The sequence below is a fragment of the Helianthus annuus genome, chromosome 1, assembly GCF_002127325.2.
Source record: "Helianthus annuus cultivar XRQ/B chromosome 1, HanXRQr2.0-SUNRISE, whole genome shotgun sequence".
Lineage (NCBI taxonomy): Eukaryota > Viridiplantae > Streptophyta > Magnoliopsida > Asterales > Asteraceae > Helianthus > Helianthus annuus.
The window spans coordinates 81,460,515-81,532,603 of record NC_035433.2 but is presented as its reverse complement, the minus strand read 5'-3'; the positions used below and the strand labels follow the sequence as shown (position 1 = coordinate 81,532,603).

Sequence of the window (72,089 nt, the reverse complement as noted above, 5' to 3'; positions counted from 1 at the left end):
GTCCCGCTAGATTCTCTGAATTGCCTATCCATAGCCTTGGCAACAGCGTTTTCTACCAGTGCTTGCAGTTCCGCACCAGTGACGTGAATCCTTGTATTATCTGGGTGCTCCCCAGAATGACTGTTGGTTTCTTCCGATTTGGCCATGTAGCTTAAGCTACATAAAAGTAAGGACAAGGTCTATTTAGAAACCTAACAGTATTATCGTTCTAGACGATTTATTAACCATGGTATTAATAACCATAATAGTTAATTTAATTAATTTCATTCAGGGCTCTTATTAGCAACTATAATGGAATGAAATATATATAGTGGCACAATAAGCCTAGTCACTTCGGACAACTTCTAAATTTTTAAGTTTAGATTTTTTTATAGGATTAAAAATTGTATAGTTAAACAAATAATCCTTTACTTGGCAGGGAGTTATAAACCACAACTGCCTTTTTGCTTTATATGACATAGTCATAACCCTTAGGTATCAAGTCATAATCAGACTTGTATACAGATATAGTCTGTAGATAATTTATTAAAAGGGTGGCTTGTGTGATTTTGCAGATCACGCTTAGCCAGGAATGTTAACATGTTTACAGATGTTTAACAGAGATTTGAATCTTTTCAACCAGGTTTTACCATATTGGCCAGGCCTGTTAATAAGACATTCAAGCTAGGTTTTACCTTACTAAGATCCTTATTAAATGGCAAATCAAATAAAAATTGATATTTTCCATTTATTTGAATATTAAATTCATGCACATAGATAAAATGAAAAACTTAAATTAACCATTTTAAATAAAGTAAACTAATACAACTTTGCCCTAAACGGGACTTTTCTCAAATAGCATGCCCACGCAGGGGCTAAACCAAATAACAACAAACAAAACAAACAAACAGACAAAACCCACGCAGGGGTTAACAGAAACAACATACCCACGCAGGGGTAGAACAAGAGAAATATACCCACGCAGGGGTAGAATACAGGAATGAATATCCTCGCAGGGACATGAGTAAATGAGCTAACGACCAAAGGATTTAATAATCCTTCTTACTCTTACCCTTAATCAAGTCAACCATCTTCTTGAACATACCGCGGTTGTGTCGGCGGTCTTGTCGCATTTCCTGTCGCAATTCCCGTCGCACGTCGTGTATCCCTTGCAGGATTTCTTGGACTTGCGGTGGCGACATCATCGGCGCCGGCGGCGGTGGCTGATACTGCGGTGGCTGTGGAGGCTGCGGCTGCTGGTACCCTTGCGGTAAGTACCCAAAAGCTGATTGTCCCGTAGCCCAGGGACCTCCAAAAGCACTCTCCTGGTTGAGAGGGTTGTAGCCTGAAGCTAACCAGTAGGGATCCCCTGTATAGTCATACCCTGGGGGAAACGTCGGCTCGAAAGGGTTGAATTGTGCTGCGCTAGCATACGCAGGGATTGGCTCTCCAAAGTTCTGTGGTTGCGGTGGCGCAATAGGTGCAGAAGAAACCTCTGAGACGGGATGCGGAGACTCTCCCATCTCTGACTCCTCGTGGAGCGGCGAGTAGCGGCTGCTACCTGAATGTCGAGGGGTGCCAATGCGAATCCCTCCTCGCGTAGACATACGCGCGTTCCTCCTTGGCCTCTGAGGCGGAGGAGGCAAAACCGGTGGTGGTGGTGGCGACGGAGTGACCACGTTGCGCCAGAAGGCCTCAGATAGGTCCTGCTGCTGAGGCTGCTGCTGATGCTGCTGCTGCTGGGAATGATGCTGCGAGTGCACGGGAGAACCGTGGTAAGACTGGTGCATGGGGGAGTTATGGTAGCTGGGGGTATAGACCCAGTCGTGCTGCTTAAACCTCTCCTCGTAGCTGTCAACACCATTGAAAGGTGATCCCCTATATGGTGACCCATCCAATATCTCAATGGGATGGTTGGGAGTGCCGGACGGTGGCATGGAGGGATCGGTGTCCTCGTCGACCTCCATCTCGTTGCCACCAGAGAAGTGGTCTTCAGGTCCTAGTGGGTTATGACCCACTGGTTCATCCAAGTAGGCATCAGGGTTGTACAGGCCCTGATAAGCGGGTGCTGGGTAGTTGTGAGGTGACTGGTGAAGAGGTATGAAAGATCCATGGGAGTCGTGGGGCCCATTTTCAGAATGTGGCCCAAAGGAGTGAGGTAGGGATGGTGAGGTACTCATTGATACCGAGTGCCTGGCTGGTTCAGCAAATGATCTCCAAAGATCGTGGGCAGCAGTGTTGTGGGATGCTGATGGGGTCCGCTTATGCGAAGGCCCTGCCTCGTGGTCATGTGATGTGGCGAATCCTCCTCGTCCTCGTACACGTGGCGGCATGATGAACCTGTCAAAATCAAACAAGTTGCACAACAAAATATATAAGACAAAAGCTAATAATAAAAAAAATAAACGAAATTTTGAACATTTCCTAAGTTCTTTGTCTAGACTCGAAAATCGAGGAATGTGCAATTGTGTAACTGAGATTAAACACAAAAGACTAGTGTTTAATTCACTCAGCGTTGGCTCTGATACCAACCTGTCACACCCCGATCTCCACGTGTCACCGGTGGGCCCGGTGTGGGGTACAGTGACGTGGTTGGCATCGTCATAGACAAACAACACAATATAATAATGCACAGCGGAAGCAGAAATAGATTCATTTCAACTTTAATTAAAATGTAATAATAAATATCACAAGTAGTTGAAACGGATCCACAGGCGGATCAAATAAAATAAGATAAATTGTTCAACAGTTTATTGTCGTCCGAGCTTGCGAGACTATTGTGGACGCTCTTTAGGAAACAGCCAGCCTAGTACGTATAGTACCTGCACTTAACCTTTTGGGAAAAATACGTCAGTTTACACTGGTAAATACAAATTAACTGACTCATTTTGAAAATGATTGAAAATTGATTTAAATGCACAAGGCATAAATATTTTTTATTAACTTGGGATAATTATGCAATATAAACTTGTGAATGAATTACATGCAACTCGTACTTTTGGTGGCCCGGGATCTTCTGTCCGGGCTAAAGATTAAATGACACACCACATTAAAGAGTTATACACGACGGGTGTACGCCTACACCCCGTGCTCTGGTCGTGGCCATCTCGTAAGATAATGCCAAGGATATCCGGGACACGGTCAATAACCCCCCAAAGCCTAAAGTAAAACAAGACTGTTTAAACGAGTCGAACAAACTTTTCCAACTGGACACCCAAGGGTGCAGGATTTGTGCGCTCGATCAAGCGGTACTCTATATACCGTACCCCAAGCCCGTATAGGGAAAATAAGTCAAAATGTATTTACCTGAGTAAGTATGAATCACAATTGGTAAGTGTAGGTAGCTTTTACTGGGCCTCCTAATCTGGAACAAAGGTTCATAATAACCTATTAGATTCCTAACGGGTCTTTTATTTAAGCCTAAGCTTTGACCGGTTAGTTTTAAGGACGATACGATTCAAGCGCACGATTAAGCGAAAGACCGGATAGAGTGTGATTTAGATCCGACAAGTTTGAATACTTGTTTAATATAGGTATACTAAATACATTCTGGATTTTGAGACAAAAATGATAACGTTTGACCCGTTTCGGTCAATTTACGCAAACTAGTTACGTAAACCGAACCGAACGCAAAAAGGGCGTTACGGGTAACCAAAAGAGTCATATGCAAGTTCCCTAAGATAATATGCTTTAAATATGATATAATATCAGCAAGTTATGTCCTATTATGCCCCGAATGTATTTAAACTCAATTTACGCCTCATAAGGGCATTTTGGTCATTTAAAAGATTATGAAAGAGTTAAATTAGAAATCTGAGTTACAGGTCTGATTTATACAGTATATATACTTAGTTTGACATGTTATAACAGTAGGGTATGACCCATATTCAAAACTTATCATTTAAAATCAAACTATGCACCGTAGGGGTATTTTAGTAATTTCACAAGGGCTAAAAATGCTAAAACTGGAAATCTGAGTTCAAACATTTATACTTACTGTTATTATATGAAAATATGCTAAATACATCAGTAGGTATAATTCTTATATGTTTAAAATGAGTATAACGCCTACTATGCGCTAAAAACGCTAAAAATGCGATTTAGAGCCGTTTCCGGGTTTTTAAAAGAAAGCTGAGATTTTTATATTTCCAGAATGCTCAAAATAATTTATTTAACATATAAAATCAGTAGAAAAAGGTTTGGGGTCAAAAGAATGTATAAAACTCATTTTATGGCTTAAACGGTCAAAACCGGCATTAACCGAATCGACTTAGCGATCTATGATACGTTCAGCCAAAAATTAAATAAAAATCATCAAAAATCCCAAAATATTATATAACATCAGTGGGTAAAAAGTTTTATATCAAAACGTGGCCTGAAATAGGTTATACGCGAAGTGCGCCGTTTATTAAACATAAAGATATAGTTTTACACTATCGGCCATAACTCAAAATCTGGACCACCAACTGACCTCAAATTTTCGGTGCAAGTTTATAAATTAGTAATAAAGATTTCTACTCTTTCACTTTTCCAAAAATCACGTTTTATATCAAAAAGGGCAAAATAGTCAACTTTTAAGCATAATCGGAAACATGCATATGAATCGGTTAAGCATAGACTCAAGATGTAAAAATTCCAGAGAGTTAAACTAAAATAAAAATGGTTCAAAATATGCTCTAATACAGATCTCAAACATGCATGCATGGATCCGAATCGAGAGTCAACGAAAAAGTCGTTTTACAAGACCTTCGGTTCCGATCCGAGTTTATACCAAAGATTGTCGAGTTTATTATGATAAAACACATTCTTATATTCATTATAATCTAATTTTGATGATCAAACTGATTGCATGTCATCTACATTACCATTTAAGCTATTTTTCGCAAAAACGATTTCTGTTGACTTTTTAAGAACATCTTTGACTCGACAAATAGCATGCATAAAGTGGGAATCAGAAAATACCCTTTTGAGGGTTTGTTCCCCACATAAATACCAACTTATAAGTGGTTTCAATTTGAGAAATGACAGAGCCAAACTCGTTTAATCGAAAAGTCAAATTATATGAACAACGGTTTGACTTTTTGATAATAATCAAAGCTAGAACGAAATATAGAATGATATGAACGCTTACAAAGGTCCTAATGAAGCTTAGTTAACACTAGGAGGTGGTCTTGCCGATCAGAATTGCTCCAGAAATTGTCTTGAGTGTTCTTGCAAGTTTGCTTGTTCTTGTTACAATACAAGTGCTCAATAAAATGAAGGAATGATCTGATTTATGGGGGAATTCAGATGATATAGAGAGCTCACAGTAGTCCTAGGCATGCAAGGCCTTTAGTTGGTGCAAAAGGGAGGTGATCCCAGCTGTTTAACACTCAAAATTCGGGTCAAAACAGTCTAATTCGCGAGTTCTGCATCTGGGCACAGGGTCGCGGTCCGCTTAGGCCTGTCCAGGCGGGTCGCCTGGCCTGCTGATCAGCCAAACATCTTTCAAACTTGGCAGCTTTGGTCCCTGTCCTTGCACGCGATGTTTCGGCTACTTATTTTGACTCGTAAACCCCCAAACTTGGTTTTTAGGAACCTTGGGACATTTACCAACATGGTAATGTCCTCTGATAACTTTGCGCTCAACCGAAAAGCCATGAAATTCGACGTTGACGCTTTTAACCCCTCAAGTACGGTTTTGGCCATAACTTTCTCATACGATAACGAAACTTCACGAAATTTTTACCACATATTCTAGTGAGTATATTTTAGCATTACAAAGCTTCGGGTCTGTCAAAAGTTCACTCAGAGGTATAAATTCAACATGTTGACACTTTTGGCCCCTATAGTTTGTAATTCCTCACTTTTGTGCATTTCTCGCTTCGTATGATCCATGATCCATCCGTTTAAGGTTATAAACATTATGTAGGGTTATCATAGAGTCTATTTATCCATTGTTGACACTTTGGACCCTTACGTTCCATAGTTTTCACCTTTTGTCAACTTTAGTCCCTCTAAAGTTTGTTTTCACATACCGGAACCCTATGACACGTGTCAATACATTATTGGACGTAAATTTTCGAGGTGTTACATCCTCACCCCCTTAAAAGAAATCTCGACCTCGAGATTTACTGAAACAAATGAGGATATTTCTCTTTCATCGTGGATTCTACTTCCCACGTATATTCGGGATCTCTACGGGCATCCCATTTGACCTTAACAATAGGCACATGCTTCCTTCGAAGCTTCTTCACCTGTCGATCCTCAATCGACAAAGGTTTTTCCACGAACTTCAAACTCTCATCTATGTGTATATCTGTATGCGGTATAACCAGTGATTCGTCCGCGAAACACTTCTTCAAATTACAGATGTGGAACACATTATGAATAGCGCTAAGTTCTTCAGGCAAGTTTAACTTATAAGCGACTGACCCTACGCGTTCGATGATCTCGAAAGGTCCTATGTATCTCGGGCTTAGCTTGCCTTTCTTACCAAATCGCATCACCCCTTTCCAGGGCGATACCTTAAGCAACACTTTATCACCTACATCGAAGTGAAAATCTTTGCGCTTTGGATCCGCATAACTTTTCTGCCTATCCCTGGCAGCTTTCAAACGATCGCGAATCTGCACGATCTTATCCGTCGTCTCAAAAACGATATCTGGTCCTGACAGTTGGACATCTCCAACTTCTGCCCAACAGATGGGCGATCTACACTTCCTACCGTATAGGGCCTCAAAAGGCGCAGCTTTTATGCTGGAATGGTAGCTATTGTTGTAGGAGAATTCGATCAGTGGTAGGTTCTTATCCCAACTACCACCCAAGTCGATCGCACATGCACGCAGCATGTCTTCCAAAGTTTGAATAGTACGCTCACTCTGACCATCGGTCTGAGGATGATAAGCCGTACTAAAATTCAAACGAGTGCCCAATGATTGTTGGAAACTCTTCCAAAAATGCGACGTATATCTAGTATCTCTATCGGAGATAATAGATATGGGTATACCATGCAACGCTACGATCTTATCGACGTATAATTGAGCTAACATATCGGAGCTATACGTCTCCTTGATGGGTAGAAAATGAGCTGACTTCGTCAGTCTATCTACTATGACCCATATAGTATCATTTCCTTTTCTTGTCTTTGGCAACTTGGTGATGAAATCCATTGTCACCATTTCCCATTTCCATTTGGGAATTTTAGGTTGTTGAAGCAAACCTGACGGCTTCTGATGCTCAGCTTTGACTTGCGCACAAGTCAGACATTTGGCTACATGCTCAGCTACTGACTTTTTCAAACCAATCCACCAGTAGTTTGCTTTCAGATCCTGGTACATCTTATCAGCTCCAGGATGAACGGAATATCTAGAGCTGTGGGCTTCCTGGAGGATAACATCCCGAAGTCCTCCATAAACTGGAACCCATATTCGTCCGTTTAGTCGTAGCATTCCATCTTTGTCGTAGGATAACTGCTCCTCGGTTACTCCTAACTTTTCTTCAGGATAGTTAGCTTCCATCACAGCTTCCTTCTGTGCAGCTAACACCCTTTCGTTCAAATTATTCCTTATCTCAATGCGCTTGGCATTGATTCTGATCGGTTTCACCCTTTCTTTTCTGCTTAAGGCATCGGCAACTACATTGGCCTTGCCTGGATGGTATCTTATCTCACAGTCGTAATCATTTAAAGTTTCCATCCATCGCCTTTGTCGCATGTTCAATTCCTTCTGATTGAACAAGTGTTGAAGACTCTTGTGATCCGAATAAATTATACACTTGGTTCCATACAAGTAATGTCTCCATAGCTTCAATGCAAATACAACAGCACCCAATTCCCAATCGTGGGTGGTGTAGTTCTTCTCGTGCACCTTTAATTGTCGAGAAGCGTAGGCAATGACTTTGCCTTTCTGCATGAGTACACAGCCCATACCAGTATGTGACGCATCACAGTACACCACAAATTCTTCTATACCATCGGGCAATGTCAACACTGGCGCGTTGCTCAACTTCTTCTTCAAAATGTCGAAGGATTCCTGCTGCTTAGGGCCCCAATCAAACTTAATCTTCTTACGAGTCAACGATGTTAGGGGCGCAGCAATTCTTGAAAAGTTCTCAATAAATCGCCTATAGTATCCTGCCAATCCGAGGAAGCTGCGAATCTCAGTAGGCGTCTTCGGCTCCTGCCAATTCATGACTGCTTCTACTTTAGCGGGATCTACTTGGATACCACGCTCGCTTACTACATGTCCAAGGAACTGGAATTCTCGAAGCCAAAATTCACACTTCGAAAATTTGGCATAAAGTTTCTCCTGATGCAGAAGTTTGAGAATACAACGAAGGTGTTTCTCATGGTCAGCTTGGTTCTTCGAGTAGATAAGGATGTCGTCGATAAAGACGATGACGAATTTATCCAAATAAGGCTTGCAGACCCGATTCATGAGATCCATGAATGCGGCTGGTGCGTTAGTGAGTCCAAAAGGCATTACTAGGAACTCGTAATGTCCATATCGAGTCCTAAACGCTGTCTTGTGCACATCTTCATCCTTGACCTTTAACTGATGATAACCTGACCTCAGGTCAATCTTGGAGAAATAGCTTGCTCCTTGCAACTGATCGAACAGATCGTCGATCCTGGGTAACGGATACCTATTCTTGATAGTGACTTTGTTAAGCTCACGGTAATCGATGCACAGACGCATCGATCCATCCTTCTTTTTAAGGAACAAGATTGGCGCTCCCCAAGGAGACGAGCTAGGTCTAATAAAACCTTTAGCTAACAAATCATCCAATTGCGTCCTCAACTCTTTCATCTCCGTTGGTGCCAACCTATATGGTGCTCTTGCTACAGGCGCTGCACCTGGAATGATGTCGATCCGAAACTCCACTTGCCTATCCGGTGGCAACCCGGGTAGTTCTTCAGGGAATACTTCAGGGTATTCTGAGATAACAGGGATATCTTCAATCTTCGGCTTTGGCTCCTCAATGGTAACTTGTGCCATATAAATGACACATCCCTTCTGCATGCATCTGGATGCCTTGAGCATGGACACTTGCTCCGGCAATCCATGCTGAGTATCTCCTTGGATAGAACGAAATATAGAATGATATGAACGCTTACAAAGGTCCTAATGAAGCTTAGTTAACACTAGGAGGTGGTCTTGCCGATCAGAATTGCTCCAGAAATTGCCTTGAGTGTTCTTGCAAGTTTGCTTGTTCTTGTTACAATACAAGTGCTCAATAAAATGAAGGAATGATCTGATTTATGCGGGAATTCAGATGATATAGAGAGCTCACAGTAGTCCTACGCATGCAAGGCCTTTAATTGGTGCAAAAGGGAGGTGATCCCAGCTGTTTAACACTCAAAATTCGGGCCAAAACAGTCTAATTCGCGAGTTCTGCATCTGGGCACAGGGTCGCGGCCCGCTTAGGCCTGTCCAGGCGGGTCGCCTGGCCTGCTGATCAGCCAAACATCTTTCAAACTTGGCAGCTTTGGTCCCTGTCCTTGCACGCGATGTTTCGGCTACTTATTTTGACTCGTAAACCCCCAAACTTGGTTTTTAGGAACCTTGGGACATTTACCAACATGGTAATGTCCTCGGATAACTTTGCGCTCAACCGAAAAGCCATGAAATTCGACGTTGACGCTTTTAACCCCTCAAGTACGGTTTTGGCCATAACTTTCTCATACGATAACGAAACTTCACGAAATTTTACCACATATTCTAGTGAGTATATTTTAGCATTACAAAGCTTCGGGTCTGTCAAAAGTTCACTCAGAGGTATAAATTCAACATGTTGACACTTTTGGCCCCTATAGTTTGTAATTCCTCACTTTTGTGCATTTCTCGCTTCGTATGATCCATGATCCATCCGTTTAAGGTTATAAACATTATGTAGGGTTATCATAGAGTCTATTTATCCATTGTTGACACTTTGGACCCTTACGTTCCATAGTTTTCACCTTTTGTCAACTTTAGTCCCTCTAAAGTTTGTTTTCACATACCGGAACCCTATGACACGTGTCAATACATTATTGGACGTAAATTTTCGAGGTGTTACAATAAACCATTAAAGTAATGCATGTTATGTGATAGATACGTGTAGGAACTTTGTGCTCTATTTGAAAACCACTAAATGACTAACTGGTAATCTTATTAGGACGTGATTGACCGACCTTGACTGTTAGCTATATTTGAGAATCTAACCGAGCAAACCAAGGTGAGTTTACACACTTTCTAAGGCATGGGATTCCCGGTGGTTTGGGAATGGGTTAAAGAATTAAAACGGAATCTACATATCTTACTTAGGTAGGATATGTACGGCCATCCTCCTCGGGTAGGATGCCAGTATTAATCCTGCGTATTCTCTTTAGGAGAACTATGTACGTTCGTCCTCCTTGTGTAGGACAACAACCTTAAACTTACTAGACAAAACTCTATCATAAGTCCCTCATTTTATATCGACTTAATCGCCGAGGCCAATGGCGAGCGGGTCATTAGTTAATAGCGCTATTAGGTTTAACAAACCTCACACCATGCCAGTCAGACGGGCTTGTACTAATGGACTATGGCAAACCATCAGTGATGATAGACACTGATGTAGGGCACAACTTACTTGCGTAGTAGTCGATATCATACAGTCTAGTAGTTCACATGGGGAAGCCCTCACTAATCATGGACAGGGTGTGGGTAATAAAGAATGAACTGGTTAAATTTTCTTTCAACTACGGGGTAACCCCCACGACAGTTACGCCAACCAAAGACAAACCACGTTTTCGGAAACAACTTAAAACTAAACAACCAAACGTGAACTCGCTCAAATTTGTTGTTGACTCGTTGTTACATGCCTTACAGGTCGCTAAATGCTTGGAGCTTGCACGAGGAAGAAGTCGTTGTGGTGCACGGACTGTTATGTTCCGTGCTTAATATTTAAATCCTTATGAACTTATAAAACTTGCGTTTTGAACTTTAACTTATAAACTATGGACTTATGTTTTGGACTTTACGTTTATGCTTCCGCTGTTTAATTTAAAACTCGGTTATCTAGCTTTTGGTCACCAATCGTATTGTGGTTGGCTTTATTTACTTAAATACGATGTTCAGTATAATTGGTGGCTCGATCCTGGTCACGTCACGCCTCCAAGCGGTGGTACTCCGCATGGTGGATTTTAGGGGTGTGACAGATAGTGTTTTGTTTTAATTGGTAGAGAAATATTTGGCTGAGCGCCCTGCAACGCGGGCGGGACATAAACTAGTATACTACAAAGACCATGAGGGGGAACAGTGCCAAGCAGCTGCCCGTCACTCCCACATTGGCCAGGACAAGTTACTATTTTACCCACAGTTTAAAATTACCATTTTCCCCCTTTTCAAAATTATGATTTTGCCCCTAATTCTAATTTACATTCTTGCCACTCTTTTAGCTTTTGACAAATTATGATCTTACCCCAGTTAAAAATTATGATTTTGCCCTCAGTTTGAAATTACGGTCTTCCCATCGTTTTAGTTTTTTTTTTAGTAAAACTATGGTTATGGTTTATTTTAATTGGTTGACTCGATATAATTTATATTCGTGTCAGTCAGCTGCCTTGTACTCGCTCATTGTTTTGACAAATTTCAGTTTTGCCCCCAGCGAAAAGTTATAGCCTTGCCATTGTTTTAGTTTTTTTTTTATTCTAGCAAATCTATGATAGTGTTTTGTTTTAATTGGTAGAGAAATATTCGGTCTAGCGGCCCGCAAAACGGGCATGGTATAAAACTAGTTCATTTACATATATAATATCTATTTAGTTATATGCAATTAACACTTAATCATGTCTAATTAGAGGTGGCAATCTTAACCCAAAGGCTTTCAAGTTGGTTAGTTTGGGTTGCTTTTAAAATTATATGGTTAGTTTGGGTAAGATATATTAACTAAATGGGTCACAACGGGTCAATTGAAATTTCATCTTGTCATTTTCGGGTCAAAGCGGGTTGACAACTTTAAAGAAATTGGTCAATGTAGGTTAGCACCGTAAAGAAACGGGACAAGTTTCGGATCAGGATGGGTTTCGGGCCGGCACAAGTATCCGCACAAGACGGGTTATGGCACGAAACAGGTTTTGGATCGGAACGGTTTGAGTTCGAATTGAGTTTCGGACCGAGACGGGTTTTGGATTGGAACGGGTCGGTGCGGATCAGGTTCGGACCGACACGGGTTTCCGCACGGGAAGGGTTTTGGATCGCAACGGGTTTTAGGCCAACACGGGTTTCCGCACGGGACGAGTTTCGGGTCGGGACGGGTTTCGGTTTGGTTTCATTTTTTGTTTCGGTTTGACCCACAGACGCTCGTTGCAGCTTGTTTACTCGCAAGATTTAGAACGAAATGTAAAACGATAAATTTGTAAAAGATGAAAAGTATATGGAATCAAAGTTGAAAGTGGGAAAGTGTTAGGTTAAAAATGAAAACTAAATCGGTTGAAAACTAAAAGATGAAAAGTAAAGAGGTTGAAAGTAAAAAAGGAATAGTGATTTTGTGAGGAGAAGAGAAGTTGGTAAATTATATACAGTAAATAATAAAAAAGAGTAAAGTACAGTTTCAGTCCTTGAGGTTTACACCCAATCTCAGGTTCAGTCCTCATTTCAAAAAATTCAACACTCTAGTCCCTGAAGTATTCAGTTGCTCGCAATTAAAACCCTTGCACTAACTGACCGTTTGTAATCCTGTGAAAAGACTAAAATACTCCCAAAACTTTACTTACAATTTCAGTCCCTGCATGTTGATTTCTTAATTTCCCTCCACTTTCAAATGTTTTTCCTGATCTAGTAACAAACCACATGTAACCAGAAAATTAAACAGCAATATCAAGGTACTAGCACAACAACAACAACAACAAGAGATCAATACATGTAACCAGAATTGGAATGCAGCTTATAAGTTGAACTGGGTTTGACTTTTTGGAGTTGGGTTGGGTTTGACTTTCACTTGTGACCTTTTTATCTGGTTAAACAGATCATGTTATCCCTACCAAGATGTATGTTCCATGTTCAAGTGATTGGCAAATCCTGCTATGCATAAAATAGTCTATCATCCCTGTTCCAGAGTTTGCTAAATCGTAGTATGTATAACAAAGTATATCATCCTTGTTCTTGAGTTTGGTAAATTCAGTTGTGCAAAACATAATCTATCATGCATGTTCAACTTATAAGCAAGTCCAATTGTGCATACAATGAGAAAATAACCAGTGTGCATTTCATGTTTAAAGGCTTATGTGCATTCAAAACTTAATGTGTAGCAGTTGTTTAACTTATAAGTAAGTCCAATTATGCATTTCATGTTCAAAGGCTTATGTGCATTCAAAACTTAATGTGTGGCAGCTATTCAACTTATATGTAGTTCAATTGTGCATTTCATGTTCAAAGGCTTATGTGCATTCAAAACTTAACGTGCATTAGCTATTCAACTTAATGTAATCTAATGAAGATGCTATTGACATCATCCTAATGCACAAGACAACTGATTATGTGCATTGAAAACATAATATGTTATTGACATCATCCTAATGCACAACACAACTGGCATGATCCTGATGCACAACATAGAAAACACAATTGATTCTAACCCAACTTTAGAATCCTGTTTGATAACCAAACACAATTAATCTTATCAAAGTCATTATCATTGTCACACCCCTATTTTTCACGTGTCACCGGTGGGCCCGGTGGGGAGTATCGTGACGTAATTGGTATCATCATAGTCAAACAACACAACATATAAATGCACAGCGGAAGCAAAAGATATAGATTCATTTCAACTGAATAAATTGTAATGTTTAAGTATCACAAAACAGTCGAAACGGATCCACAGGCGGATCAAATAAAAAGGAAAACTGTTCAACAGACTTTGACATCTAAAGCTTGCGAGACTTGAGTAATGATGCCTGGAGTAGCCAGCCTATTTCGTCTAGTACCTACACTTAGCCTTTTTGGAAAATACGTTAGTTTGCACTGGTAAATACAACTTAACTGACTCATTTTGAAAAGAGTTTGAAAATTGATTTAAATGCACTTCGGCAAAAATATTTTATAACTTGGGACAATTATTAAAAATAATCTTGTATACAGTTTTACTCATTTGTCGTCCATTAGGGCCGGTTGCAAGGCCGGACTTAAGTTAACTGACACCCCACAGGTATAATACCCACAAGGTCGATTCCTTATAGTGGGATACCAGTTTTTACATAATGCATCTGCCAGGTGTACGCCTACACCTCGTGCTTAGGTCGTGGCCATTTCTTTGAATGATGCCAAGGATATCCGGGACATGGTCATTTAACCCCCAAGGGCCATACACCAAATAATACATATCAAACAGGTTATGTAAATACATCAATCACAATATGATTTAAATGACTACATACACCCGACCAAGCGGTACTTTTATAGTGTCGTATCCCAAGCCCGTATAGGGAAAATAAGTTAAGGGTATTTACCTGAGCAAAGTATAAATCAAATACAGCAAGTGCACCTATCTTTTACTGGGCTCCTAATCTGGAACGAAGGTTTTTAATAACCTATTAGAATCCTAACGGGTCTTTAATTAAGCTTAGACTTAGACCGGTTAGTTTTCAAAAGGAAGACACGGTTCAAACGCATGATAAAGCGAAGACCGGTTTAGAATGTGGTTTTGACCCGACAAGCTTGAATACTTGTCTAATATGGGTAACTTAATCACATTCTGAATTTGAGACAAAAACGATTTGGTTTGACCCGTTTTGGCTATTATATGCAAACTAGTTACATAGACCGATCCGAACGCGGAACATGTGTAACGGGTAACCATAAGAGTCATGAACATGTTCCATAAGTTAATATGCCTTTGATATGTTGTGATATCAGTAGGATATCTTCCATTATGCCCAAAATGAATTTAAAACCAACTTATGCCCCGAAGGGGTATTTTGGTCATTTTAAAGGTTATAAAAGAGGTTAAATAGTAATCTGAGCTATAGGTCTGATTAAATCAGTAAAAATACTTAATTTACTAAGGTACATCAGTAGGTGTCAAGTCTTATATATCTAAAATGGTTTTAATACATACTATGCGTTAAAAACACTTAAAAAGGCGATTGGAGCCATTTCCGGGTTTTTAAAAAAAAGCTGATATTTTTATAATTCCAGAAGGCTCAAAATAATTTATTTATCATATTAAACTAGTAGAAAAAGGTTTGGGGTCAAAAGAATTTGTAAAACCCATTTTATAGCCCAAAAGGGCAAAACCGGCAATTACCGAGTCAAGCTTAGAACTCTAAGTTATGCTCAGCCTAAAAATAAATAAAAATCTCCAAAAATCCCTAAATATTATATTACATCAGTGGGTAAAAGTTTGGTATCAAAAATTGGGTTTAGATAGGCTATATGCTAATCATACGGTTTATTTACTAAAAAGCTTCTTAATTACGCTAATGAGCATAACTCCTAATCTAGACCTCAAACTGATGTGAAATTTTATGGACACGTTTATAAATCAGTAATAAAGGTTTTAGTCCTTTCACATCTTCAAAAATCTTGTTTTAACATCAAAGGGCATTATGGTCACATTTAGGCATTATGGAAACATGCAATGATCTTTAATTCTAAAGAACCAAGTAGTATAACTTTGGGAGGTTATACTACCATATAACATGGTCACAAGGGACCCTAAGGCATAAATAAACTCAAGCTAATTCGGGTCAGATCTGAGAGTCAAAGTAAAGGTCAAACTTTGCGACTTTCGGTTGTGAACCGAGCCTATACTTAGAATTGTCGGGTTGAACATGCTTAGACATGTTCAACTAATATTTACCAAGTCATTAAAGTGACAAAACTAATTTTATAGCTTTTATATTACTAGTTATGAATTTTATTTAAAAACAAACCCGTTTGACTTTTATTTTAATTAGTTTGACCCGACAATTAACTATGCATACGTGGTAATTAGGAGGTGCCCTTTAGAGGGTTAAACACCTACCTAATTACGGTCACGTAGCCATGTTCGACGCGAACAATGGCTCAACCGATTAAAAGTCAAAGTGTTTATCGATAACGCTTGACTTTTCTGTTTAAAACGCTAAACAATTAAACTAAGCATGAAGGAATCACTTACAAAAGTCCAAAGGACTGAAAGAGGTTCTCAAGAAGCTCAAGACCCTCAAAGAATGCAGAGAAATCAGAAAGGAATGTATGGTGCAAGTGAAACCCAAAACAAGGGGGTATATATAGGTTTTTGAGAACCGTTAGGATCGTTCCTCGTAAACCATGATCAAATCTGAGCCATACACCGATTACCCATAGTTTACAAAACAATGGGCAGCCCCTAGATTCAAGGATTGAGAGACAAGAGCAAAACCAAAGCTGGTTTTCAAAAATCTGGTTGCTGGCACCCCTATACGGACCGTAAGGTCCTTCATACGGTCCATAAGGACCTGTACAGCACATGGTCATTTTCAGAACTTGTCACATTTGGCCCCTGCACTTGATAATTGCCATTCCCGACACATTTGAGGCCCGTTAAACCATTTTTAAGGCTCTACAACGATGCCTAAGCATGGGGAACATGAAACATGCTTAAAAATATGTCGGATGTCGGTTCGTTTGGTCGTACGGTCCCGTTGTTCGGCTAATTACGACGAAACACGGACAGACGCTAAAAACGATCCAAATTACGCGACGAATGGAATTTTATCAAGACAAACACTAAAATAAAATGTTTTAGTGCTTACATAAATTTTTGGGTGTCCGGGGATATTCAGAATGCAAGATATGCGCGAAAATGCAAACTTGTGCACTTTTTGACACTTTTAGTCCCTGCATGACATAAAAGTTTATTTTTGCGCACCAAACACCTCTAAGCCTACATCTAAGCTATATATAAGGTTAAATAGAGTATGCTAAACTCATGGTCATATTCCGGAAGGTCCGATACCTTACGAATTGACATACTTTTGCAGATTGATGCTTTTAACCCCTCGCATACGAATATTGTCATAACTTTCTCATACTTTATCGAAACCTTGTGAAAATTTTATCACACGTTCTTGTGAGTATAATTAACCATTACAAAGCTTTGGGTTTGCTAAAAGATCACTCAGAGGTATACTTTAAACGTGTTGACACATTTAGCCCTTGTAGTTTGTAATTCATCACCTTCTTTCACAATTAGCTTCGTATGATCAATGATTTATTCGTTTAAGGGTATAAACATCATGTAGGGTTATTGAAAGATATATTTATTCATTGTTGACATTTTGAATCCTTTTACGCACATAGATTTCTCGTTTGTCAACTTTAGTCCTTCTAAATCAATCCTTTGCACGTTTTAAGTCCATGACACGTGTCGACATATTATTGGACATAAATTTTCGAGGTGTTACATCCTCACCCCCTTAAAAGAAATCTCGACCTCGAGATTTACTGAAACAACTGAGGGTACTTTTCTTTCATCGTAGATTCTATCTCTCACGTGTATTCGGGACTTCTGCGGGCATCCCATTTAACCTTTACATTAGGTACATGCTTCCTCCGAAGCTTCTTAACCTGTCGATCCTCAATCGACAAGGGTTTTTCCACAAATTTTAAGCTCTCGTCTATGTGCACATCTGTATGTGGTATGACTAGCGATTTATCAGCTAGACATTTCTTCAGATTGCAGACGTGGAATACATTATGAATACCACTGAGCTCTTCTGGTAAGTTTAACTTATATGCCACTGATCCTACACATTCGATTATCTCGAATGGTCCTATATACCTTGGGCTTAACTTACCTTTCTTACCAAATCGCATCACCCCTTTCCAAGGTGATACCTTGAGCAAAACTTTATCGCCAATCTCAAACTTGAGAGGTTTTTGCCTTTTATCTGCATAGCTCTTCTGCCTATCCCGGGCAGCTTTTAGGCGGTCACGAATCTGGACAATCTTGTCCATTGTCTCAAAGACTATATCAGGACCTGATAGTTGAGTGTCTCCAACTTCTGCCCAACAGATGGGCGTTCTGCACTTCCTACCATATAGTGCCTCAAAAGGCGCAGCCTGAATGCTTGTATGGTAGCTATTGTTATAGGAGAACTCGGCCAAAGGTAGGTGCCTATCCCAGCTACCTCCTAAGTCAATCACACATGCACGAAGCATGTCTTCCAAAGTCTGGATGGTACGCTCACTCTGCCCATCCGTCTGAGGATGGTACGCCGTACCGAAGTTTAAGCGTGTGCCCAAAGACTGTTGAAAACTTTTCCAAAAGTGTGACGTGTATATGGTATCTCTGTCCGAGATAATAGCCACTGGTACCCCATGCAGAGATACAATCTTATCAACATATAATTGGGCTAACATGTCAGAGCTATAAGTCTCTTTAATGGGTAGGAAATGTGCTGACTTAGTCAGTCTATCTACTATCACCCATATAGTATCATTTCCTTTCTTAGTCTTTGGCAACTTGGTGATGAAATCCATCGTCACCATTTCCCACTTCCAGGTGGGGATTTCAGGCTGTTGTAGCAAACCTGACGGCTTTGGATGTTCAGCTTTAACTTGAGCACACGTCAAGCATTTAGCTACTTAGGCAGCTATAGACTTCTTGAAGCCTATCCACCAATAATTTGCCTTTAAATCCTGGTACATCTTATCAGCTCCAGGATGAACGGAATATTTGGAATTGTGGGCTTCCTGGAGGATGACATCCCGAAGTCCTCCATAAACTGGAACCCATATTCGTCCATTTAATCTTAGGATTCCGTCTTTGCTATAGGATAACTGCTCCTCAGTTACTCCTAGTTTTTCATCAGGGTAGTTAGCTTCTAGCACAGCTTCCTTCTATGCAGCTAACAATCTTTCATTCAGATTACTCTTTATCTCAATGCGCTTGGCATTGATCCTTAGAGGCTTCACTCTCTCCTTTCTACTTAAGGCATCGGCAACCACATTTGCCTTGCCTGGATGGTATCTTATCTCACAATCATAATCATTCAGAGTTTCCATCCAGCGTCGTTGCCTCATGTGTTAAATCCTTCTGTTGAACAGATGCTGAAGGCTTTTGTGATCTGAATAGATCACACACTTAGTCCCATACAAATAATGCCTCCACAGTTTTAGTGCGATTACAACGGCACCCAGCTCCAAGTCATGGGTAGTGTAATTTTTCTCGTGCACTTTTAACTGGCGTGAAGCATAGGCAATACCTTGCATTTCTGCATAAGCACACACCCCATCCCGGTGTGTGATGCATCACAATATACCACAAACTCATCTATTCCTTCAGGTAACGTCAGCACAGGAGCGTTGCTTAACTTCTGCTTCAAAATATCAAAAGACTCTTGCTGCTTAGGCCCCCAATTAAACTTGCTATTCTTGCGAGTGAGTAAAGTTAAGGGTGCTGCAATCCTTGAGAAGTTTTCGATAAATCGCCTGTAGTATCCTGCCAGTCCTAAGAAACTGTGAATCTCCGTAGGCGTCTTCGGTTCTTGCCAGTTCATGATAGCTTCAATCTTAGCGGGATCTACTTGGATACCATGCTTACTAACCACATGTGCAAGAAATTGGACTTCGCGAAGCCAAAATTCACACTTCGAGAACTTGGCATAAAGCTTTTCTTGATGAAGCAGTTTCAAAATGCAACGAAGATGCTTCTCATGGTCAGCTTGACTTTTCGAGTAAATGAGAATGTCATCGATGAAGACGATGACAAATTTATCTAGATAAGGCTTGCAAACGCGATTCATGAGATCCATGAATGCTGCTGGTGCATTAGTGAGCCCAAAAGGCATCACTAGGAACTCGTAATGACCATAGCGAGTCCTAAATGCAGTCTTGTGTACATCTTCATCCTTAACCTTCAACTGATGATAGCCTGACCTCAAATCGATCTTAGAAAAGTAGCTTGCTCCTTGCAGTTGATCGAACAGATCGTCGATCCTGGGCAAAGGATACCTATTCTTGATAGTAACCTTATTAAGCTCGCGGTAATCGATGCATAAACGCATTGATCCATCTTTCTTCTTGACAAACAAGATCGGTGCTCCCCATGGAGACGAGCTAGGTCTAATAAAACCTTTGGCTAGCAAATCATCTAACTGCGTCCTTAATTCCTTCATCTCTGTTGGTGCCAACCTATAAGGCGCTCTAGCAACAGGTGCTGCTCCAGGGATGATGTCGATTCTGAATTCTACTTGTCTATCTGGTGGCAAACCAGGTAGTTCTTCAGGGAAAACTTCAGGGTATTCAGAAATGACTGGAATATCTTCAATCTTGGGCTTCTGCTCGTCAATCGTCACTTGTGCCATATAAATGACACAACCCTTCTTCATGCACTTAGATGCCTTGAGCATAGACACTTGCTCAGGCAATCCGTGTTGGGTATCTCCTTGAATGGTAAGTGACTCACCAGACGGAGTCTTAATCACCACTTGCTTCTTATTGCAGATGATCTGGGCTTGGTTATGCGATAACCAATCCATGCCCAATACTATATCAAATCCGGCTAACTTCAAAGGAAGCAAAGACATAGGAAAAGAGTGGTTCCTAATGGATATAAAATATCCATCTAAAACGGTTGAGGCGGTTTCTAAGGTTCCATCAGCTAATTCCACCTCATATTTCACACTTAAGGTTTTAACAGGTAAATTCAACAATTTACAGAACTTACATCTACGAATGACTTATCAGCTCCTGAATCAAACAGTACTCTAGCATATACATCATTTATGAGGAAGGTACCTGTGATCACGTTGTCGTCCTGAATTGCCTCCTGTACGTTCATTTGGAAGACCCTAGCATTGGTCTTCTTGGTTTCCTCAAGCTTCTTGGCGTATTTAGGGCAGTTAGTCTTAATGTGCCCTTTCTCGTTACAGCCGTAGCAGGTAGCATCTTTAATTCTCTTGCAGTCAATAGTCTTGTGCTCTCTAGACTTGCACAACCCACATGCAGGTGGTCCTGATTGAGACTTGGTCTCAAGCCTGCACTTTCCAAAGTGGCATTTTTGGCAAGTTGTGCACTTTGGCTTTTCTTCAGTTCGCTGGTTACCCTTGCTGGACCCAGATTCTTTCTTGTGGTCCGAATTACCCTTGTGCTTCTTCTCAGACCTTCGTGAGGTATCATCCTCACGCTTCCTCTTACTCTCTTCCGAGTTCTTGAGCGATCTTAGCCTGACCGCATCTAAGGTGAGGGATAGAGATAGATCAGCTGCTGATCTAAAAGTAGCAGGTCTTGAAGCCTTAACACTGGCTTTGATTTCTAGGGCTAAACCCCCAATGAAGCGAGCAATTCTCTTGGGTTCTGGGGTTACAAGGTAAGGAACCAGTCTAGACATGGTGTTGAAGCTGGTGAGGTAAGCTTGACAATCTAAATTCTTCATCACCAATGATAAGAAATCCGATTCAATCCTTTCCACCTCATGTTGTGGACAATAGTTCTCCTTAATAAGAACAACAAACTGCTCCCATGACATATTGTAGAGTGGGATCTTCCCAGCAACTTGAATGAGAGACTTCCACCATGCCAGTGCCTCTCCCTTGAACGATTGGGATACATACTTCACTATATCCCTTTCAGCACAACCGCTGATATCTACTACAGTGTCTATTTCATCTAACCAAGTCATACAATCTATTGCCCCTTTCTCCCCAGTGAAATCCCGGGGTTTACAGGAAACAAAGTACTTATAAGTACAAGACTTTGTACGTGGCTCATCATCGAACACTATTCTCTTACGTGGAACACTATGTTGGTTTGAGGAATGTTCGACATCCTCTTTCTTAGGTCCATCTTTCTTAGAGGGTGGCTTGCTATGAGCTTCCGAATGAGTCTTAGAAACAGACTTAGAGTGAGGTACAGAAGAAGCTCTACTATGAGTTCCACTAAACTCCTTGAATTGCTCCTCTACAGCTTTAGATACAGTTGTATTAATCAGGGTACGGAGCTCTCCTTTGGCTATATTAATCCTTTCATCATCATCGTGGTTCTCCAGGGAATGACTGTTTACTTCCTCCGACCTATCCATGTAGCTTTAATTGCTACATAAAGAAAGCAAGGGCAAGGTTTATATAGAAGTTTATACAGTTTTATCGTTTTAAACGATTTATTAACCATGGTTTTTAATACACCTTTTAGTTAATTTGATAAGTACATAATTGTTCAGGATCTTTATTATAACCCTAAATTATAAGTAATAGCACAAAAGGCCTAGTCACGAAGACAGATTTAATTTATAAACCAAGATTTTACAGAATCGAGGTATTAAGGTTGAATCAAAGTTCATTACCTTTTCCTGACAGGGAGTTGTAGGCTACCACTGTCTTTAGTCCCAGAGGACGTTAATTATAGTCCGTGGGCACTTCATCCTTAAGGGATGATTATATAAATAAGGGAATTTAGAATAACCCTTTTTAATAATGAATTATGTGATTTTATCGAATCACACTTTGTCAAGCATATTAACATGCTTTCTGATGTTAACAAGGTTTTGAATCTTTTGAACAGGTTGTACCATCTTGGCCATGTCTGCAATGATATTTAGGCTAGGTTTTACCTTTAAGATTCTTTTTAATATTAAACGCAGAGCAATCCTAATTTGAGATGTTAACAAGGATCTGAATCTAATTGAGGAACTACCATCTTGGCCCTGTCTTAGAACGACACTTAGCTAGGTCTTGTCCTTTTTAGATTTTGCCATTTTATCACAATGGTAGATCTTATAAAAAAGGAATTATATTATTATAGAAATGGTTGCCCTAAATGGGTCTTCTAAAAATGACTTGCCCATGCAAGAGCTAATCATAAAATAACAAAGAAACAAAATATAACGAATATAGGATTTGTCCTATGTTCTTGTCTAGACTCAAGAGTGTGCAATTGTGTAACTGAGATTAAACACGAAAGGCTAGTGTTTAATTCACTCAGTTTTGGCTCTGATACCAACCTGTCACACCCCTATTTTCCACGTGTCACCGGTGGGCCCGGTGGAGAGTATCGTGACGTAATTGATATCATCATAGTCAAACAACACAACATATAAATGCACAGCAGAAGCAAAAGATATAGATTCATTTCAACTGAATAAATTGTAATGTTTAAGTATCACAAAACAGTCGAAACGGATCCACAGGCGGATCAAATAAAAAGGAAAACTGTTCAACAGACTTTGACATCTAAAGCTTACGAGACTTGAGTAATGATGCCTGGAGTAGCCAGCCTATTTCGTCTAGTACCTGCACTTAGCCTTTTTGGAAAATACGTCAGTTTGCACTGGTAAATAAAACTTAACTGACTCATTTTGAAAAGAGTTTGAAAATTGATTTAAATGCACTTCGGCAAAAATATTTTATAACTTGGGACAATTATTAAAAATAATCTTGTATACAGTTTTACTCATTTGTCGTCCATTAGGGCCGGTTGCAAGGCCGGACTTAAGTTAACTGACACGCCACAGGTATAATGCCCACAAGGTCGATTCCTTATAGTGGGATACCAGTTTTTACATAATGCATCTGCCAGGTGTACGCCTACACCCCGTGCTTAGGTCGTGGCCATTTCTTTGAATGATGCCAAGGATATCCGGGACATGGTCATTTAACCCCCAAGGGCCATACACCAAATAATACATATCAAACAGGTTATGTAAATACATCAATCACAATACGATTTAAATGACTACATACACCCGACCAAGCGGTACTTTTATAGTGTCGTATCCCAAGCCCGTATAAGGAAAATAAGTTAAGGGTATTTACCTGAGCAAAGTATAAATCAAATACAGCAAGTGCACGTATCTTTTACTGAGCTCCTAATCTGGAACGAAGGTTTTTAATAACCTATTAGAATCCTAACGGGTCTTTAATTAAGCTTAGACTTAGACCGGTTAGTTTTCAAAAGGAAGACACGGTTCAAACGCATGATAAAGCGAAGACCGGTTTAGAATGTGGTTTTGACCCGACAAGCTTGAATACTTGTCTAATATGGGTAACTTAATCACATTCTGAATTTGAGACAAAAACGATTTGGTTTGACCCGTTTTGGCTATTATATGCAAACTAGTTACATAGACCGATCCGAACGCGGAACATGCGTAACGGGTAACCATAAGAGTCATGAACATGTTCCATAAGTTAATATGCCTTTGATATGTTGTGATATCAGTAGGATATCTTCCATTATGCCCAAAATGAATTTAAAACCAACTTATGCCCCGAAGGGGTATTTTGGTCATTTTAAAGGTTATAAAAGAGGTTAAATAGTAATCTGAGCTATAGGTCTGATTAAATTAGTAAAAAAACTTAATTTACTAAGTTACATCAATAGGTGTCAAGTCTCATATATCTAAAATGGTTTTAATACATACTATGCGTTAAAAACGCTTAAAAAGGCGATTGGAGCCATTTCCGGGTTTTTAAAAAAAAGCTGATATTTTTATAATTCCAGAAGGCTCAAAATAATTTATTTATCATATTAAACTAGTAGAAAAAGGTTTGGGGTCAAAAGAATTTGTAAAACCCATTTTATAGCCCAAAAGGGCAAAACCGGCAATTACCGAGTCAAGCTTAGAACTCTAAGTTATGCTCAGCCTAAAAATAAATAAAAATCTCCAAAAATCCCAAAATATTATATTACATCAGTGGGTAAAAGTTTGGTATCAAAAATTGGGTTTAGATAGGCTATATGCTAATCATACGGTTTATTTACTAAAAAGCTTCTTAATTACGCTAATGAGCATAACTCCTAATCTAGACCTCAAACTGATGTGAAATTTTATGGACATGTTTATAAATCAGTAATAAAGGTTTTAGTCCTTTCACATCTTCAAAAATCTTGTTTTAACATCAAAGGGCATTATGGTCACATTTAGGCATTATGGAAACATGCAATGATCTTTAATTCTAAAGAACCAAGTAGTATAACTTTGGGAGGTTATACTACCATATAACATGGTCACAAGGGACCCTAAGGCATAAATAAACTCAAGCTAATTCGGGTCAGAACTGAGAGTCAAAGTAAAGGTCAAACTTTGCGACTTTCGGTTGTGAACCGAGCCTATACTTAGAATTGTCGGGTTGAACATGCTTAGACATGTTCAACTAATATTTACCAAGTCATTAAAGTGACAAAACTGATTTTATAGCTTTTATATTACTAGTTATGAATTTTATTTAAAAACAAACCCGTTTGACTTTTATTTTAATTAGTTTGACCCGACAATTAACTATGCATACGTGGTAATTAGGAGGTGCCCTTTAGAGGGTTAAACACCTACCTAATTACGGTCACGTAGCCATGTTCGACGCGAACAATGGCTCAACCGAATAAAAGTCAAAGTGTTTATCGATAACGCTTTACTTTTCGGTTTAAAACGCTAAACAATTAAACTAAGCATGAAGGAATCACTTACAAAAGTCCAAAGGACTGAAAGAGGTTCTCAAGAAGCTCAAGACCCTCAAAGAATGCAGAGAAATCAGAAAGGAATGAATGGTGCAAGTGAAACCCAAAACAAGGGGGTATATATAGGTTTTTGAGAACCGTTAGGATCTTTCCTCGTAAACCGTGATCAAATCTGAGCCATACACCGATTACCCATAGTTTACAAAACAATGGGCAGCCCCTAGATTCAAGGATTGAGAGACAAGAGCAAAACCAAAGCTGGTTTTCAAAAATCTGGTTGCTGGAACCCCTATACGGACCGTAAGGTCCTTCATACGGTCCGTAAGGACCTGTACAGCACATGGTCATTTTCAGAACTTGTCACATTTGGCCCCTGCACTTGATAATTGCCATTCCCGACACATTTGAGGCCCGTTAAACCATTTTTAAGGCTCTACAATGATGCCTAAGCATGGGGAACATGAAACATGCTCAAAAATATGCCGGATTTCGGTTCGTTTGGTCGTACGGTCCCGTTGTTTGGCTAATTACGACGAAACACGGACGGACGCTAACAACGATCCAAATTACGCGACGAATGGAATTTTATCAAGCCAAGCACTAAAATAAAATCTTTTAGTGCTTACATAAATTTTTGGGTGTCCGGGGATATTCAGAATGCAAGATATGGGCGAAAATGCAAACTTGTGCACTTTTTGACACTTTTAGTCCCTGCATGACATAAAAGTTTATTTTTGCGCACCAAACACCTCTAAGCCTACATCTAAGCTATATATAAGGTTAAATAGAGTATGCTAAACTCATGGTCATATTCCGGAAGGTCCGATACCTTACGAATTGACATACTTTTGCAGATTGACGCTTTTAACCCCTCGCATACGAATATTGTCATAACTTTCTCATACTTTATCGAAACCTTGTGAAATTTTTATCACACATTTTTGTGAGTATAATTAACCATTACAAAGCTTTGGGTTTGCTAAAAGATCACTCAGAGGTATACTTTAAACATGTTGTCACATTTAGCCCCTGTAGTTTGTAATTCCTCACTTTCTTTCACAATTAGCTTCGTATGATCAATGATTTATTCGTTTAAGGGTATAAACATCATGTAGGGTTATTGAAAGATATATTTATTCATTTTTGACATTTTGAATCCTTTTACACACATAGATTTCTCGTTTGTCAACTTTAGTTCTTCTAAATCAATCCTTTGCACGTTTTAAGTCCATGACACGTGTCGACACATTATTGGACATAAATTTTCGAGGTGTTACAATCATCCACTTTATAAGTCACACATTGTTTAATAACTTCAAACATAGTAGAATAATCATCATTAACAGTTTCATTTAACCATTAAAGACTACCATTAATAAGTAAAACACGGTTTAATAAGCATCAAGAATAATTTAATAAGCATCCTAATGAACATCACAAAAGGGTAAATCCTGATCATAAACTTCAAAAACCCAAAAATGATCAGGATCAGTCCAAAATCAAACCTTTAAAGTGTTATACTTATCCTAATAGTTAGATATAATATGTACAACAAACCAACCCCGTCATCATCGTCGCCGGCTGAAACAAAGCTCAATCCTGAACCCCCTTCCAGTCCTCAACAGAACCCGGTATTGGATCCGGATTGTGCGTCGGGTCACCTGAACGCAAATTCCAACTAGAATTCGATGAAAACCGACCCACATTTCAGATTATATACATGGCACGCATAACAAAATCAACGAATTTAAGTAAAATTTACACAATGTCATACCAACAACGTGGATTGTCATCAAGATTATTGTGTATTGCCTCATGTTTTCAACGATCGGAGTTGTCTGTGTGATTCGCCGGAAAATCGCTATTCACCAGAGGGTTTTGGAGGAGTGAGGGGGTGATTTGGTGCTTCTTTGGGAAGCTAGAGGGTTAAATGGTGTGAAAAGGTCAGTTTTTGGTGAAATGACCAAACTGCCCTTCACGTCGTTAAGTAATCTAACGGTCAACTAACGAAAGTTAGTGCTAGGGTTTTAATTGTGAGTAATTGAATAAATCAGGGACTGGAGTGTTGAATTTTTTTAAATGAGCACTGAACCCAAGATTGGGTGTAAATCTCAAGGACTGAAATTATACTTTACTCTAAAAAATATACAAAATATTTCTTGGTAAGTAAGACTATTAATAAGCCCAATTAGCCCAAGTTTACTAAGTAATGGGTCATGGCTAGGCCCAACAAATTAATAGACATGTGCACACACTCTATAGTATCTTCAAGGACTCCAGAATTATGGGAAAACCTAAAAAAGCCCAAAGAAAAGTGGACCAATAATCATCAAGAATAAATAAAAAAATAACAAGACAGAAAATGAGTGGAAGATAGCAACGATTGCAATCGACAAGAAAATACATTTTCTAAACACCATTGCAGTCAGTGAGAGCCATAAAGCATCAAACTTTACTATCTTTGATCATTTATATATACATATATCCAATCTTTAGTGAAGGGTCTTAAAGATCATCAGTATACCCAGTTGATCAAGCATAAAGATCATGGAGGAAATTGGGTTTTTGGGGATGGGGATAATGGGGAAAGCTATGGCTATGAACTTGCTTCGTCATGGGTTTAAGGTTTCTGTTTGGAACCGTACTCTTTCAAAGGTATTTGTTTTGGGTTATTTAGTGTTATTGGTTGTTGAATTTGTGTTTGATTGGTGGGTGATTTTTGAATCTTTGGTGATTGATTGTTTGGTTGATGTTGGATTTTATTGGTTTAGGGTTTTGTTTTTATAAGTTGATATGGATTTTTGGTGCATTTGAGGCTCTATGTTGATTGGTTTTGGTGTACCATGTTCTTGTTTTGGATATCTGGTTTTGATTTTGAATATTTGTTAAGACTTTGAATATCGATGTTTGGATTTTTTTTTTTTTTTTTTTTTTTTGAATCTTGGTAATTTTGTTAATTTGAGGTTAAAGGGGGTGTTTGGATATGCCACATGAAAGTGATTATTTGAATATCAGAAATTATAATCATTTTTGATATTCTCTTGATTGGAAGTCAGTGAGATATATTTTTATTGAGTTAAATGCCATTTTACGCCATCTGGTTTGGGCCGTTTTGTCAGTTTAGTCCAAAGTTTTCATTTTTCTCATGTGGGTCAAAAAAGGTTTCACCGTCGCCATTTTAGTCATCCATTTTTCTGTAAATCAGAAGGGCAATTCGGTCATTTTATATGTAATTATGTTAACTAGAAAGGCAATTCAGCCATATAAAATGACCAAATCGCCCTTCTCGTTAACAGAAATAATGGATGAAGTTAACCCAGTGGACTAAAATGGCAACAGTGAAACCTTTTTGGACCCACAGGCGAAAAATAAAACCTTTGGACTAAACTGGCAAAATGGCCCAAACCACAGGGACTAAAATGGCATTTAACTCTATTTTCATTTGTACATAAGTTTTTGCAGCATTTCCATTCTTCAAAATAAGATGAAAATTAGAATAATAAATGTAGAAATTATGTTTTATGAGGATTGATATATTTCCTGTTAGTATAAAATTTTAATCATGTTATTTTCTTTGTTTTTATCGACCGTTTAATCTATAATATATCAGTTTGTCTTGTATAAACACTGAAATTGTAATTGTCGGCATAACTCATAAGCTAGTCGTTTTCTGTTAATCTGAAACTTAAACTTATGTTTTGGTTGGGTAACCAGGAAAGTGAAGTAATATGATTAAATTCGAATATATAACAAACTGATATATTAAACACTAAATGGTTGATGAATGGAATAACTATTTATATATTCTCTTTTTTTTTTTTTTTTTTTTTTTTTGCAGTGTGATGAGCTAAAAGAGCATGGTGCTTCTGTTGGTGAAAGTCCGGCAGCAGTAATTAAGAAATGCAAATACACTATCGGGATGTTATCAGATCCAGCTGCAGCTCTCTCTGTTAGTATAAATAATACTTTTGTAGATCCTTTACTGTTTAGTGAATTAATTGTCAAACACTACGTTTGTGACTATCGGTCTCATCTAGGGAATACATGGTATAATAAACTATTTATATCATATTTGTTTTTTAGGTGGTATTTGATAAAGACGGGATTCTTGAGGAAATTTGCAGTGGGAAAGGTTACATTGACATGTCAACAGTCGATGCTGAAACTTCCTCGAAAATTAGCGAGGTTTAAGTTGCATTTTTCTTTCTCTAATAAGCGGTTTCATTATTGTTTGATCTCTAATGGAACATTCCAAATGATTGCCGTTTTTTAGAAATATTTTTATCTTTAACGTATCAAAGGGTTGATAATTGATTTTGTGATAGAGAGACGACGTTAACACCACGAACTTCACTAAATACACCACCGTTTACAACACATTTTGTACAAGTATGTATAAAGTGAATTGTGGTGTACATAGTAATTTAGTGGTGTATAAATCACCTTCCTTCAGGGTATACTTAAAATTTTGAATGGGATTAAACTGAAAAATGAAAACAGGTTTAAAGAGCTAAGTCACCCAAAAAATATTAATTTTAGAGTAAAATGCCATTTTCGTCCATAAGGTTTTGCAAATTTTGCGACTTTCGTCCAAAGGATTGTTTTTCGCGTCTGGATCCAAAAGATTTGAAATTGTTATTTTCATCCGGCTAGTTAACTCCATCCATTTTTCTTTCTTATGTCAGGGGTATTTCTGTCTTTTTTGTTAACTTAAAGGGCAATATGGTTTAACGGATTCGGTCATGGTATTTTAAATGGTTGTACATAAAGTGAAAAAGACCGAGTTTCCCGTTAAGTTAACAAAAAAGACGAAAATACCCCTGACTTAAAGGAGAAAATTGGATGGAGTTAATGAGCCAGATAAAAATGGCTAGATTTCAAACCTTTTGGACCCAGATACGGAAAAACAAACCTCAAGGACGAAAATGGCATTTTACTCTTAATTTTATTTTAAAAATTAGATAACCAGTGTAATGGTATAGCCGTTTGAATTATATACCAAAAAAGTTAATTATCTGAAAATTTCAAAAAGACAAAAAAAAAATATACAGGGCCTGTCGTAATATCTGTTTTGAAACCAGCCCATTTTAACCCAAACCACCTGCATTGACCCGCTGGGCCAGCCCAGTTTGCCACCTTTAATCTATGGTTTTTTGTATTTTCAGGCAGTAAAAAAGAAGGGAGGGTCTTTTCTTGAAGCTCCGGTCTCAGGTAGCAAAAAGCCAGCTGAAGACGGACAATTAGTAATCCTTTCTGCTGGGGACAAAGTAAGTTTTAGGATGAGCCGAAACAGGCCAGGTTGACTCTTTATCATATTTTTTTTTTTTTTTTCGTTTATGAATCTTGTAAATAGTAAATATATAAAAGGTGATTATCGAAACTATAACCAAAAACAATGGTCCAGTTTTTCTAATACAAAAATTTAGATTGGTATGCTTTAAAGTTTTATTTTCATTCTGTACGCGTGTGGTTATAGGGACTGTATGATGCAATTCTTCCTGCATTTGACGTTTTGGGGAAGAAGTCGTTTTTCTTGGGAGAGGTTGGAAACGGAGCAAAAATGAAACTGGTTGTCAACATGATTATGGGCAGGTATGCATTTTCATCGAGAAACTTTTTTTAAGTCAGGATTTATTCTTTCTAATCTTCGTATGTTTTTGTCATTTTCTGATACTCCATTTTCATTTTGTGGCTTCCATTTGCATGATGCGACATAAATGAAGATGGGCTAGTAAAATTGTCTTTTAAGAACTTATAAGTCTCTAACCATGTAAAATTACCTAACTATCCCTAGATTTTAATCGACTGGTTATACATCCGGTTCTGTTTCTTCATATGAAAGTGCTAATTTATATCTGTTGGTTCGGTGTTTTTGTGCAGCATGATGAACGCCTTCTCAGAGGGACTTGTGCTTGCTGACAAAAGTGGACTTAGCCCCAATACACTTCTGGATGTCTTGGTAAGATAACAAAATTGTATTTTTAGTTTGATAAAGAAAAGCTTTAATTCTTTAATAAACAAAAATGTTTACTATTAAAAATATTTATTTGAAGAAAACAAAAGTTTTTAAAATATTCAGAAAAGAAGTGCACAGTTTTATATGAAAAATAGTTTAAGTTGGTACTAGGGCTGTTCATGAGCTCGATTATAAACCAAGCTGCAAATCTAAGCTCGGGCTCGGCTTGGTTTTTAACCGAGTTGGGGCTTGGTTTGGCTTGAATTCAAAAAGGAAAATTAATACATAGCTCTGAAAGTTCAATAGTCTAAAATATTATTCGATAGTTTAAAAGAGAATATCCAAAATGAGTTCAGCCATATACGTTACAAGCGAAAATCAAGTTCAACAACACAAAATAAGTTTCAAATTTCAACGAAATACAAATTAGCATGGTAATCCACCTTCAAATATGCCATAGATGTACAACTACACTCATAAATACATGTAAATAATAATCGGTTTTTTGTAATATATTATCAAGTATATAAAAATAAATTACATTAAAAGTAAAATAAGCCGAGCTGAGCTAAAAAGCGAGCCATATCGAGCGAGCTTTTTGGACAGCCCTAGTTGGTATATTTTGTTGCTAATAAGTCAAACAATTTAAAGCAGCAAGTGAGGGTATTCAACTGCCAACTATGCAAGTATATATTCTTAAATTGCTATTTTGATGATAATATTTTTAAATTGATAACTTTTAAAATGGGCCATTTTGACCCGAGCTCGTTTTGAGTAAAACGTGTTTTGACTCTGACCCAGTTTGTTCTGTTACCCGAAGGCCGAACTGAGCCATTCGTTTTAAAGTATTTGTGATCATTTCTAAGATATTCATTACAAAAGAAGTTTAAAACACTGAACCGCTTATATAGAATTTTTGGTAAATGAAATTGTTGCAGGATCTTGGTGCAATTGCTAACCCTATGTTCAAAATGAAAGGGCCGTCAATGATCCAAAACAGTTACAGCCCTGCGTTTCCGTTAAAACATCAACAAAAGGACATGAGACTGGCTCTTGCTCTTGGTGACGAGAATGCCGTATCAATGCCAGTGGCAGCCGCCGCCAATGAGGTAACCTTTTATCAAACGTACTAAAAATGTTTTTTCACATGTACTAAAAAAGACGTTTTTTTATGTTACCCAACCTGACCCGACTTGTAGATGATTTTTGATGTTTTATGAACTTTAAATTGTTTTTAATTATTTATTACTATTACTAAAATGCAGGCATTTAAGAAGGCTAGAAGCACTGGACTAGGAGATCTTGATTTTTCGGCTGTTTATGAGATCTTCAAGGGGACTGAACCCTCCTCGGCTTGACGGTCTAGATCGTGAAGGAAGTTGGCTCTTTTTACAGACTGCAAATCAAGCATTCTTCCTTTCATTAATTCCGACGTGTTTTGTTTGGATGACGAAGGACACTCGTACTTTGTTTTATTTTGATTATGGTTGTATATTTGGATCAATTAAAACAGAATCCACAAATGCTTTATTATCAATAGAACAAGTAAGAGACAACATGCATCTTCTTAACTGCTGTCTTTTTTATCATTACATGTTCACTCACCCACACACACACACAATCTCTCTTGCAAAGAGGTCTTAGTTGCCTTTGAGGCCTGCTCACCTTTATACAATAATTATAATCTTTGTTAATTTGTGAGGATGGGTCTTTATATTGGTATACCACCCCAAACAATGGAGGCGGTACGGGCCACACATAATGTAACAAGATCCGGGTCGTATGGGTCATATCACTGTCACAACTCACAACAGTAATTTCTTTGTCCCGTTGTACTTTCATGCAGGTCACATATGATGTGGGCGAAACCTCGTATATGGGTTGTATAGCCAACTTAACGTTCTCATATGACACAAAATCGTCTTGTTATGTTGCCCTGTATGAGGGATAGTGTCCGGTTAACATAAGAGTGGTGTACTGATATTAGCCGCCAAAAATATTCATAAAAACAACAATAACAATCATACCTCTTTCCCAAGAGATATAGAGGTTGCTTACAAGGAGACAACTCCAAAAGCCCTATCATGACATGAACAATATAGAGTCTAAACAACAAAAGGATCAAGTAATTTTGATAATTTGATAATATAGCGCTAGTAAAAGAGGAATAATAGCAGTGACGGTCTGACGGATCTTAAACTTTTGAATAGGGGACCAAAAGTTTTAAAGAAAAAAATGTGGGAGGGACCCCCTAACCCCAACCCGCCCCTGAATAATACACGTAGCATCATGGATACATGAAACCAAGAAGAATGTAACATGCCTCAGCCACCATAAAATATAATTCATTTGGTTTACGTAACAAGTTGCAATAAAATGTACATAATACATATAACATAAACATTACATAATGCAACAAGATTCATGTCGGGTTTGTAGTGGCTTCTATAGCCATTCACTAATTGAGCAAACATGAAGCGATAAGTTTGGTGGAAGTAACGCGTCTCACACGATTTTTTTTTAAAACACACTAAACATTTTACTCGGCATCCCAATAATTCATTTGTGCATAATTTCACATATTGCCTCTTGTGGGTTTTCAAAGTTCGATTTTAGATTGTTGATTTTTCATCTCGGTTTTGACCCTTGGTATAGATGACGACGTTGGTAGAGGATGTGTTGGGGACGACAACGTTGCTGGTGGAAGGTAAGAGTAAACAATAGCGATAGGTGATCATTGACAACCGTCAACGATGGTGATGGCCAATGGGTGGTGGTCACCTCCCACCGGCTCAGATAGATCATTTTCATATAATGATTTATGTTACAAAGAAAAAAAAACTGGTATAAAGCATTCATATCAAAGAAAAAAAAAGTCAATGTCAACTACTTATAAAAAGCACATATACTTTAAATTTTATAAAAAGTACAGCATTTTGAACAAATTTGAAAATGCTTAATAATTGATTAACAAAAACACAAAACACTTGATTATAAGGCACATCCAAAACACAACTTAATATATAATATCATACCTTAATCATATCAAACACTTCAAAAAATAAATGCTTACGCACCGACCTGACCTAACCGACCTGTTTTGACCCCCCTAGGTTACGGATTTGACCCAAAGTTTCCACCTTAAATAAATCCAGTTTTGCATCATACATGATTCTCACATTTGATGTTGTTACTTCTTAGACTTGAGTGGTTTGAAGACATTTTCCTTGTAGTATTTGAGTTCCGCTATGCTTTCTTTGATGTCATCCATCGCCCTGTGGTTCTTCTCCTTCTTTGGAGCTTTCTTTTTATCTGTACATAAAAATAAAAACGGTTTAAATAAAGGTAGCACAATGAGTGGGATGACCCGTAAACCCTTTTTTGCAGGCGTGAACACGAACAAAACAAACATGAACGAGTGTTTGTTGATGTTCACTGGTTGATATTCTAAATAAATACAAACGAACATAAATGATGTGCATAAACGAATGGACGAACGAACATAAACAAGCATTCACATGTGAACATAGATGAACAATACACCAACATAAATGAACGACCGAGACATGTGTTTATGTTCGCTTGTTTAATTAAATGAACAAAACTTTTTGTTCATGTTCATTCATTTATTAAAAAACGAACTTCACTGAATGTTCGATTCGTTTACATGACTACCTTATTAAAAATTCTTTTTTGGTCATCCTTTTTTTTTATAAATATGTGTTGTTTGTTACAAAAGCGATTTGCATAAGTGGATGTCAACAAAAATGACATCCTTTTGCATGTAGTCTCGAGGATCACTAAAGTATTTTGTAACATAAACAGAACAATGGGTGGTAGAATTTTATTTATAAAGATTTATATTATAATAAAAAGCTTGCTTTTGCCTTACACCAATGAATAAGCCCGTATAAATACAAGAAAATAACTAGTTATAAACAAATGATGAAAGTTCACACACCTCTTGGGAACCAACGAACACATAAGGCGTTAATGCTGCTGACATCAACGACTACATGAGAGAATAGACTAGCCAATTCAGGCATGTATTTCTGCAAAAAAAAAAAAAAAAAAATCAATAACTTCATTTTATTCAAGTAAAATAACTAACAAAAAGATTACACATCTAAGATTATATAATTTTGTATACATATTTGACAGACGAATTATCTCTAAACACACTCATTTATAAGATTAAGTGTGTTTAGGTCAACCCGTACAAAAAGGTTACATGTTTTGACCAGTTACCCAACCTACCCATTTTTCGACCGCTAATATCAGGTATTTATTTTTACAATGGGAAATGTGAAGACAAATTATAAACTCGGTAATTGCTTATTCTTAGGGTTGCAAACGAACCAAATATTTAGCGAAAAGTTCGTGAACCATTCAGCGGGAAGTTCATTTGTGTTCGTTCGTTTATTAAACAAACGAACACGAACAAGAAATTTTGTTCGTTTAGTTAAATGAACAAACATGAACAAAAAGCCGCGTTCGTTCATTTATGTTTGTGAACGTTCGGTAACGCGTTCGTTTATGTTTGAGTGTGTTCGATAGTTCATTAGTGTTTTTAGTTCTTATATTTTATTTAATAAGTATCAGTGTATTATATATTTTGTTCATGAACGCTTGTTTGTGTTCGTTTGTTTCCATTTGTGTTCATGGACATTAGTTTGTGTTCATTTGTGTTTATGAACGTTCATTTTGCCTAAAATTAACAAACGAACACGAACAAGTTCATTTCCTTAACAGACAAACACAAACATAAAATCTCGTTCGGTAAGTGTTCATGAACAGTTCGTGAACACATATATTTCTTAACAAACGAACACGAACAAGGTCTTATTCGTGTTTGTTCGGTTCTTTTACCTTCAAGAACATAAAATCAACATAAACTGAGTTTCCCGCAAGCAGAGGAGTGTATGTGCCCACATGTTTCTTGACAAACTCAACAACCTACAGAAAAAAAAATCAGGTTTTATAATTATATATTTATTTTTCTATGTAGGTATTTGCATAACGCATATGAGCTATGTTGAAATGTTGAAGGATAAAAGTAACCAAAATGAGGTTTTGAAGTAAGTACCCGTTGTTCAGCTTCTTTTTCACTAATGGTACTTTGGATCACTTTTTCTGTCAAACCTATAAATTTTACGACCCGTTAGGCCAAAATGGTCTATACTCGAAATTACGATATTTTATTATTTCAAAAAATAACAAGCTAGAGGCTACTTACCACTTGCTGCGTGATGTTCCGTACACCATTCTCCCATCTCATCAAGACACTTTTTCGGTTGATGTATAACCAAGTCGGGACCCTGGGCCAACGAAATATATAAACTCAAATCCTATGGAACTAAGTAACTGATTAGACAATGCACTTTGATCGCCGATTTATTTGGTTATATACTTGTATATAAAATAGTTCGTTACCACTTCACAACTATACATAATAGTAATAAAAATACCATGATAAAAGAAAAGGAAAAATTACAAGTTTTGTCCTTTATCTTTATACCACTTTTCAGGCGGTGTCCTTTTTAACGAATGTTGACAGGCGGTGTCCTTTACTAGGTATTTTGTTGCAATTTTAGTCCTTTACACCCAACTCAGTTAAAAAACCCTGTTAATTGTTGACAGGCGGTGTCCTTTACTAGGTATTTTGTTGCAAGTTTAGTCCTTTATCTAGGTATTTTGTTGCAAGTTTAGTCCTTTACACCCAACAATTAACAGAGTTTTCTAACTGGGTTGGGTGTGAAGGACTAAACTTGCAACAAAATACTTAGTAAAGGACACCGCCTGTCAACATTCGTTAAAAAGGACACCGCCTGAAAAGTGGTATAAAGATAAAGGACAAAACTTGTAATTTTTCCTAAAAAAAATGCCAAGAGTGTATCGGCTTACCTCTATGGATTTGTTCAACTTTCCATCTGTGATTATACAAGCAATCTCCAGTATTCTATCTACTTCAATATTCAATCCTGCACATACAAATATGGTTAGGGGCTGCAAACGAACCAAACGTTCGGCGAACAGTTCGTGAACCGTTTGGTGGGAAGTTCGTTTGTGTTCGTTCGTTTATTAAACAAACGAACACGAACAAGAAATTTCGTTCGTTTAGTTAAATGAACAAACATGAACAGAGGTCGTGTTCGTTCGTTTATGTTCGTGAACGTTCGGTAACGTGTTCGTTTGTGTTCGACAGTTCAATAGTGTTTTTAGTTTTTATATTTATTTAAATACTTCAAAATTCTAACAAATTAAATATCTAATAAGTAATAAGTGTTAGTATATTATATATTTTGTTCATGAACGATTGTTTGTGTTCGTTTATTTCAATTTGTGGTCATGAACATTTTCGTCAACGTTCGTTTTTTTTTTTTTCGTTACCTAAAATTAACAAACGAACACGAACAAGTTCATTTCCTTAACAAACGAACACGAACATAGAATCTCGTTCGATAAGCGTTCGTGAACGGTTCGCGAACACATATATTTCTTAATTGTTCTTGGTTTCAAATCACCAACTAATTAGCCACTAGGAAGAGGATCATGAGAAAACTCTTTATAAATGAGAAAACTAAAAAACTCCAGCAAAAACACACTGCGGACCGCATGGAAATTTGCTTGCGGTCCACATGGGGCATTTTTAGTATTACACGTGTAATACATGATATATTACACATCTGTAATAGTACAGTTTTTTTCCCAATTTTTTTTTTTTTTTTTTTTGGATATACGGCATTATTTGAAAAATAAAAATTTTGGAAAAACATCTTACTATTACACATGTGTAATATATCATGTATTACACGTGTAATAAACCGTCTTTTGCCTTGCGGACCACAAGCACTTTTCCATGCGGTCAGCAGCGTGTTTTTGCTGGAGTTTTTTAGTTTTTCGTTAAAACGAGTTTTCTCACGATCCCTCCCCTTAGCCACTAATTTGTTAACTATGGAGACGTTGCATGTGCACTGTCTACGTGAGTAATAAGATTGTATAACTTTCTTTACAGATATATAAAAGTAAGTGGTAACTAAACAATAGTCTATACAATTTGTTTTTAAAAAAGTCAAAATAAGATACCCGTCATTTCCAAGTCGATCCACACAAGAGGCAACCGGTAATCTCCTTCTAACACGTTTTTATGACTATCGGTTTCTTTCTTAGCGTCACCTGCATAATCAAACAAGCAAATAAGTAGCTACGTATTTTTATATTCCATCAAGATTAAATTCAGTCAAAAGTTTTAATCAGTTACATAGTTATTAATAGCGAATAGCGGACGATATCGACAAGCTACCTAAACGCTACATAGCGATAGCGATGAAATAGCGGGCGTTATTTTATGTTTAGGGACACACTAGGAGAAAACTTTAGAAATATTTTATATGTATATTATATCCTAATAAGTTGTTTTGTACGCTGTTTTATATGTATGCTTGACAAAAAAACCTAAAATCCTGCTATTTTATGCCCATAAAATCCCGATATTTATATTAAAGCAGAAAAAAGAACTAAAATCCCGCTATGGAGGCGCCAAAATCAAATAGCGACACATGAGTGCTATGCTACGCTATTTGCTATAGCGCTAGCTATGAGAGCTATTAACAACTATGATCAGTTAAAAGATGAAGTGATTTTAGAAAAATTTCATGGAGTATGAAAACACAAAATTAATTCTAGAATCACATAATACCATTGGGTTTCTCTGGATCATTAGCGGAACTGGTAGTCTCTATTCTATCATCCTCAACGTCCATTTCTAGCAAAGAAAAAGTATTAGAGAGGTGGTCCATACTTTTAGTTGATACTGCTTTTGATTTTTCAACCATAAAGATCCTGCGACGATAAACTGAGTGAGTGAAGGCAGAATATTATATCTCCAGATAAATGTAGTTTGTAAAACCATGAATAAGATTTTGTTTATGGTTTTTGTTTTTATTTTTTATTTAATTCTATTAGAATATAATGCCCCACAAGATTTCAAGCCCCACTACACCCCTTTTAACATAATGCCCCACAATGCCCACATGCTGACTGGACTGCCACATGGCACAAAACGCCTAAGGGTGGGGCCATTATCTTCCCCTACCACTACACATGGTCTAAGTGTATTTTTAATGAAAAAACTCCTTATATCATTTTATTGAAAAAAAAACTAAATTACTGTTACTATGACCTTGTTAACCATATTTGACACACTTATGGTATGTAAAAATAAAAAAAAATAATAAAAAACCTTAACAGTTAAAACAAAGAGCGAGTCAACCCGAAAAAATACATGTTTTTGACCCGTTGCCCAACCCATACGACCTACTCAAATTCCACCTCCAGATTTATGTAATCCGAATGAAAACGATACCCGTCATTTCACTAACTACTCCAGTTTCTCAGGTAACACACACACACACAAAAAAAAAAAAAACTGTTTTTGATGTTCAGTTCTTGTGTCTTTGATTGTTATTTATAGGGGCACTGTTTTATATTATGTTTCTTGGAGCTAGTTAAGTTTAGACTTTAGAATGCGAGTTAAATGCCATTTTAGTCCCTGTGGTTTGGGCTATTTTGTCAGTTTAGTCCAAAGGTTTCATTTTTCGCCAATGGGTCCAAAAATGTTTCGCCGTTGCCATTTTAGTCCACTGGGTTAATGTCATCCATTATTTATCTTAAAGAGAATGGCAATTCGGTCATTTTATATGGCCGAATTGCCCTTCTAGTTAACATAATTATATCTAAAATGACCGAATTGTCATTCTCGTTAACAGAAAAAATGGATGAAGTTAACCCAGTGGACTAAAATGGCAACGGTGAAACCTTTTTGGACCCACATGCGAAAAATGAAACCTTTGGACTAAACTTGCAAAATAGCCCAAACCACAGGGACTAAATGACATTTAACTCTTAGAATGCAATAATCTGTTTCAAATGGTTAGTTTTACTAGCAATTTAGATTTATGTAATCCGAACGAAAACGATACCCGTCATTTCACTAACTACTCCAGTTTCTCAGGTAACACTAACACACACACAAAAAAAAAAAAAAAAAAAAAAAAAAAAAAAATCTGTTTTTACTTGGGGGGGGGGGGGGGGGGGTTTCTTCTTTCTAAATTGCTAGTAAAACTAACTATTTGAAACAGATTATTGCATTCTAAACTTAACTAGCTCCAAGAAACATAATACAAAACAGTGCCCCTATAAACAACAATCAAAGACACAAGAACTGAACATAAAAAGAGCTAAAATTTCATCATAACTATTAATCACTTCACTTATGTAACAATTTAACCCAAAACACAAAAACAATCCAATAATCAGATTCAATCATTCAAACAAGATACATACAAGCAAGTAACATAACCTTCATTTCTACTCAATAATGCATCAGCAACATTCAAAAGGTCCAATCTTTAACACAATAAGAACAACAATTACAAAATTGAAGAATTGGGTGTTTGATCTGTAATGTTTTTCTAGGGTTTTAGTGTATCGGAACCGAAATTTTTTTGAAAATTTGCAGTTAATTTGTTTTAGTGATTGTGAAATGGAGAAACAGAAGGTACCTTCATGCAGGTTGAAGATGATCGATTTGTAGTTCCGATTGATGATTTGGAACCTGCTGGATTAGTGAAATTTGATGGGTTTTTTAGGGCATGAATGATGTGGGTTTGATCAATTATATAGAGTGAGTGCTACATGATTATTACTTTATTAGGGATTTTTATGCAACTTTGTAAGTTATTAAATAGTTATTTAAACTTTATCACTCATACATATAATATTTATAGTGGTGTTTACTTTTTTTTTTTTTTTTGAATCGCACGTGTAAATCCACCTGCTTTACGTTATGTCAAATGTTGACTCCTCAATCGCTATGAGACCGAGCCCCCTTGATGCGCGGGAAGCAGATAGAATCCGTAAACTCTCGCCCTCCGTAAGGTTCAAACCCGGGATTAAAATCTCGATTCGTCCCTTCACCCAGATGTCCCTCGAAAATGGCCCAAGCGGGAATTAAAATTGCATCTCCACTAGGGAGGGCAGACCTTTTTACCACTGGGCCAACATCTCAGGATTAGGAGTGTTTACTATTTAGGTTTTACGGTTCTTAGGTTAAACTGTAAGGCAAATTGTTCATAACAGTTTTTTATTGTTTAAAACAAAAACTAAACCGTTGACAAGTAAAACCGAATTATTACTAACGGTTTAGTTCAGGTTTGATTTTATGATTTTCATAAACTTTCTAAAGAAATGCAAAGAAAGATCAAATAAAAAAGGTTATTGAAAATGCATAGAACAAACTTGTTACATAAAATAAAATCTGAAAACAACAATCTTATGAAAGAAAATATACAACACAAGTCTTAATGTCATAACTAAAGAATCTTAAAGTGAATGTAATGATTATTTTTAATGGAAAATTTGGATAATTGACGTGTCACTAGAGTATTATGCTTATTTTCAATCTAATTTAGATTCTTAGTCTCATAAGAAATTAATGTGTTTCTGTAACATTCCCTACCAGACAAGGCTTCAAATTTTGTTGTTCAAAATGTACTCCTTTACTACATTTATTATGTTTATTTTCAACCTAATTTAGATTCAGGGTCATCTACATAATGTACGTTTTAGCTCAACTTGCATCTTTAATCGTAGCCAACTCTTCATTATAACTAACTGATAATTATGGGGGTGTTAAAATATGTTAATAGTCGTAACACCGGAACCAATTGTGAGTATAGTAACAATTACATCTATTTGTAATTTATTAAATCAATATATTTATAAAAAGTATATTTTATTTATACAACACGTGTAACACACGAGAACTTAAACTAGTAACTTTAATGTCAAATTTATCATTTAAAACACTTTAAATTTCAAATTTAACCGTTTCATTATTACACATCCAACTTTTTTCTTTTTCTTTTTTTTTTTTTTTACCTCTATTCTTAACTATCTTATTTAATGTTTTACTTTGTGGAGCTTAAACTACCATCTAAAGTTTTTAAACGCACGTACAAAATATGATGTTTAAGATGAGATATTGTTGAAATATCAATTCTAAATTAGTAAAAGCATATTTTCCTAAAAAAGTTATAATTGCTAAAAACACGTAACTTGATGATCAAGTTTATTAAAAAGTTCCTACAAAAAAATCACTTAGACAAGGTTTTCTACAAAACGAAGGGTTTATCATCTCGTTGCATCTTCTTAAACCCCTTCTCGTATTGAAAAAGAAAAGTAGTTTCTTATGAAGAAATCAACCGATTACATGGATATACCTTGCCCTCCTCCTTATGAAGAAATCAACCGTGAAGCCTTCAGTTAGTTTCTTCTTGTACTTATTGATTGATATTGTCACATAAACCTTATTATATATATATTTTTTTTATTTTTGAATTCTTTTTGCTAAGTTATGCATTACATGGGTGGTAATTCACTAATTCTTGACAAATGTCCGAACATGACACGAAAATTACGAAGAAAAAAAAATACAGGTCGTTTTGGGTATGCGACATGACCTTTTATATTAAACAGGTCAATCCGAACACGATCTGTTTAAAAAGTGGGTTAACTTGACAACCCATTTAAGCGTTTTTAAAAATGTTTATATTAGATTTTAGAGATGAGAAGTGTTAATTTTTAAAGTTGAGTATTTTGTTTTTGTTTTTAATTTTTTTTTTTTTTTTTTTTTTGGGTTAACCTGAACACGACTTGTTTAAAAAGTGGGTTAATCTGTCCATCCGTTTAAGGGTTTTTAAAATATGTTTTTGTTTAAATTTTAGGGAACAAAATTGTTATATATTTTTTAATTTTTCCTCGAACTATTAACTTTAAAAAAAAAAGTGAAATTAATTTTCTCTAATCATATTGCTACAACATAATGCTTTTATAATTTGACTATTGATTCTCTAATCACTGCATTGAGTTCTTCCAATAACAAAGTTAAATATATAAACCCACTGAAATTTGGAATGAGAGATAAAGAAACAAAAACAATTAATTAAATAACAGAAAAAAAAAAAGATAAAAGAATCACAAAAAAAAATAAATAAATAAATAAAATCTTTGAGTAGAGTAATTGATTGCTTAAATTGTTACAAAGTCACTAGTTATTACTCATGTTCACAAACGAAGACTAAACGGTCGACCCGAAACACGACAGGATTTTAAATGGGTTCGAGGATTTTAAATGGGTTCGACACGACACGAATGCATATATGGGTCGGGTTAGAGTAGAAGAACTCAACCCGAAACCCATCAACCTGACATAATTGACACCCTTGTCTATGAACATCGCACTTATTAGACTTCATAAACAAGGACACATGAAAAACTCATATCAGTTTCTAGCAAGAATGCATGATGATTCATTAATCCTAGCAAATTATAGCATTGAATTATCTGCAAATTAGAAACATATATAAAGCTGTGATTATATGTTAACAGAATCTTAGACCGAATGCAATTTCTTCTTCTTTAGGGTCCTTAAATGCTGAACATTTCGAGGGGATGCTTGTCGATGTTACCAAGTTTCTCAATCAGAGGTTCTCACTAAGTTACAGGTACTAATTTCTCATTAACATTTGTTCGTTAAATTGGCCCAAAACTACAGTTGGACATTTTGACCCGTTTACTTAAATATGGGTCGTTTGTGTTGCGTTCAATTTCAAACGGGTCATATAACATGTCAAACGGGTTGAAAAATACATACAACCCTCTTAAATTTGAATTGTTTCTATTTAAGATTTTGTTTAATAACGTATTAGTTAATAATGCAGTAAATAGTGTTTGTGGGTCAACCTGACTTAAACAAACCCCCCCCCCCCCTCCCCTCTCACCACTCTTTAATTCTACAAGTCGATTTTAATGTTACAGCACCCTCATGGGACCCATGGAGATTCCTTCTCAATACGCTGAAATAATAAAAATTCCGGCTGCACACTATGCTTTTGGTGCTAACTTTATGCATCCAAAGGTGAGTTATTTACATTTTACAATCCCATATTGTCGATCTCGATCTTAACCGTCGATCTAATGATCTGACCCTGATAACGCTGTTTGATGAGCGGTAGTTGATGCTTTTTGGAAGAGTTTTGAACGATGGGCGGGTCGACGCTGGAGTCAAATGTGCCTTATCGGATAATCTTAGCATGAATGCCGATGCTCAGGTAGATTGATTACAAGTATTTACATAGTTGCTTTATTATCTAACATTGTTTTGGCTGAATAAATGTAATATTTATAAGATTTTTTTTCATTTTTTTTCTGCTCAGCTAACAAGTCAGCCGCACATGTCGAATGGAAAGTTTAACATTGACTATAAGGTAACTTATATATCTTGTAGGCTCTTTATAACACACACATTATGCATGCTGGCTTTTATTTTATTTTATTAGTTATGTCATATGTCACATTACTTCATGTGTAATTTTCTTTGCTTGTTTTATTTGATAACTCATTTCTTATGCAGGGTACTGACTACAGGACTCGATTCAAATTCGGAAATGGTGCCATGCTTGGAGCTAGTTATATTCAGGTATAAATTTTTCATCTCTTATATTAATGCATATATTTGATAAGCAATATTTCATTAATATCGAAACAATTTTATTTTGTTATATTTTGTTTGCAGAGTGTGACGCCTCACCTGTCGTTAGGCGGGGAACTAGTCTGGGCTGGCGAGGATCGTGAGTCTAATATTAGTTATGGTGCTCGATACAACACGGATAAAATGGTCATTTCACCATGCTGACATGTCATAAGATTTAACAAATTATTTTTAAATTTTAATATTCATTTTTTTTTCTCATGCAGGTTGCTGTGGGACAGATTACTAACACTGGAAATGTGGCTCTTAGCTATGTTCAGAAAGTGTCTGAAAAAGTATCAATTTATTTATTTATTTAAATAGTGTTGGTTCTAATTTGTTACACCTACAAGATGATTGATTACATATATGTTGGTTTTGTTTTGGTAGGTTTCATTGGCATCTGATTTTATTTATAATTACTTTTCAAGAGATGTTACTGCTAGCGTTGGTTATGATTATATAAATCGTCAGGTAATTTAACAAAGCCCTATTTTTTTCTTTTTTTTTCATGTTTTCTCATTCGAATAACGCTTTGCGAGTTCTCAGAATGTTACCACGAAATGGGTCTAGAGTAGTTTTGTTTAACAATGTTATGTAATGAAGTTAGACGCAAAATTTTATTTAAAAAAAAAAGAGTAACATGTCATTTTCGTCCCTGAGGTTTGGCTAGTTTTGCGACTCCCGTCAAAGGTTTGTTTTTCCGCATCTGAATCCAAAAGGTTTGCAATCTTGCCGGATGAAAATGACAAGATTTCAAACCTTTTGGATCCAGATGCGAAAAAACAAACCTTTGGACGAAAGATACAAAACTGGCCAAACCTCATGGACGAAAATGACATTTTACTCGAAAAAAAAGTTAGTTGCCGATTCTTTGAAGTTTGTTAAGAATTTCAAAAAATGAAGGAAACGTTTTAAAAGTTTTTGTACTAAGTTTTGAGCAATTACAAAACTCATGTTTAGAAGGTCTTAAGACCGGATACCTCGTATCTTTGACCATTTTGTCATGTTGTATAATGTCTTTAAATATTGCTACAACTATGAAAATCTTCAAATTTATAGCGGTGTAGGTGTAAACGATCCCTTATTTACATTGACAGTGTCGGCTTAGAGGGAAGATTGATTCAAATGGCTGCACATCTGCTTTTGTTGAAGAATGGTTGGATAATGGTCTCAAAGTTATTCTTTCTGCTGAGGTGAGTACATATACCATACTACCCAATGCCCCAATACGGCGATACATAAACACCATAAAAATTAAACTAGAAGTTGAAAGTCAGTGGGTCAAAGTTGGGAACATACCATTTGTTTGGAACCGGTCAAAACAAGTAACTTTGTGGAACGAGTCAAAACATGACCCATTACGCTTTTCGTCGATTTTTTATTGTTTTTTTTTTTTTACAAATAACGAGCAGGTCAAATAGATTTCACAATTAATACTAATTCGATAATCTGTGTTTTTTAATTAACTGAATTAAAAATATACATTAGGTGACTTATGGGCTTATGGTCCAAGTTAAAACGGGAACAAACCCATGGCATTATAGCCTAGTGGTATCTTGGTGGTGGGATAAGGCTTATGACCATTAGGTCATGGGTTCGATTCCCACAAAGGGGGTTTTTCCCGGATTTATTGGGTTTCCTCCTGAATTGGTGTATAGGCATTATTGCCTAGTGGAGCTGGATATGATCGGGTGGTTCTGCTGGTGGCATGATGATACTCTAGTGGTCCGTCAGTGATCCAAATTTGCCGTTCAAAAAAAAAAAAAAAAAAACGGGAACAATGTGATTTAGGAAACTTTATGCATTAAAGCACGTAGCGAGTCAGAACGGGTAGCCTTTTGAAATGGGTCAACTGGTGTTCACCTAACCCACTTTTTGTCAAACTTTATATGTTTACTGAATAATAATAATATTATAATAATCTACTTTTTTCGATAAAAATGATTTAGGAGGTTTTAGGCATTAAAAATTGGTTGACCTATGATTCTATTTTAATCTTCTTTTTTTTTTTTTTTTTTTTTTTTTGGGCATGTTATGTATATACAGGTAGATCACAAGAAGAAAGACTACAAGTTTGGGTTTGGATTTAAAGTTGGAGAATAGATACTGATGCAGAATAGATACTAGCAAACATTGTTTTGGGGGGCAGTTCTAGTTGCATTGACACATTAATAGATGTTAATTTTTGCAGATTGTGTATATATTAAAACAAAGGCAAGAAGAAATGTTAACCTTTTTACTTGGTACAACCTTAAATTACTTATGCAAGTAAATTGTGATTAAATACAATCAAATCATTTATAAAAACACACACAAGGTGAGACGAGTGACCAGGCATGAGTGAGGCAAACGACTTGGTCCACGTGGGCGCCTCAGTCCATCCAAGCGCAACAAAGGGCCCAAACCAGTCTAAACCGGCCAAACATGGCATGGACTCGACTAAAGGATGACTCGACGCATGTCAGGTTGGTTTGGATTTTTCTATGGTTTGTAACAGTTTCTCTAACATTTGGCAAAATAAGTTAGTGACTCAATATCGTGTATGTAGGGAGCTCACCATGGCATCTAAATATCTAGTCCAAATTATTAGAAGGAAAAAATACACGAGTGGGCAAAAATTACGCGACATATCAACTAAATTGAATTTTTTTCACAATTATTAACTTTTCATCAATAAAACAATTAAAGGTAACATATGTGATGAACATGACTAATTCTCTCCCATTCGTTGGATGAATGAGAGAAACATTTGTCCCTATTGGACAAAAGTTATGTCGGATTCCTCATGAGTGAGCAAAAATTACGTACTCGTGGTTGTGCTCTAATAGGCTCCTCTAAATCATGCAATTTACTTTTTAGAAAAGATTGGCGTAAATTACATACCTTTGACCACGTGTCACATCTTAATTGGTCCATGTTATAAAGGTAAATTACATCTATGCCTATTAAATAAGCAATAGGGCTGTCCAAAAAGCTCGCGACTCGGAGCTCGCTCGAATTTAGTTCGGAAAAAGCTCGCTCGATATGGCTCGGTTTGAAAGTGAGCCGAGCCGGCTCGGCTCGGTTAGAAAGTGAGCCTAGCTCGGCTCGGCTCGCGACGAGCCAACTTGGCTCGGTTTGGCTCGCTTGGTAGCTCGGCTTAGTTCGAATTATTTTATTTATAATATATTTTATTTTTATATACATATAGTATATTACAAAAAAAATATTATTATTTACATATATTTATGCTTGTAGTTTGATATTTATGACATATTTGAAGGTTGATTGCCGTGCTACTGAACAAATATCGTACTTACTTGAAATATAAAACTTATTTTGCGTTGTTGAACGTGATTTTGACTTGTAATGTATTAGGTTGAACTTAATTTGAATATATTCTTTTGAAGTATTAAATAATATTTTAAAATACTGAATTTTGAGAGCTATGTATTAATTTTTATTTTTAAAATCGGGCCAAACCAAGCCGAGCCCGAGCTTAGATTTTCAGCTCGATTTTAAATCCGAGCCAACGTACTAAACGTACGAATTTCATGAAAATGACAAAAGCACGTAGTGACATTTTTGTAATTATCTGCTTGTATGGTAATTATCAAAATTACTCTACAGATGACTGTAGAGTAATTTTGATCTTTTGTAGAGTAATTTTGTAAAATGTTCATATAGAGTAATTTTGGTCTTGTAGAGTAATTTTGATAAAAAACTATACCTCAGGAAAAAAACCTAACCCCCCACCCCCCCCCCCCAAACTAAAATCTAAAAACTAAACCATAAAGCTAAACCCCATAACTAAATGCTAACAAAATTACTCTACAAGATCATGTTACAAAATTACTCTACAAAATTAAAATTACTCTACAGGATCATTTTACGAAATTACTCTACAGGATCATTTTACAAAATTACTCTACAAGATCAAAATTATTCTACAGGATCATTTGTAGAATAATTTTGAATTGTATGTTGTTTGATAAACTTGCAGGGTAATTTTGATTCGCTTGTAAAGTAATTTTGATGCAGAGTAATTTTGATACACTTGTAGAGTAATTTTGATAATTACTCTACAAGAACAAAATTACTCTACAAGAACATTTTACAAAATTACTCTACAAAAGATCAAAATTACTCTAGAGGATCATTTGTAGAGTAATTTTGATAGTTACTGATAATTACAAAAAAGTCACCGCATTTTTTTGTCTTTTCCTTCAATTCGTACATTTTATACGTTAACTTTATTTGTATTTGATCTTTTGCCTTAATATTTAATACATTTACATTTTTTTTTAACATAAAATTTCAATAAAACACCCGGCGAGCCCTCAAAGCAAGGACCGCTACCAAAACCACTTACAACATATAAAGAGGATTACGACCCCAATCTTTCCATCTTATACAAGAAAATTTAGATCTACTTTTTAACCATAAAAACGACCTTTGGATTAGCCCCTTGAAAAACCTTTGGACTTTACTAGCGCAACCGCATCGACGACCTTTGGATTAGCCCCTTGAAAAACCTTCTCATTCCTCAATTTCCACACCACCCAACAAGCAATATACACAATACCTCTAATAATCTTTTGGGCCCATTTACCTTTTTGTGACCGATCCTGTAGGATGAGAAGATCATTAAAGTCAAAAGCTACAATATGTCCTATATCACACCAACTTCCCACAGCCTCCCAAATCCCACATGCAAAATAGCATCCAGTAAACAGGTGTAGAACATTTTCATCCGCTGAGTTACAGAAAGGACATGAACCATCTTGAATACTAACATGTCTCCGCAGCAAGGCCTCCTTAGTCGGGATACGTCCCATCTCCGCTCTCCAAACAAAAACCTTGACCTTATTCGGGACTCAAGATTCCCATCTCATCGAATGTTCTCGCCTCACTTCAGAACCGTTTCTAACCCATTTTTTAACCGAGGAAACCGACATTGGTTCGTTCGCGTCTTCACCCCATACCCAACGGTCGACCTCTCTAGATAAAGAGCTATTATTGAGAAGGAATTCCACGTCCTGCATCTCCGACAACTCCTCAACAGTAGATAGAATATGTTTCCAATTCGGTAAGAATTTCCACATGCGCCCATCCCACACCAACCTATCCGCCACCACACATTGCTTATCTCTCTCTAAACCGTAGAGTTTAGGCCACCTATCTTTTAACAACGTCAAGCCCACCCATTTATCGGACCAAAACTTCACTGTTGACCCATTCCCGACCTTGGCCGTTAACAAGTCACAAAAATTCCTCCCGTTAACCTTGCGCTTCTCCATTTCCTTAATCAACGATAACCAGCAACCTTTGAATCGACGATTCGATGGTAAGCATCCCCATCTACCCTTCCCCCCATGCACCGCTTCAATAACACACCTCCAAACACTATTCGGTTGAGTCTTAAACCTCCAAACCCACTTAGCTAGAAGAGCGAAATTTACATCTCTTATTTTCGGAATACCCAAACCTCCATTCTCTTTAGATAACGTCACAGTATCCCATGCGACCCAACTCATTTTCTTAACTTCATTGGACCCAGATCACAGAAAGTTCCTCATCAACCTTTCGATTTGTTCAGTCACCTTTACCGGAGCTTTAAAAATCGATAAAAAGTAAACCGGAAGGCTTGACAGAACCGACTTGACCAATATTAATCTCCCGCCCATCGATAACGTTTTAGCCTTCCACGAAGCAAGCCGACTTTGAACCGTATCCACTACCGGAACCCAATGATGGCTATTATTCATGTTCGCCCCTACTTTAACCCCCAAATAATCAAATGGAAATTCTCCATGTCTGCAACCCAAAAGGTTAGCCATCTCTATCACCTCTTCGTTGCCTACCCCAATACCAAACAAGAAGGATTTTTTAATATTAATTTTTAAACCGGAACAGATATGAAAAACCCTTAAAAGCCTCGCTGTTTTCTCTATATTATCTCTCGACCATTCGCCCAAAATCACCGCATCATCAGCGGAACCCAATGATTGTAGACCTAACCTAGCATTCTTTTATTTTTGAACGGTCATCAAAACATTTTATTAATAACCGGCTAACATTGTGTTAGCTTCCAAAGATTAGTCAATAACTGGCTAACATTCCTTTCATGTTTTAACCACCAACAAAAAAAATTATTAATAATTGGCAACAAAACACTTTATTAATAACTGGCTACAAAACATTTTATTAAGGCTAAAACTATCCACCACTCTATCTCCTTCTTTGTACACCCTTTGCCTCGTATATGTATCGTATAGGCTTATACGGGGCATATAGGGTTACATCAAACTCAGTGTCTGACTCATATTAGTTCTGCTTTGGCTGCTCCTATACGTCGCGTACAGGACCCCTCGTATAGGTCTCGTATATGACCCATGCCCCATATATGCCACGTATAGGCCTATATGAGGCGTATATAAGGTTTTTTTTACAAACATTTTATACAACATTAATCGTTTTAGCAAACTTTTATACAAAAATAAGTTTTCTATTTTAAATAAATAAAAATAACAAGTATAGGATATGATACAACACCCGTATAGGCCTATACGAGACTTATATTATACACTATATGATATGATACAATACAATACGATACTATAAGATACGATACAACACCCGTATAGGCCTATAGGTGTAGTGCGTGTCCCGTATAGGACTAAAGGTGTGATTTATGTCCCGTATAGGCCTATACAAGACCTATACGAGACTTATACTACACTATACGATATGATACAATACGATACGATACGATACTATAGGATACGATACAATACCCGTATGGGCCTGTAGGTGTAGTATAGGTCCCGAATAGGCCTATAGACATATACAAGACCTATATGAGACTTATATTATACATTATACGATACGATACGATACGATACTATAACATACGGTACAACACCCGTATAGCCCTATAGGTGTAGTATAGGTCTGATATAACACTATAGCTGTAGTTTAGGTCATGTATATGCCTATACTCCTATTAGGGGTGTTCATGAGCCGATCCGATCCGAGCGAGGGTCTGCTCGTGCTTGGATTGAATTACAACCGATCGGATCGAATTTGCAAAACCGAGCACAAAAGTGATGCTCGTGCTCGGATTGAATTTGTATCGAGCGGATCGTTTTCACTCGGTTTTATAAGAAGACATTCTACAAAAAAAAAAACAACATTCTTAAATTTTTATCACCGATTCAGAGTACACTGTACAAAAACTGTAAAAAAAAAAGCCACCTTTTAACTAGAGTCATCAAAATAACCGCCTTCATTAAAACATGTATAACCTGTGTACACTGTACACAGATGATTTCGGGTTCAATTAAACGATTTAACTGTACACACTATATAACATGTAAACAGGTTATCAAAACACAAAATCGACCCATATAATTATAATTTCCTTCAAGATTATTCAGAATCATATACTAGATTGGAAAGTATGTGAAGCAAAACTCTTTATTTTAGAACATAAATTCGATTCATATAAGAAAACTGACCTTTACTTAAAGATTCAAATTGGGGATGAAGATGTAGGGGAGTTGCTGGAGGTAGGACAGTCGCCGGAGCTAGGTCAGTCGCCGGAGCTAGGACAGTGTGTGCAACTAAGCGTGACTGCGTGAGTGTGTGCAACTGAGCATCTGAGCGTGAGTGTGTGGCTGCGCTGTGTGGGCTTGGAACAATGGGGAAGGGGAATTAGGAATTAGATTTAGGGTAAAGAGTGGGCTAAGTATGAATAGGCTAAGTATTTTTATGGCCTAAGTATGATTTGGCGTTGTATTTTTATGGGCTACTTATACTTATATCTATACTATATTATAATGCATGAGGGAGGGGTATTTTAAGATACCCAAAAAATAAGAACTTTTCCCCCACTTTATTTATAGAAAGACCCCTAAAATGAGGGTAGTTTAGTCTTTTAAACACTATTTATTTTTTAGCCCCTAAATTTATTACACTTAAATCCCTAAGGTTTTAACAAAATTATAGATAATTAGTTACAATTCACCCATCCACAACAAACTTATAATTTTTTTAGGTATTCTTGACATATCTTATAAACTATATTGTTTAAAAAAAAATCCAAAGATAGCATGACGACCTACACATTTTTGTCAACGTTCGGTAGTTGTCTTGTTCAATATTGACGCACGGATTAAAAAGTACAAGTCGATAATGCTTTAATGTACAAGTAATTAATACTTGTGATCTAATGTGCCTAATCTACAAAGATGGGCTCCATCTATGCAAACAAAAATTAAAAGTACCGTAACATAAAATAAAGATATTATGTGTCACATTTTATTTTATTAAAATTGTCTAATATCTGTACTTAGATATATCCTATAAATATTTAAAACTAACTACAACAAACTTCCTAAATAAAGGGGTGTCAAATCTAAAATTAAACCCTAATGCACTTCTATAGTTACTACTATAAATACATAGTAGGACACCTCTATATCTATTGCTAAACAAAGTTAAAAATAGATCCAGTTCTGAATTCAATTGTTGCGAAAAATCAAGCATGCGAGATTCAAAATTCTAAGGTCAGTTTTGTTATATCGCAGCAGTGAATAATTGTTTTCTTTTATTTATTTTTATGTGAATGTTAACTTATTTGATTTTTCCGATTTAGTTGCATGATGAATATGCCAATTTAAACAACCCATTTGTCGAATAAGCTTCTAAGGTATTGATTTTGCTGGTTTTTAAGTATTATTTTTGTGTATATCTTTCATATTAACATGTTCGTTATGTTATTATATGTGTGTTTTATTGCAGGATTATGGTGATAAAAGTGTTGATATTATTTGTTATGGTGCAATGTTTAGTCCATACAAGTCTAATCTTTAACGTGAATTTAGTGAAGAAGTAATTTTAAGGTTTATTTAATCTTTTTTAAACTTTTTTATTCAATTTTTGTCCTTTTTAATGATCAAAAGTTTGAGACTTAAAGGAAAAGATCCAAAAGACTCTCTGAATGGAAATAGAGTGAGGTTATTAATTTAGACGATTCGGAGGACAATGACAAATGAGAGGAATTAGAAGATATTGCCGATTCAAGCACAAACCAGAAAACCCGATTAAAAATACATTGAGTGTCAATTCAGAAGCGGAACAGATTTCATGCAGTCTAATATGAAATCTATCAATAGTTTTTATGTTTTTTTTCATCTTCGGCTGTTATGTTTGATCTAGACGTATGAATAAAGTTTATTTTATATTTGAACTTTATTTTTGGTGTTAATATAATGCAGTTATTGACTATATTAATAAAGTTTAAAATAAAGTTAGTATCCTAAATATATAAGTCAACTAAACTTATATAAGTTAATATCCTAAAGTTGGAATAAATAGATATTGCAGTTAGATATAGTTAAGCTGAAATTACAAAATATTGCAGTTATTCTTGGATATTAATCTAATAATTTGTATTTCTTAATTAAAAAGTAATAAAGTAATAAACTTTAAATCTAAACAAAAAAAACTATGATATAAAGTTAATAAAGATATAAACTCTTAACATCCTATATTTTACAAAATTTGTTTTTAAAATTTTATAAAAATATATTTTTTATATATACATAAAAACGAAATTTAACAATTAAAGTTAAATGTGTAAAACGTACTTACGAGTCAACTACTATTTTTTTATTTTTATAAACACAAAAATTTTAAACTGAAAGTTTAGTGGATGAGTATCATGTGGATATATAAAAAAATTATAAACTTTATCATTTAATCAACAAAATAAACTTACTTTACAACTATAACATCTTATCTTTTATTTTTGTCATTTGATTATCATCTTTTTTTTTAAGAATAAACGAAACTTTACATATGTAAAACAATTTTTTACTTTTTTTTCTAAACAAAACATTTTGTTTTTAGAAAAAACTAATTCTTTTATAAACATTTTTTATAACAAGTAATATAAATAAAATACTGCAGAAATTTACAATTATTACTAGATAAATACTAAATTGTGTTGCAAATTTTTAAGAATTATAGGTTTAACTATATTGTTCTAGATAATATTAGTCAGTTTCAAAAGAATTCTTTATCAATTTGACTAGATACATAGTAGATTGTGTTACATATTTTTAGGGATTATAGTTAAAAGTAGACTCATACGGATAAGATTAGTTAAGAACTAAAAATCTGAACTTAGTATGATATAAAGTTAATAAGGATATAAACTCTTAACATCCAATTTTTTTTAAAAACATATCTTGAAATTTTATAAAAATAAAATTTTTTATATCTGTAAAAAACCGAAATTTAACAATTTAAGATAAAACTCTAAAACGTACTTACGAGCCAAATACTACTTTTTATTTTTATAAAAATGAAAATTTTAAACTTAAGTTTATTAGATGAGTACTATGTGGATATTAAAAAAAAGTTACGAACTTTAAAGAATAAAATTATACTTTATAATTTAACCAATAAAATAAACATACTTTACAACAACTTTATCTTTTATTTTTTGTCTTTTGATTATTAATTTTTTATAAGAAAAAAATTTATTTTTTGTATTTTGATTATTACTTTTTGTAAAAAAAAAAAAACAAAACTTTACATATATGTAACACTAATGACATATATCCAGCACAATAATGTTATCATAAATATTATACGAATAAGAAACTACCAGAAATGAGTGCTGCAATCCAAAGTGTCGCCCCCGCCGCATCGCGCGGGCACTCTACTAGTTAATTAAATATATATATTAATTATTTAATAAAAATAATTCGAGCGAAACCAAGCGATCGACGAGCGAGCGGACCTTTGCTCATGCTTGGCTCGTTTTCAAATCGAACCGAGCTGAGCGGCTTATTTACAAACTGGGCGTGGATCGGACAAACATTTTTCGGGCATTTTTCGAGCGATCGTCGAGCAGTTTGGACAACCCTAACTCCTAGACAAGACCTATAGGGGACCTATACAAGACCTATGGATGCAGTATCGTATCATATAGTGTAGTATAGGTTTCGTATAGGACCCCTATAGGTCTTGTATATGCCTATAGGCGTATACGAGTGTTGTCTCATATCCTGTAGTATTGTATCGTATTGTTTGGTATCGTATATCCAATGGAGACCCAAGTTCAATCCTCACTTTGTTATTTCGGTGGATGACGATGATGGATAGAGCCTAGCCTCCTTGTAGAGGTGTCAGGTTCCATCCTGAGTCCACTCGGGTTTTCGCTCCACCGTGTGTTACGCCAGAGAGTGTTCAGCTTTTGTGGTAACACAACATCTGTCAAGTGGCAATCGACACTCGGCAGTATGGTTTCCTGAGAGAACGCCAAACCATACTTTTAATCCAGCATGAACACAGTTAAAACAAAATAATCTAACCAAAATGAGAAAACGGGGCTCTTCGATTTAAAAATTAGAGTCGCCTAACACAAGAAAGTAGCCTTTGAAAACAAATAATCTATTACTTATATTAAAACAAAACAATTTTGGCCACTTGTCATTTACTTAAACCTCTATTTTCCACCTGTCAACTAGATATTGCACAAAGTTATGCTTTAGGCGGCAATCCATCCATTCGCTTCCCAATATCTCTTTGATTTGTACCGCCTTTCAATTGATTACGCTTAGAAAGAGAATTCAACTTTCCATATTTTGGTTCGAATCATCTTCCAAAATATGTTTCAATTCCCATGTTTAATTATCTTTCATCTCAATATCCCTAAATCTATAAAACCATATCACTTCTGGTGTCTCTATTCATCGATTGTTAGGGCAAACTATTTGTCAATCATATCTGTTTGTTCACAAGGATTTTTTATTCAAACGATCTGTCAACACTTATTGAAGGTACGATTATTTGTCACTGGTATGCTTATTTTATATGGAACTTCATCTGTTGCGAATTTTAGGGTTATTTTAATAGGTCTTTTGATTCAATATTCGATATCGTGTTGATCTGATCTGAATATCATAAGTAACCTTACGTTATTGATTATGGATTGATTTGCCCTCAATATTTGATTTTAGGTTTTCTTTATGTTGAAATCAGATCTGCAGATTATGGATTGATTTGCTCTCAATATTTGATTTTAGGCTTTTTTATGTTGAAATCAGATCTACAGATTATTACAGTTTTATTGGCTTATATACTGATTTGAATATCTCTGATTTTTGTGTCGCTTTTGATATTTATCAAATTAATAAGTTGTATAAATTCTTAGGACTTATTTGTTAATATGTTATTCCTCTGTTCTTAATTTTATAGGTTTACTTAATGTTGAATTAAGATCTGCAAATTTTTGACTCTAAATTGTTAGGGATTTATATTTTTTTTTGTATAATAGTTTAACTGAATCTTTTTTAATCGTCCACCTATATATTCAATGAGTTATATTACACCGATCCCAACGATGAACATATTTGTATAGTAGAAATAATACATTTATACAAAAAAACTTACTTCTAAACATTGCTCATATTGCCTAATGATTTATTGAAACTGTATGTCAACGATCAACATATTTATTGAATCATGTAGGCCTGTATACTTATTATTCATTAAAAAATTGGAGTCTAATACAGACATCTTGCCTTATGAATGTTTGAAACTGTAACGGAACATGGACCATACTGATTACATCATGTAGCAGTATATATTTGTTCTTAATTAATTACTGTTTTGTATACTGTATATATGCAATTACACATTTATAAGGAAAAGCATGTATATATGCACTTAGACATTTATAAATGTAACCATGTTTTTTATTATGATGTATCATAAATCATAAATATTATGATGTATCATAAATGTTTAATTTTTCAAAAAAAAATCATCTGACGTGCTAAGTTTATGTAACCTCTTATTGTAGGTTTAATCTATGGCTGAAAGTTCATCAAGGTATTACATTTGTATAATCTCTCTTTTGTTTGCATTTTTTATTTCTCATGATAACCTTTACATGTTACACTTGATTAACATCGTAATCTATAAATCAGTTTCAGACTACCCAGTTTTTGTAGGCACATGAATAAAGCAGACGAATTTATTATGGTAAATGACAAATTATTACATAACTTTATTTTCTTTTTTTTTCTTTATCTGTATATATTAAGTACAGTTTCTTAATGTTTTATTGTTAAGATTTTTTCAGTATAATTATAAATCATTTTTTTTTTGTTTCAGTGTATTCCAGATGACGCTGCGTTCACACTATGGGGTGAATATAAATGTCCTACGAATGTTGATATAATCACAGAAGATGGCCGAAAATTTAATGTTGGAATAAGCGCCTCTAAGGGAAAGATATTCTTTTTTCAAGGTTGGTCCAAAGTTGTAGACCATTTACGACTAACCATTGGGTGTTTGGTTCTATTTAATCCTATAGATTACGCTACGTTTAAGTTAACTTCTTTCTTTGATGGGGTTAGTCATGGGACTTTTTGGACGTTTCTGCTCCCTCCATCATCTCAATTTTATGTAAGATAACTTATAGCTATATTTTTATAATTGTAGTATGTAGTAATTTAATTATATTAAATTTACTGTTTGCTGATTTGGTTATATCATCCCCACAGGTCATTCCAGAATGTATCCTGCCAAAACACTATGATTATTCGTCAAATGATGTAATAGCTACTGTTATTACAGACAACATCACGTTTAACGTTCTAATTAAAACATTTGACGGAAAAGTAGGTTTTTCTGCTGGTATTGACGTAATTGTTAGTCAGTTACGGTTGAATGATGGTTGTTTTATGTTTTTTTACAAAATCTTTTGGGAATTTTTTCCATTTAAAAGTTTTTGGGAAAAACGGGGTTGAAATGAAATATTCAGATGTAGATGTCGATGAGGTAAGTGTCATATTTGACCATAATTATACACTTTTTACAATATAATTTAATTGATGTTATGCATTTAATTTTCAGGCTGAGGTTGCACCTCTTGATGCTGAAGATGATGATGATGAAGAAATAAATGGCGGTGTAAAAAAGTTTGTTCGTATGGCTGGTGAAGATCATTTTGTAAGTTTTAAACTAATTTTACATACTGCTAAAAACCAAATGTTATCCATTTTTTACTTAATAACCATTTATCTTTTGTTTTTTACAACAATACAGAGGATTCCTGATCCTGTTTCACGCATGGCTAGACTTCACGAAGGTTTAAAAGATTTGACCGTTAGATTTTCGCATCTGGATCCGCCATTGCAGATTACCAACGGTACCAGACGTGAAAGACGTGAAAGAAAAGGGAAGGTTGCTTTTCGATATGCGTTGACCTCTTGGAAGAAGTTCATGAAAGCCGGTATGATTAAGGTCCGCGACCAGGTTCACTTTTCCGTTAATGAAAATGATCAGGTTTTGACTGTTGAGAGGGTTGTACCTTACGTTAGGCGTACCAATTAGTTATAAGACAAATACGGCATGTTTTTTGCCTTTGAATTGTTTTTCGTTTTAACATTGGTGTTGGTTTTGAATTTCAAGTTTTTATATTACTTTAATTTAATATCTCAACTGTTATTTTGACAACTATATGACATGTGTTTAAAACTTTACTCTATGTTTTTTTGTACTTTTTATTTCCATTACAAGTATGATGGATCAAAATTTAGCTAGAAACTACTATTAAGGATACAATTAACTAGATATATTCTAATATTAACAATTAACAATTAACAATATTAAGATTAACATATTAAGACTAAGATTAACACTAAGACCAAGATTCCTGATTATTTTTAAATAAATAGCAATTATTCCCCATGGGTTTTGAACGTACATCCAGCATCCACACGAGTAACATAATTAGTTTGGTTTGCTAAAAGTATAAAACCCTATAATATTACTACAACAATTTTATTATTTCTTTACGGTCCGATTTTTATAAAGCAACCATTAACAGCACATTTACAACTGCTATATTACTGTTTGCCTTAAACTGCCAATTCTATATAAAATACCTTTAAATGGGTCGAAATCTCCAGATTTATAAATAGAGAGTTAAAGTATTTAGGCTCTGTTCATTGGTAGACTTTACTAAAAAAGCATTTCATGTATGTGTTAAAATATATATTCTATTGATGTTATGATATATAGGAGTTTGAGTATTAATGTTGCGAACGAGGCAGAAACAAATATATGTTTACTCTGTGAACTGATATTTAATGTTTGCACTTATTTTTATTGTTTTATGTGTTGGCGAGTTGGTAATTAGCACTTGAATTGATTTATTTAATTTTTTTTTTGTTTTATTTTTTTAATAGTTACATTTCATTTAAAGTTACTGAAGTGGGAGTGTAGAACCTATATTGGACTGCTCGATCAGGTAAGTGTAATCACATTTTTTTCAGATTTATATTATGTTTACAAAGTAGACTGCATTGTGATTTAAAGGTAATAATTAATTTTGTTTTTTTACCAATTTTCGTATATGAAACTTGAAAATGAAATATGATAACATTATATATATGGTAATGATTGTGAATTTTTTTTTAACTTTAATGTCAATTTCCGTTATGAATCAATATTTTCTTTACTTTTTTCCGAAATTTGAATTGAAAAATTAAATATGGTAATGATTGAATGATATTTAAAATAATATATTGATTGAATAATATACATTGCAATTCAACTAACTTAATGATTTTTCAAATTTCTTATTGCTTTATATATTTAAGGAAAAACAATTTACCAAAAATAATATCTTATCATAAATAAGAACTTCGAAATACATTTTCATTCACAAATTCATTTCTTCAGTCTAAGGAACATCAGCATTCAATCCAACACCAATGTATGGCTTTTCTTTGACATTCAATACGGTTTTCATGTTGGTTTCTATTAAGTATTTTAAATTTTAAATGTATGACAATACGGTTTTCAATTCTTTCATTTTTTGCATGCTATGTAGAATGGAACAACCAGCCATCACGTTGCTCAAAAATTTGAATCTCAACCAGGATGACTATACCATCAAAGTTCGCATTGTCAGACTATGGAGTCGAGCAGCCTTCAATGATTCTCGAAAGGTTTATTGCTATGATATGATTTTAATGGACGAAGAGGTAAGTGCACATAAAGATGTTTATAATGATACTTCGTATACATATTTTTTCATTGTTTTTTGGATTTATTTGCTGTACTTATTGTACATATTAGGGGACGAAAATTCAAGCCTTTGTCTTAGCCAAGACTGCCAGAGAGTACGAACATTTGTTGAAGGAGAAGCAGTGTTTGTTCATCCGTAATCCTTCATTAGGCGAGAATCGACAGAAAGTGAAGTATGTCCATATTTCGACGAAAATTAATCTGAACACCAACGCAATAGTTTCGGTTTGTGATGAACCTGTTGGTACTGAGTGGGGATTTGACTTCTCTCCCTTTAGTTCTATTGTTCAAGACCCGACTGACGACAATAAGTCCTTTAAAAGTCCAATTGGTATTCTTACTTTTTTGACTTTAATATATATTACCGATATGTTATTTATATGATGTTAAAAATAATTTTATGATAATACTGTTTTATTTGTAGACGTAATTGGTTTTGTCGTTAAGAGTTTTCCTTACGATCTAAAGGAGGATACCAAAGACGGGAAACAAGAAAAGAAGCTAACATTCATGCTTCAGGATTTAGAGTTTGTTAATCATTTTTTTGTTTACTAACTATATATAACTCAATTACTCATATTCTATTTTTTAACTTATGTTATTTTTTTTCATAGAGGGAAGCAAATATATGTTACTCTTTGCGATGCTTATGCTGAACAGATTTTGGATTTTGAAAGGGACAACCAAGATGAAAAAAATGTTGTTGTAATTGTTCAATTCGGAAAATACAGGTTTTGGGGAGGTAATCTCCTAATTTGTCATATAAATATTTATTAACTTACATAATCTTTTGTTAACAAATGTCCCTCTAAATTAATTTTATAACTTTGTGTACACCATTAGGGTTTCTTTATGTTTCAAATCTCTACACTGTCACTCGCGTGTTGATCAACGCTGAAATTGATGACATTTTAACTTTTAAGAGGAGGTACGTTTTAACATCACCATTTCCCGACTTTGATACTGGCTTCACAAATAACGTTGAATTAATACTTTTGATAGGTTCCTTTCAAACATTACCCCTGAAACGTCTTCCACTTTTTCTGGGTTGAGTGCATCCAGAATAAAGGATCCTACTGAAGAGTATCTTTCAGATTTTGAGTTCAGTACTATTGGATCTTTAAATCAAATCTCGGAGGTACAAGAGATCTAACTTTTACCATGTTTATTTATTTGACATATCATTAACACCTAATTTGTAATATCTTTTTTTACAGAAAAAGTTTGTAATTATTGTCGGAACTATAAAGAGTTTTGCTTCCGAGGATTCTTGGTTTTATAATGCTTGCAGAAATTGTAATCGAGCGGTCACCACAAAAACAATTTCAAAAGAAAAGCAAGATGGTTCCGATGGTTTTGAAGATATTGTGGTTCTAGAGTGTAAGGACGATGGCTGTAACAGTAAGACTGTTTACTCCGTTCCGAGGTAATATTACTTTACATAGCAATTGATATTTTACATGTTTACGAGTTGCCTGAATGTTGTCTAACATAGAATTAACGTGTTTCAGGATCAGGGTTCCGATACGGGTTCAGGATTGCACAGGGATTGTGACGCTCACCCTATTTGAGCGTGAGGTGGTTAGGGTGTTGAAGGTTAACGCGACTCAGCTGTTGGATAAGAACCTTGATGTACGTTATATTTTGTTGTTCTGTTTTAAATATGTCGATTAATTTTAGTAACTTTTCATTTCATCGCATTTTTTCAAAAATTTCCTAATCTTTTTTTTTTTTTTTTTTTTGGATATCACTCGCCAGTTAGCTAACGAAGGGAATTTTCCGCAAGAACTCAATGCTCTACTTAACAGGAAGTTTGCATTCAAGATATCCATTGGTTCATTTAACATAACAAAGAAATCGGATGGTTACTCTATTTCAAAATTAACAGACAATCAAACTGTTATTGGTGAACTAGATAAAATTTTCGATGTCATTCAGGTACTTTGAAAACCTATGCACTGCTGTATTCTTATATTTTATTTAACTCTAACCAATTATCTAATTTTTATTATATTACATATATTCAGCCGGTTGACGAGGAGCGTGTGAATGCTGTTAGCTCTGACATCCATGCAGCAGTCGAGGTCCCCGTTAATGTGTGTAATTTATATTATGTTGTTCTTATTAATTTATTTTAATTATTTTTTTTATTTGAATCGTTATTTGTTTTCCATGTTTTAAGGATTCTGTCTCCCGTAGCAAAGCCGATGATACACCTGTTTCGAATTTTAATAAAGACATGTTTAAAACACCCGATGAAGATGTCAACGGTACCTCAATTCGTGTCCTGGAGAACGACCTGAAGCGGAATTTGGACAGCATATATGATGATGATGTGATGTCTTCTCAGTCGTCTACAAAACCACGTAAAGCTGGCACGGAGGTTGTCATTGATGAATGTGTCACGGCTGGATTACTGATTCCCAAGGTTGAGAAGTAGTTTGTGGCAACTAAGAATGTTTTCAACATCTCAGTGGTTTTTATTTTTTCGTGGAGTGTTTGTTTTTTCGTAAAATCTATTAATGGTTCCCGTGTGACAATGTTTTACTTTTTTTATCCTTTTGACTGGTTGAAATTATCTTAATAAGAGATGTTCATTTTGCATTTTCGTATGTATGTCATTGGTTGCGTTTATAACATTTTCCAACAATTAATGCTTCTATATGTTATTGTATAGTTTTTTTAAAGTATTTATTTTCTAAATGAAGGAAACGCCCGAAGTGGAATCCGTTGATTTGTTTTCTGACTTGAAAGAAGATGGTGTTTGGTATTCTATTATCTTTGTTAGCTTTGAATTTGTATGGCACGACAAAGACTTAGACAGATTGATTGTTGTGCTTCTCGACCAACAGGTAACCTCATAACATGTTTACTAAACTTTCGACTTATAACTTAATTTTTAATATAATTTATTGAAATTCCTTTTACATGACATTGTTTAGAGGCAGAAGATTGCAGCAATTGTGCCTATAAAGTTTTCTAACTTATACTCATTTAGTAAGATGGTTGGTGGACTATATTCTCTGTCCCAATTCAAAACCGAAAATCTCATGTATCATGAATATCCAAGATATGAAGGCTACATCATTGTCTCAACAAACAAAAAAATCGTATTTAATGAATTCTCAAAACTAACACCATTTTTAGTTCATCCTCCTAAAGGTTTTGTTTTCTACCCGTTAACACCATGCATTAAAACATTAGCTCATGACAGAAGACATGAAAAGTATATTGTTGGTAAGTTAAATTTCTTTTAACCTTGGGTCTAACATGTTATTCTTTAAACTTTAATTAAATGAATTACATATTAGTTATTAAGATTTTTTGTTTAAACACTTATTTGAAATTTTTGTTTTATTATTTGTACCTTTTGTAGATGTTGTTGGAAGAATAATATGTGGCGAAAGAGACAAAAAGAAACATATGTTTAGGTTATTCCTACAAGATTTCACGTAAGTCAACTCTTTTGATGAGTACACATTATATAAAACTACCTATTTAACATCAAATTAAAATATAACAGAGGACATGTTATTGAAATGGAATTGTATGACATGAGAGGATTGGGATACGTTACAACTCGAATGAATATAGAAAAAAAGTGTATAATTTACGTTGCTCGGGTCAAGTTGGTTTATTGCAACACCAGTAAGTTTTTTATTTTGTTTTATTTTGTATCTTAACTTTTAAGTTGTCACAATTATTTGTTTAAAACTCTATAATATACTTTGCAGGAAACATTTTGAGATCAACGGATTTGAGTAACATCATTTTTTCGCCTACAATTCCGGAATCACATCTTATTGGTTCTAATATTCGGTCATCTATTCCATGTGATTGTATTTTAAAATGACCACTTTATTATTTTACGTTACATTGCATTGTTTTACTTATTTATATGTATACTTTTTAAACATTTCAATGAGATGTTAAAATGTAGTGTTATTTGATGTTATCATTTAAATATTTTTTATCTACGTCTGCATTCGATTTATATGATAGTAGTTGTTCCATATATTTGAACTGTTCTATACTTTTATGAAATTAACATAAATTCTTTCGTTCACACTTTATTTAAATAACGATATTTTTGTAGGATTTACAATACACGTTTTATAACATTTTAACATTGGTTTGTAAATAAGTATTTCAAATGAATATAAGGTTGTTTATATAATATTATCTGTGAATCTGTGATTCATTATTTAAATTGATAACATACCAAAAATACAACAAATATAAATATATAGTATTAAGAAATAGGATATTCTAAATTTGTAAACACTTATTAATCATAAATCAAGATAATCTACACAAATCTTTCAAAACTCTTGCATTAGCATTAAAATTATATATGACAACTTTTTAAAATTTTCGTATATTGTAATCATGCTAAAATTAGATATTTACTAAAATACTTAAGAAATGCATATTTTTTTTTGTAAATAAAATATTGTTATCATCTTTCCAAAGAAATGATATACATTGGTAAGATAAATCCATCATATCACCTATACTATCTAAACAATCAACTTTTACATTTTCCATTTATTTATAAAAATATATACACTCAACCGTATATGAGATTGTGTTGTCACTAATCAACCTATTCGTTCCTTTCAAAGATGTATGTTTCTACACCATTAACCTTCACACAAACCAATAAACCCTATTGATCTTCATCTTCTTCATAGGATCTTCATACCACTCTTCATCGGTAATTCTCAATATTTCATATTTACTTTATTTTGATTTTGTTTTTTCATCAAGTTTGTTAACAAGTCTGAGTCTTTCTCTGTTTGGTGTTTCGAGATCTTATATCTTAGTCTACGAATCGTTATTTGCTACATAATGTGTTTGTTTTGATGTTTTACTTTTGATTGTACTGTAAACTCAAAGCATTATCTACAGAGTGTGTTTTATATATTTTCATGAAGTTGTATTTTAGGGTTTGTTTGCCGATTAATGTTCATGTATAAATCTGATGAATGTTTAGGTATACTGTTGTTTTACAGGAGATGAATGTTTGTTCTATGTCTTGAATCTTAGACAAGGATCTGCTGATTTTGAAACCTTTTTGATGTTTTTTATTTTAGTTATTATTAAAACTTTATACCGATTATTATTTTAAATGTTTGCATATCATCATATTGATCTTTCAGAATCTAAAAAAAGTGTTTATGAATCTATGTTTTTTTTTATCTTTTTTTTGTTTTACAGTTTTGACGTTTGTTTGGTATTGCATTCATAAGGATTGAGTCGGTATCCATAAAGTTTTTATTAGACTTTGTACAGAATCTTATTAATGGATTTTGATCACGAATAGCCTGAGATTATTGTTTCATTTGAGGATTTCATGGTTTGACTGTTAATTGTAAAGTTAGTTTTTTTAAGTTTTCTAATAAAAAACAAATGGCTGTTAACTACATGTTTAAAGTGTAGTGAACCTTTTGTCGAAACTATCTTTTACCTTTAAGTTGGATCTTTTATGTCATGATTACTATCATCTAGGTAGTATTCAGTTTGTTTATTTTATATCTTAGACTAGAATGAATGTTTTCATACTTTGTTTTTTTTATTCAGTCTTATATTATTGTTTTACGGTCCTTATATATGTAATATATAGATCGTTTAAGATATTTTATACAATTTTTGTGAATTACTGATGTATTTGTTGTTGATATTGATCTTACATTGTTTGAAATGTATTTATTAAAAAAATATATCTATTTTTGTAGTATATGTTTTCCAAAAACTGCATCATTGAATGTATATATGCTGTTGGGTGAAATATTGATTTATGATAAATCTATATTTATATTTAATAAATTTTTATAATTATCATTTTCACTTAACTCTATTTCAGTTCAGTTGCTGGTTGGGTTAATAATGGGAGACAATTCCGATGATGAGGTTCTTGAAATATCTCGTGATCAGTTCGTTCAGAAAGTAGACGAGGTACACTACTAATATCTATAAACACATTTCTGATTATTGGTTATATGGGAGTTATTATTTTGCATATTTTCATTTTTAGGCCTTACGTAAAGATTATGGCTTCTTTTATTCAAATGAAGAACCAAATGTCCCCAAGGTAATCGTATCTTTTTTATGTGAATTAAGAAATGTGCATTTTCTATTGTAATGTAAAATGTGGCTTTTTAACAGGATAATTGTGTTCCGGAAAAAGATACTATCACCATGGATCAAATTGGAAATACAAGGAAGGTTAAACATCATGACGTTGAATGTACTTCCATGGGATTTATATCTCAAGGATCTCAAACTCTCACAGAAGATGTAAGTTTTTAGATTCATACAAATAATATTATTTTGTTAACAACCATATGGTATCGTTTTAAAGATATCATTTTTTTCAATCATAAAGGCAAAGGAAAATATAAAGTCGGCTGGTAGTTCCAAGTATAAGAAGCGTTTAGATGGAGACAATTGCGCACAAAACACTATTCCTGAAGATCCGGGAGTTTTGAACTTTACACGTAAAGGAGAATACAGGCTGGTAAAATTTTTGCTAAATAAATATTTACATTTACATTTTTTATCCTTAGTATTGGATATTTAAGATTTAAACTGGTAAATAAACGTTTTTACGTGCAACGTCTTCCGGTCGGGGTTTCAAAGCGCGCTGGTTTTACAAAGAAGCTTCATACTCTGAACATTGAAAACATGCAGGGCCAAGTTACTACTTACGAAGTCAAACCGGAAAGGAACGGAAAAGCTTTACGCTATTCAGTCATCGACTGGCCTGTGTTTATGGCCGAGAATAACTTGAATGACGGCGACATGCTTGATTTCACTTATGTGACTTCAAAGAAAACCGTTATCTTAAAAAATGTCCGACATGTCTAAGCAAAAGTGCAACGAACTTTCATTAACTGTCTTTACAACAAGTGTTGGGTCTTTGTTTTGGTAACTATCCTTTGAACATGTAACCGTATGCACTTATTTCTGTTGTGGACTTTTGTATGTTAACTAACTTTTGTGTATATGTTTAGTGTTTAACTTTATGTTTGATTCTATAACTAGAAATGTATAACAATATTCCAGAATGCTATACTGTTAAATATATTAGTTAGGAGTCAATTGTCAAATTTTCAATTGACAGTTGATTTCATACTTTCGTTTAATATTTATGATATAATCAATATACTGTAATTGATTATTGTAATTCAAAGCATACCAAAAATACAAAAACTATTCTTGAAAAGGTCAAACTATAGGTAATTTTAAATTTGGAATAACTAATCAAACATAAATCAAGAATTTTTTTTGCAATTTAACTTGATTTCGTATTAAATTGATTCCATAAATATGTAAACCACTATTTATATTGAACGAAAACTACTATTTCGTATTCTATGTAACCCTATAGTTTGTTGGTTTACTTCAGGCTTATACATTTTACAATTGTATCTTCTTCTTCTTCTTATTGCGCTAACCTGAATCACATTTCCGGTGATGTCAAAAAGATCGAAAAATGAAAACGTGTCTTCTTCATTAAAAGATGTACAGAACGAGAACATTGCAAACCGTAAGTGCCATTTCATTGATTTATCAAAATAAAGTATCAATTTCGCGATCATTGTCACGGCCCCCGACCCGGTTTGACCCGTTTCGGGAGCCGCGGGACAGAAAATCCCGTGGTATTTATTTTTATAGCGGAAGTCTTAATAGGATCGTTTTAAATTTAGAAAATTTGCCCGAGTATTATTTATTTACATTTAGGATAAACCCCGTAAATATCATAATTTCATTATTTTACAAACATGTTTATTTATTTTATTTGAGCCACCACTTCAAGCTTGATAGTGCTCCGTAGCACGTGTACTTAATTCAGTAGGTCACCTGAAACATGTTGTAAAAAGGTTTTGTCAGCGGGGAATACTGAGTGAATCATTCATTTTGATAAAAATGACACATAGTTATAAATTACAGCATAAGAGCGATTACTATGGCAGTATCTTAATTAATATCTGGTCTTGCCACCTGTGTGACGATGGTCATACCACTATTGGGTCCAGTCACCCAATTAGTGACGTTTTGTCACTGTTAGGTCTTATTAGCCTAACCCATGTTAGGGCTTATTGCCTAACCGTGAGAAATTAGTAATGTGCACAATACCCCACTAACCAGCGGTTAAGATAACCACGACTTAATCCCTATAATTATAACACTTTGAAAATAATTTGAGGTATTGTAATACTTACTCACAAACTGTGAGAAAACAATTTAAAAAGAAGAATGACTCACATTGCAGACTTAGCGGGCAAGGTATAAGCCTACTGATTTGCCTTGATTTAACCTAATTTAATAATAATGCACACACAATAGGTTAGTAACTAATTCAGCAGTTACGTCAATTCACGAGATCAAACCCTCACAATGATTAACAAGTGCAATACTTAATAATTCAATCGGATTCACAACGAATAACAGAGCATAGTCCGAATTCGAACAGCACTCAAATATTCAAGTCGAAATCACGATGAATAATCAAAGTACAAGCTCAATTTGAGCAGCACTTGGACAATCATTGGATAGTTATAATCGATCGGACGTTGAATCGTAATAGCGATCGAGTTATTACCCTGATTGCGGCAGCACTTCGTGAATTGTGTGTGTTGTGAACGATATTCGGTATAACTCGATGGTTACAGAGAATTTGGACATCGAATGAACACCAAAATTCAAGTGCCAACGTCCCCTATTTATAGCTGGAAAATGTCCTCCCTCGCGCCACGCGAAGAAGACCTGTGTACCCGTCGCGTGGCGCGACGGGTCTATTTTCTAGCCTAGGTTGCTTCGTGTCCAAGTAACCTTGCTGAGTAAGTTAAACGAACAAATTTTGTTTCTACAGCAAATTTAGAGGATAAACATCCACTAGGGTTTAACCCCCCTGAGTTTTAGGGGCCCTGATCCTGATTCCGATTGTTATGAAAATTTTAGGGTTAGTGCAGAATTACTTGGGTGTCTCAATTAGGGTTTCCTTAATAGCTAATTACCATCCTAATTATGGATTTTAGTGGCAGTTGTTACATCCTCCCCACCTTAAGAATAAATCTCGTCCTCGAGATTTACTAAAATAGATGAGGGTATTTTCGCTTCATCTTTGATTCCAGTTCCCAAGTGTACTCTGGTCCTTTCCTGGATTCCTATTAGCACTAGTCGTTTGGGTTTTGAGAAACTTGATCTTTCTATCTTCAATTTGTAGTGGTTTCTCTACAGATTCAGCTTTTTATTTACCTCTACATCTTGAAGAGGTACTACCAGGGATTTGTCAGATAAACATTTCTTGAGGTTGGATACATGAACATATCATGTACTCCAGCTAATTCTTCTGGTAGTTGTAAACAATAAGCTACTGGTCTTATCTGTTGGATCACTGGGAATGGCTTTACGTATAGCTTCTTTTCTTACCGAATTTATAAATTCCTTTCTAAGAAAATACTTTCAATAGCATTTTGTCTCCAACTCGAACTTCGACGGCTCTTGTTTATTATTTGTATAATTCTTCTAACCGTCTTCAGTCTTTTCTTCGTGATACTGAATATCACAGGTGTAGTTACTGAGGATTTCCTTATCCTCATGTTTAATCTTTGCTCCAATATATATCTTAAATTCTTATGACCCATATGGATAGTAAACTTACTTAGATAATGTTTCCTAATTTTAAGGGTAACTTGTGGTTTCTAAATTTTTAAGCTTACAAGGGGTAAGGCTTTCTTCGTGCTTTTGCAATTGCCTTGATGCATACACAATTACCTTTTTGTGTTGCATTACTATACATCAAATTTCTAGTTTTGAAGCATCACCGTATACTTTTTTTTTTAAAATCTTCTGTTCCTTCTGGTAAGGCTAGGGTTGGAATTTTTGTTAATTTATGCTAGAGGCTTCTTTTTGTTTAAATTCTTATTTAGGATTAACTGTTTTAGCTTAGTTAAGGATATATCTATCTAAGAGAATCCTTAATAAACTGCCTATAGTATCTGGCTAAATTTACAAGATTCCTAATTTCCATTTAAGAATTACGAAATCTTCCATTTTAGTGATTTGCTGCTATCTTAGCAGGATCTAAGTGAATATCTTCATGATTCATCATGTGACCTTACGTAGTTTATTTCCGGTAATCCTAAATGCTTCTCCGGCGGGTGCCTGGATTTTCTATAAAGTTCTTATTACGGAGAATTCGAGCAGGGTTGGTTACTACTCAATCTATTTCTAACACACATCAAACTCAGCTAATTTCATAGGAATTAGATTGGCGGAAAATTCTATGACCTGAGAGTTCTATATTTTCCTTTTTGCCTATTTCGACTGAAAAGATTTGCCTAAGTTTGATTAATGATAGGTTAAGAGTTTGACAGAATGAAGTATTTATAAAACCTTGGTTTGTACCAGAGTCAAATAATACTCGTACCAACTATGATGTCAGGAATGAGTTCAGCTTCCTGAGTAGTTAATTGAAAAGCTCTTGCGTTTTTCTTGGTAGTCTCTTCTGCAGGTTTCGTCTTTTCGTTTGCTGGATTGCCTAATTTCGGGCAGCTTGTTCTGAAGTGTCCGGGTTCTCCACAATTGTAGCAAGTTATTGCCTTCTTTTTCCTGCAGTCTTCTTCTTGATGTCCTGGTATTTTGCAGTAATTGCAGCATCCTTTGCATTTTCCAAAATGCTTTCCTTTGCAGATATCGCAAAATGGAATAGTGGAAAATCGCCCGTTTTCTCTTTTCTTAAAATTGTTACTATTACCTATATGAAACTCTTGGGAAATTTTCTGGGCTAAATCCTTCCTCCTATTTTCTTCCCGTGTGCGTACCAATCCGTCAATTAGAGTGTTAGCTAATTCTACCGCATCGTCAATTGTGCGGGGTCTCGCAGCTTTGACAATGTCACGAATCTCACTAATCAAACCCCAGATATAGCGAGAGATAAGTACCGGTTCCGGCGAAGCCAGAGTAGGTACAATTCTGGCATATTCAAAGAATTTTGAAGTATACCCTCGGCAATCTACGTCCACCATTCGGTGACTTAAAAACTTATTTGCCATTTGCTCTTTTTCATATTCGGGACAGAATTTCCTTTCTATTA

General features: G+C 35.3%; 4 protein-coding genes across 5 annotated transcripts; 3 read left to right on the top strand and 1 right to left on the bottom strand.

Annotated features, from left to right (window-relative positions):
• Positions 1-27,693: 27,693 nt before the first annotated feature.
• LOC110870314 (glyoxylate/succinic semialdehyde reductase 1) lies at positions 27,694-32,878 on the top strand. The gene is made up of 8 exons (XM_022119505.2): positions 27,694-27,992; positions 29,176-29,286; positions 29,421-29,522; positions 30,503-30,604; positions 30,814-30,929; positions 31,218-31,296; positions 32,232-32,402; positions 32,559-32,878. The coding sequence occupies exons 1-8, from the start codon at positions 27,885-27,887 to the stop codon at positions 32,649-32,651; spliced, it is 882 nt and encodes a 293-aa protein (XP_021975197.1). The 5' UTR covers positions 27,694-27,884; the 3' UTR covers positions 32,652-32,878.
• Positions 32,879-34,246: 1,368 nt separating this feature from the next.
• LOC110870305 (oligoribonuclease) lies at positions 34,247-41,015 on the bottom strand. 2 transcript variants are annotated; one of them, XM_022119494.2, is made up of 9 exons: positions 40,857-41,015; positions 38,993-39,135; positions 38,380-38,469; positions 37,198-37,274; positions 36,530-36,611; positions 36,380-36,435; positions 36,163-36,249; positions 35,255-35,345; positions 34,247-34,605 (listed from the first exon to the last, which is right to left on the bottom strand). In XM_022119494.2, the coding sequence occupies exons 2-9, from the start codon at positions 39,126-39,128 to the stop codon at positions 34,484-34,486; spliced, it is 741 nt and encodes a 246-aa protein (XP_021975186.1). In that variant the 5' UTR covers positions 39,129-39,135; positions 40,857-41,015; the 3' UTR covers positions 34,247-34,483. The 2 variants fall into 2 exon arrangements, with proteins under 2 accessions (XP_021975186.1, XP_021975191.1); XM_022119499.2 differs by having other exon boundaries at positions 38,993-39,058; positions 40,857-41,005.
• A 1,454-nt stretch (positions 41,016-42,469) lies between these two features.
• Positions 42,470-47,063, top strand: LOC110937513 (mitochondrial import receptor subunit TOM40-1). Its single transcript, XM_022179948.2, has 11 exons — positions 42,470-42,617; positions 43,778-43,859; positions 44,173-44,272; positions 44,370-44,465; positions 44,571-44,621; positions 44,768-44,833; positions 44,930-45,031; positions 45,112-45,180; positions 45,275-45,358; positions 45,985-46,080; positions 46,934-47,063. The coding sequence occupies exons 1-11, from the start codon at positions 42,545-42,547 to the stop codon at positions 46,988-46,990; spliced, it is 876 nt and encodes a 291-aa protein (XP_022035640.1). The 5' UTR covers positions 42,470-42,544; the 3' UTR covers positions 46,991-47,063.
• Positions 47,064-60,789: 13,726 nt separating this feature from the next.
• LOC110919097 lies at positions 60,790-61,883 on the top strand. Its single transcript, XM_035988179.1, has 5 exons — positions 60,790-60,942; positions 61,037-61,316; positions 61,410-61,512; positions 61,600-61,716; positions 61,829-61,883. The coding sequence occupies exons 1-5, from the start codon at positions 60,790-60,792 to the stop codon at positions 61,881-61,883; spliced, it is 708 nt and encodes a 235-aa protein (XP_035844072.1).
• Positions 61,884-72,089: the final 10,206 nt, after the last annotated feature.

What these genes read in the sequence shown, in the direction of transcription:
- LOC110937513 (XM_022179948.2), top strand. Translation starts at nt 42,545, where the DNA reads ATGAAGAAATCAACCGATTACATGGATATACCTTGCCCTCCTCCTTAT. An exon ending in ATGATTATATAAATCGTCAG is followed by an intron (nt 45,359 to 45,984) that starts GTAATTTAACAA and finishes TTACATTGACAG; the next exon opens with TGTCGGCTTAGAGGGAAGAT. An exon ending in AAGTTATTCTTTCTGCTGAG is followed by an intron (nt 46,081 to 46,933) that starts GTGAGTACATAT and finishes ATGTATATACAG; the next exon opens with GTAGATCACAAGAAGAAAGA.
- LOC110919097 (XM_035988179.1), top strand. Translation starts at nt 60,790, where the DNA reads ATGGAACAACCAGCCATCACGTTGCTCAAAAATTTGAATCTCAACCAG. An exon ending in TTCATGCTTCAGGATTTAGA is followed by an intron (nt 61,513 to 61,599) that starts GTTTGTTAATCA and finishes TTTTTTTCATAG; the next exon opens with AGGGAAGCAAATATATGTTA. An exon ending in GTTCAATTCGGAAAATACAG is followed by an intron (nt 61,717 to 61,828) that starts GTTTTGGGGAGG and finishes GTACACCATTAG; the next exon opens with GGTTTCTTTATGTTTCAAAT.
- LOC110870305 (XM_022119494.2), bottom strand. Translation starts at nt 39,128, where the DNA reads ATGGTTGAAAAATCAAAAGCAGTATCAACTAAAAGTATGGACCACCTC. An exon ending in GATCGACTTGGAAATGACGG is followed by an intron (nt 37,275 to 38,379) that starts GTATCTTATTTT and finishes TTGTATGTGCAG; the next exon opens with GATTGAATATTGAAGTAGAT. An exon ending in GGAACATCACGCAGCAAGTG is followed by an intron (nt 36,436 to 36,529) that starts GTAAGTAGCCTC and finishes TAAAATTTATAG; the next exon opens with GTTTGACAGAAAAAGTGATC.
- LOC110870314 (XM_022119505.2), top strand. Translation starts at nt 27,885, where the DNA reads ATGGAGGAAATTGGGTTTTTGGGGATGGGGATAATGGGGAAAGCTATG. An exon ending in CTTCCTCGAAAATTAGCGAG is followed by an intron (nt 29,523 to 30,502) that starts GTTTAAGTTGCA and finishes TTGTATTTTCAG; the next exon opens with GCAGTAAAAAAGAAGGGAGG. An exon ending in ATACACTTCTGGATGTCTTG is followed by an intron (nt 31,297 to 32,231) that starts GTAAGATAACAA and finishes AAATTGTTGCAG; the next exon opens with GATCTTGGTGCAATTGCTAA.